The sequence below is a fragment of the Benincasa hispida genome, chromosome 11 (assembly GCF_027475165.1).
Source record: "Benincasa hispida cultivar pf3 chromosome 11, pf3_genome.v1.1, whole genome shotgun sequence".
Classification (NCBI taxonomy): Eukaryota; Viridiplantae; Streptophyta; class Magnoliopsida; order Cucurbitales; family Cucurbitaceae; genus Benincasa; species Benincasa hispida.
The window spans coordinates 36,054,770-36,114,003 of record NC_143488.1 but is presented as its reverse complement, the minus strand read 5'-3'; the positions used below and the strand labels follow the sequence as shown (position 1 = coordinate 36,114,003).

General features: G+C 32.7%; 2 protein-coding genes and 1 long non-coding RNA gene across 3 annotated transcripts; 1 reads left to right on the top strand and 2 right to left on the bottom strand.

The window, feature by feature from the left end:
- The first annotated feature begins 6,448 nt into the window (after window positions 1–6,448).
- Window positions 6,449–28,000, top strand: LOC120069077 (ribonuclease 2-like). The gene is made up of 4 exons (XM_039020750.2): window positions 6,449–6,589; window positions 7,358–7,522; window positions 7,785–7,854; window positions 27,751–28,000. The coding sequence occupies exons 1-4, from the start codon at window positions 6,449–6,451 to the stop codon at window positions 27,807–27,809; spliced, it is 435 nt and encodes a 144-aa protein (XP_038876678.2). The 3' UTR covers window positions 27,810–28,000.
- LOC120069078 (uncharacterized) lies at window positions 7,877–26,653 on the bottom strand. The gene is made up of 3 exons (XR_005479434.2): window positions 10,392–26,653; window positions 10,064–10,167; window positions 7,877–9,397 (listed from the first exon to the last, which is right to left on the bottom strand). It is a non-coding gene; the product is annotated as an uncharacterized LOC120069078 (long non-coding RNA).
- Window positions 28,001–48,458: 20,458 nt separating the features above from the next.
- On the bottom strand, window positions 48,459–52,873 carry LOC120069090 (1,8-cineole synthase). Its single transcript, XM_039020776.2, has 2 exons — window positions 51,747–52,873; window positions 48,459–48,952 (listed from the first exon to the last, which is right to left on the bottom strand). Exons 1-2 carry the CDS (start codon window positions 52,582–52,584, stop codon window positions 48,600–48,602), a joined length of 1,191 nt encoding a protein of 396 aa, XP_038876704.1. The 5' UTR covers window positions 52,585–52,873; the 3' UTR covers window positions 48,459–48,599.
- Window positions 52,874–59,234: the final 6,361 nt, after the last annotated feature.

Here is a 59,234-nt window from a genome sequence, read left to right as displayed (position 1 = left end):
TCTCCTCGTACTGATCTCAATGTTATTTCTCTAAACGAAAAACAAAACTCTTTATTAAAAGAAAAAATTAGTTTCAAAATGACTAAAGAAAACCTTGAAGACTCGTATATCTAAAAAAGATATTTAAGATATTCAAGAACAAATTGAGAGATAAGTTTGTTCAAACCACCCTAATACTTTATGGACAAGGATGAAACATGTGGTAGATTACCTTATGTCAAAGATTTTAAAGAATCTCAAGTTTTCTAACAAAGGCAAGACATATTCAAATAAATTCATAATTATTGGATCATTACAAAAAAGTGATTGATAATCTTCTTCAAAAGAAATTAATTAGACCATCAAAGAGCCTCTAGTCTTGTGTTGCTTTTTATGTCAACAGCCAGACAGAAAAGGGGCGAGGAGTTCCTCCACTGGTAATTAACTACAAACCTTTTAACAAAATCTTGGAATGGATTAGGTATCCAATACAAAAAAAAATGTGATTTGCTCAAATGGATTTCAAATGCAAAAATTTTCTTAAAATTTGATTTCAAGTCGAGATTCTAGTATATTCAAGTTTTAGAAAAGGATTGATACAAGACTATATTCAATGTTCCTCTTGGATAATTCGAATGGAATGTCATGCTTTTTGGTTGAAAATACTCCACCTGAATTTCAAAAAATCATGAATGATATTCTTGAATAAATCCAAGAATTTTCAATTATCCATATTGATGTGGGGCACTACATTGTCGTTGTGAAATGCACCGTTTGGAAATTGTGCAACACTCGGTGTTGTTCTACTACACAATCTTGGGTTGTGGTGCCAAGCACGGTACCGCAACACACTGTGCCTCTTTTTTTCGTGTTTTTGGACCTCTTTTCAACCTTTTATATGCCCTAGGTCAAAGTTTGACCTTCCGTAGGGGTATTATCGTCATTTTACATCTTCTTTAGTCCATTCTTGTCCAAATGTTCAATTCTTACAAAATAAACAAATGAAATATCAAAGAACTCATTTTAAGTAATAAAACCAACAAAAATCTAAACCTAAGAAAGCACTTTTCAGGTGCTTTTCACCATCCCATGTTTTGAGTTTTTTTAATCTGGTATAGATCAACATTTTCTCGTCTTAAAAAATTTATAGATTCTAAATGAACAAAATGGTTTAGTTATTTTTGCACCAAAGATTAAAAAAAAAAAAATTTCAAACAAAAATAAATTTTTTAGAATTTGACGTCCATTTAAGGTTAATTGAGTCTATTTAAAGATCTATAAAGTTATTTAAAAAATTTCTGACCAAATTCTAGATAAAATCTAACTTCAAAGATTTTTAGGATGTCTCAATTATGTAGTTGATTTTATTCAAATTTTAAGCATTATTTGCAAACCACGTTTCCAAAAGCTAATAAAGGATAGAGTTCCATCGATCAATGAGCATACGCTCGCCATTAAAAATAATAAAGGCTTTAATCAAAGATATTCCATGTCTAAGTCTCATAGAAAAAACTTATCATATAGACAGATGCATCCAATATTGAATATGGATGAATCTTGAAACAGCCTCTAGATAAAAGAAATTTATAGTACGATTCCATAGTGTAGTGTAGAATAGTACTCAGAGAAAAAGAAAAAAAAAAAGATGATTTAATAAATAAAAAAATTTTAATAAAAAATAATTCTCAAGAATCAAAATTCATTTTTGAAATATATGTGAAGAATCTTGTACCAAAACAAATATTTGTTAGATGGCAAACAATCTTATCTTGTTTTGATTTCGAAATTTTGCCTATAAAAAGGGACTCAAAATCATCCCTTAGTGGATTATCTACCAAGAGAACACCTTTCCAAGGTGTAAAATCTTTTCTCTAAATCTTCTTTCTTTGATCTTAGAAATGGGTGGAAACAGGAAAGGGGACTGCACAAACCTCCTCTTCTTTTCAAAAGGGAAAAGCCCAACAAATTCGGAAAAAGCCCAACACTCCAATGAGGATAGAGAAATATGCTCTTTCTAATGGTGCATTCATCCATGCTCGAACCCATTACTCCATCTTTTCTTGCAACAAGACGAGGATATGATGAAAGTACATTTAGTACTCCTGTCGTTCCTCATCCTCGTTTCATTCTAAAACTAGTAACAACTAGTTATTTCTCAAAACCCTATTTCAGGAATGACAAGAGTACTAAAGGTACTTTCATCGGATCCTTATCTTGTTGCAAGAAAAAATGGAGTAATGGATTCTCTAATTTGAATACCGATAGCACAATGTTGTGCTCGAGGTTGAATATTGATGAATGCATCATTAGAAAGAGCATATTGTTCTAAGAATTTCTCGAGGTTTTTCCCTTTTGAGAAGAAGAGGAGGTTTGTGCACTCCCCTTTCCTACTTCCACCCATTTCTAAGATCAAGGAAAGAAAATGTAGAGAAAAGATTTTACACCTTGGAAAAAGTGTTCTCTTCATAGATAATCTGTTAAGAGATTTTGGATCCCTTTTTATAGGTAAAATATCAAAATCAAAGTGAGACGATAAGAGATTTGTTTGAACACAAGATTCTTCATATCTTTTTGTTAAACGAATTTTGATACTTGAGAATCTCTTTATATTAAAAACTTTTTATTTATTAATTCACCTTGAAATTTTTTAACACACAAGGCTATTGCAACAAGTTTTTTTTTTTTTAATTGTTGTTTTTTTTAGTACCATTCCACACTCCACTATTGAATCGTGCTATAGATTTCTTCTTAACTAGATATTGTTTCAAGATTCCTCCATATCCGATATCAGATGCATTTGTCTCTAGGATAAGATTTGCCTTCGGGTCTATGAGATTTATGCATGAAATATCTTTAATCAAGAACCTTTATTTTTTGAATAGTGAGAGTAGACTCATTGGTCAATGAAACTCTATCTTTTTTTAGCTTTTGAAAATGTGGCTTGGACATAATGCTTAAATTATGAATAAAATAAAAAATATTTGAAGTTCGATTTTATCTAAAATTTGGTTAAGAATTTTTAGTAAACTGAATAGATATTTGAATAGGCTCTTATAATCCTAAAATCTTATTTTTGTTTATGAACATTTTTTTATCTTTGGTGCAAAAGTAATTAAACTATTTTGTTGGATCAAATCTTGAATTTTTTAAAATGAGAAAAATGTTGATCTAAACCAAATTAAAAAAAAAAAAAAAAAGGATATGGTAAAAAGCACCTAAAAGTACTTTCTTAGGTTTTGATTTTTTTTTTGTTGATTTTAGTATTTAAGATGAGATCTTTAATGCTTCCTTTGTTTATTTTGTAAGAATAGAGCATTTAGACCACAACGGATTAAATAGGATGTAAAGTGACGAAAATATCCCTATGGAATGTCAAACCTTGAGGTACGGAAAAGAAAAAGTTGAAACGGGGTAAAAAAGCATGGAAAATGATTGCTCAGTGCCACAATCCGAGAGGGTGCAACAATACAAAGTTGTGACGCTATGGTTGGCACTGCACAATTTCCCGACCATGCATTTCACAATGACGTCGTGGTACCCACATCAAAATAGATAATTGAAAATTTTTGGATTGGTTCAAGAATATCATTCTCGATTTTTTGAAATTCGAATGGAACATTTTTAAGCCAAAGAGCATGACATTCTATTTGAATCGTCCAAAACGAATATTGAATGCACTCTCCTTTTCCTCAAATTTGAATAAGCCAGAATCCCAACTTCATATCAACCTTTAAGAAATTTTTTGCATTTGAAATTCGTTTAAGCAAATCATTTTTGTTTGAAATTGGATATGCTTAATCCAAGGGTTGTAGTTAATTACGAGTGGCTTCTTTTTTACTTCGTTGTTGACATGAAAAGCAACACAAGGCCAGAGATTTTTTGAAGGTATAATTAACTTCTTTTAAAGAAGAACATCAATCTTTTTTTGTAATGGCTTAATAATTCTGAATTCATTTGAATTAGTCTTGCCTTTGTTGGAATTTGAGGTCTCTTAAAATCTTTGACATAAGGTAAATCTACCACATGCTTCATTCTTGTCCATAAAGCATTAGGGTGACTTAAACAAACTTCTCTCCCAATTTGTTCTTCAACTTCACAAATCTTTTTCTGGATATATGAGACTTCATAATTTCCTTTTTAAAAAAAAAGAAAGAGATTTGTTTTTCTTTTAGAGAAATAAAATTGAGATCAATATCTAAGAGGTTGATTGAACGAACTTCGTGATAGTTCCGAGAAACCTATTTGTAATCTCTCTTCTTTCTTTCTTGTTTTCAAAAATTGCAAATATAGCAAAGTCTATTGACAATAAACTTTTGTCTTTGATAGACTCTTACCACTAATATAGTCTATCACTTATAAACTCTTACCAGCAGTATGATTTATCATTAATAAACTATCTAAATTTTGTCATATTTGTAATTTTTTTTACATTATGCTATATCTGATAATATTTTGGGCTTAATTGATATATTTGCAACTATTCCTATCAAAATCTATCCTTATTTGTACGTTTTTTAAAATCAAAATATTGTTTATTGCAATATCTATTCCAACTTATGTCGAGTTAAAACTCCTGAACACAAATGCAACTAAACTAACACTTCAAGGACCAAAAAGTTTCTTTTTTAAATATCAAAATTGAGGGATATTGAATCTTTTTATTATACACATCAATGATATTTTGTTGCTATTTATTTATATATTTATACCCATATTTTCTTACAGTAATAGCCTGCTATACACAATTAAAACCTTAAAAACTTATTAATTAAAACTTTCTAAAAATATATGGATTAAATAAGAGTATAAATAGATGAGATATTTTTAAAATGGCAAGAGTTACCTCACACACAAGTTTAAAAACCAAGTAAAATTTTGAAAAAGTTTTTAAAAACTTGTTTTGGTTTTTGAAATGTAACTAAGAATTCAACGTTTGTATTTAAGAAGATGAGGAAAAATAGGCTTATTTTTCAAAACCGAAAACAAAAAGACGAAATTATGATCATCAATCAAACAAGGCATTAGAAACCAAAAATGAAAATGAACCCAAAATATTTAAATATACTCCTAAATTGTATTAGAAGGATTAGATATACGTAAGGCTCAATATATTCATTTACAAACAAGATATAAAAAGGGGACACTACTCTTATGAATATCATTCTATGTAATGCTATATAGTGAATATTCCATGATCTTTAAAAATAATGTTCATCTTCCATACCAATAGTATATTCACTTTAAACTTTCACTATACTTGTAGATTAGTTCATTGTTTGAGGATCTTGACAAATATTGGCCAAGCTATAGGTGTGGTCTTGTTGGCAGTTGTGATAGCAGAAAAGGATCATTTTGGGCTCACCAGGTTCTATTTTTTTTTTTTTTTTTTCCTTTTTTTTAGAAAAAATATACTTTTGGTCCTTCGAAATTAATTTGAATTCTTAAATTTTTAAATTCGACATTTTAATTCTAATAAATGAAAAATGATAAGTGATTGAGGTTATCTATCATTTAAGCTAGTGTCACTTAAATATATTAATTTTAGAGTTTTTAAATTATTAAAAAAAATTATTTATTTTTGGACCGTTTTCAAATATAGAAATATTAACTAAAATATTTACAATTATAACAAAATTTCATTTTCTATCTACGACAGATCGCAATAGACTATCATCTATGTCTATTTATATCATGACAAATACATATAATAGTCTATCATAATCTATCGCAGATAGATTTTGCTATTATTTATAAATAGTTTCAACGGTTTTCTCGTTGAAAATAATTTTTCTTTATTTGGAAATGAGGCAGAAAGAGAGGAGAAACAAAGCACGAAGAGAGAGATAAGAACATAATTAAGAAAACAAGAAATTTGTTTAGGTTTTCTAGAAAAATGAACATTTTTCTTAATTACATTGAAGAAGTTAGAAGAAAAATGAAGATTATGTTTCTTTTATATATTTAATATTTTTACTATAATAAAATTGTGACCTTTATCTTGCAATATATTAATGTCTCATCAACATTATAATGAATAATTAAAGTTATATTATAAACATCATAAATTAAAAGTGTCGAGTTTGAAAATTCAAGAATCCAAATTTTATCTAAATCAAATTTTAAGGACAAAAATTTATATTTTATTCCGTATATTATTTATTTATTGGCTTATTATAAAATAAAATTGAGACTGAATCCTAAATTTCTCTCTTTTTCCCTTATTGATGATGACCATTTGACATCTTACCATTGCTGCAGTATGGTATGTTTCTTTTTTCCTTTTTTTCACCTCTTCATCTCTAATGTTTATCCTCTTTATCTTTATTCCCATCTAACTCATGACTAAAGGTACATTCTTTTAAGTTAAATATTTACTTCTTAATCAATGAAATTGAAAATATTTAAAAACATATTTTAGAAAAAAAAACATATTTAAATTAAATTCCATTATATTATATTAGATTAGATTATGCATCTTTACCTAATTTTTAATTTCCCTTTCCAAACTTTTTGTGTAGAGAAGCATGGAACCTGTGGAACTCCTGTAATCTTACAAGAATATGATTACTTCTTGACAACTCTCACCCTTTTCTTCAAGTATAATGTCACTGTAAGCAAGCTTTTATGACCCTCTCTTTCAAAAGATGACAGTCTTTTTAAGTACACTATTATTGAATCGAATCTTAATGTTTTCAATGAACATGGAATTTTATCTCGAAACTAATTGACAATGAGAGAAATAATTTCATATATCTTATAAAAATTGTGAGAACTCTTTCGGTGTAGGATTTCTCAACAGTTGGAAACAGAGAAATTATTTTATTAGGAGATTAGTACAATGTGTGGTAGACAGTTTTGTACTTTTAGATGTATGAGAGAAAAACTGTGTAGAAGATTGATCTAAAACAACTCTTATATAGGAAACTTTGTTTTATCATGAGATCAACCTTAAAAGGGTTTTTTTTTTTTCTTGGGTGCATCATGGACTACACTCAAGATAATTTACAAGATGAGCTAAAAGAAGATAGATGCACCCGAGGATGCACTCAAGATGTTTTTTTCCATAAATATGTGACACAATCAAATTTCAACCTAACGGTCAAAATAATCCTAGGTAGGACCTTTTTAATTATAAGTGTTTTTCAAGAGATTAAATTTTTTTTAGTACAATAATTATCAGATGGAGCATCGAACTTCAAATCCTGAAGTATGAAGTGAATACCAATTGCTACTACGTTCACTTAGAAGAGTATTAAGAGTTTGATCAATATAATATTATTGTATGTACGTAGTTATACTAAATATTTGATCCATATACAAAATAAATATTGAATTGTTTTTCTTCATTACTTTTTTTTTTTTCTTTTCTTCAACTCAGAAAGCTCTGGAGAATGCTGAAATTATAGCTTCGGATATCAAAAAGTATCCTATTCAAGATGTGGTTAATGCAGTTCACTTAGCTTTCAAAGCAAATCCAAAGCTTGCATGTGCTAAAAGGGGGATTATTAAGGAAATTTATCTATGCTTTGATAAACAATTCAAGGTATATATGTTATTTGTTTTTAAATCTTGTGTGATTGTTTTCTTACCCTTTTTCCACGAGATGATCTTATCTTTAAGAAACATTTGAATTTATAGCCATGTTTCAAAAATATTAAAAAGAAAAAAGAAAAAAAAATTAGAAACAAACGAAACTAAGTAGTGTTGAAAATCAAATGATTTATCAAATAGGGTTTTAGGTATTAGTTTTCATTGAATTATTTGTAAAGACTATTTTGATGAAAGTAAATGTTTACTCGTTGCAGCTACGTGATTGTGATGCTACAAAATCATGTCCGAAAGCTGTTAAGCTCCCTGAATTCCATGACCCACAGGGTAAGCTTCTTTTGCTCTTAACAATCTAAATTCAAAGCACATTATTGGCCACCATATGATCATTAAAGATGCATTATTTGAGTGAATGGATCACATGACACATATATGAGTTTGGAATTGAGGAGGCTTGACCATATTTAAGCACTTAGAATAAAATTTTCAGAAATGATAAACTAAAAACACATGGTTGTGGAAGAAGGGCTATCAATGAATGCTATGAATTTGAAAAAAATCTCCCATCATCTCCTACCACTTAACATTGGTTGTTGGTGAGACCATCAACAATCTTCGTTAGCCAGAGACTCATGAATGTCTACGGTTCGCCTCTAATTGTCGACCATCGATCGACGGTTTTTGTTTTCCTTTTATCTATCCCTCCCTCCTCCATTTCTCTTGGATTTCTCCTTCCTTTCCCCTTCTTAATTTTCACATTGAAAAAGAAAACTCCCTTGTTTTATAGCTTCGACGTTGAAGTGTGGCGTCAATCATGCTTGTCGTGGATCGCTGGATACACTTTGGCCCCTATTAACCACTGTCAGTCGCTCATTATTAGTCCCAGGGCGACTGGCTTTTGTTTTTTTTCCTCTATCTTCTTCTTCCTCCCTCTTCCCTTCTTCTTTTTCTTCTTCCATCTCCCCCTTCTTCCTCGTTTTCACACAGAAAATGCAAAAAAAAAAAAAAAAAAAAAAAAAAAACTTTATCGTTTCGAAGCCTCAACCATTGAAGTGTGACATTGATTGTGTTAATCGTGGGTTACTGATTTCTCTTCACCGTGCAATGTCCACCGACCATCGTTGCTCACCTACTGCCGTCATCGGTGACTGATTCCTTTTCTTTCCTCCTTCCTCCTTTTTCCCTTTTGAGATCTCCTTCCTTTTCTGTAAAAAGTGAATCCAATGGCTACTTTTTTTTTAGTTTATTTTTCTGTTTTAAAACAAACATGCACTACAAGAAAAACCCCTTTAGCCACGTAGCTAAAGATTTTAGTGATATATTCACTACGCACTGCTAAAAGACAGCTTTTATTGACAAGCACGTGTTATTAAAAACTTGTCTTAGCAATATGCTATTTGTCACTATTTATCTTATTTAGTGACATGGCAAATTTGTCATTGAAAGTTAAGCTTTAATAACATATAAGGTTGTTGCTAAAAGTGGATTAATGGTCATTATAAGTATCTTTTGCAACATATGTATGCATCGGTAAAAGTATTTCATTAATTAAAACAATAATATTCAATTTAATATATAAACCTGTTATCACTAGTATAAAACTAAGCTATAGTATCAGTCGAAAACCGACATTATACGAGTATTGGCTGACATCAAATAAGACTAACTAACAATATTTATGTGGATATAATAAGAGTAAATGACATTAAACATCAATTTTATCATCAAACAGAAACATATAACATGTACAAACTAGATGCCAACAAATGTAAAAAGTTACATCCGTAATTATGTGTAATACATTTTCAAGTTGAACTATCATTGATTGTAGAAACAGGGGAAATCCGTCATTAACAAAGTTCCTGCTACCCTGTTCATTCACAAGAACACCTAAGATCAAATACCTACCTAATAACAATCATTTTCATTTAAAAAATGCATAAACATAAACAAAAATACTTATAAACACAAACAACTTAATGAGAACCATAAACAAACTTTACGAACCCAAACACAACCAGTACTACCAAACAAGTTCAAATACAAGAATCTTAATTATTCTATGCATAAGCTGAACTCGTTATTGGTAATATTATCTTCAATCTAATACAAATATTAAGAATAGTAAAGAAAAGAAAGAAGCCTCCGAAACTCACCTCACCATTACTAATAATGTTGCACATTCTAATATATAAAAGACAATAAATCAAATTATTGTTCAATGAAAACGAAATACAGGCATACAAATACTCAAATATATTTTCTCCTGCTAACTGATCAACAACGGGAGAATTTAGTCGAGAAAAATATTGAACTAATTGTCAAACATGTAATCCCAAACATTAGGTAATGTCTTAAACACATCTAACAATAATATATCATTAACTCATTTCCATTAGTTGGACAAATGCATAAACAATAACTAAGTTGTGACTACCACAACTATAGAATAGTTAAAGTACTCCAAAACATATTCTAATTTAATACTTTAGAACAAACTCGAGTTGGTTCAAGAAGAATGCCTTAAAAATATTACCTTGTCTAATCATATCTCTCCTCATTTAGTCAAGAACATCAGGAATCCTAAGTTATGGAAAAGGCATCTTAGATAGACATTTGTAATCTTCTCAAAGTGAGGAACTGTTTAAAAAAAAATAGAATTAACCATTTAGCATAACACCATAGTACATAAAGATCAATTTAATCTTCATTCCATTGTCTTCCCAAAAAATCTCACAGAAGCAGAGAAGTTGACTGGACAAAAGGAAATGAATAGTTGCAATTCAACATTTGCTTCATATGCTTCAATTACATTTCATGCATGGAATCTAGAGGAAAAATGAATGTATGATCCAAATACTAACCATGCCAGCACTCATCCACACTGTATCTATGAAAGCTGCCTCCAACATGGCCATGAATATCACCTCTTGCCATACATTAGAGACCAAAAATGACCATATCCAAGCTTTCCTATGCGTCATCTGACTTCTCAATTTCTTCCCATTTTTTGGCATAATAAAGCATAAGTTGAACCTCAACTGGTCTAAGAAATTTAGGAGCATCATAACTTTGAGAAAGCTACAATAAACATTAAATAAGTTCAAAAGAAAATATGTCTTTATGTACTAAGACTTCTTGCAACATATATATAATTTTCAAGTGTCATGGACAATTCAAGAACATGTTAATCTAGTTCGAAAGGATTTAAAGTAGGTTAAATACTTACTAAACTTACCCAAACAACCCTAAAATTTCACTAGATGGTTTTAAACCAATTTACAATATTTAGTAAGGGTTCGAAAAAGTCTAAACAAGATTTTACCGCCAAAATCTTACCGAAAGGGCTTAGAATGAGTCCAAAACTAGTGTAAACTTGTAGTACTCAAATTTGATCATATATCTCCAACAGTCGAACCATCTAGCCCAAGATTCACTCAAAAATTGAATACATAATTTACACAAAAGAGAATGACCGTTAAACAAATTCACCAAGCACACGACCAATCTCAGCGGTGCTACCTCCATCATCAGAAACAGGAAGAACATGAGCTACATGAGTCGTAAAGTTTTTTAGCTCCTCGAATAAGCCTTTAAATGCAGTCCCATCTGCACCATGAGAAAAGTACTAGTTTTTTAGAAGAGAAAATGAAACAAGGATTAAAAACTAGTGGCATTGGAGACCTGAGAAAACGAGGAGATCAGAGGGTTGGTTAGGGTTACTATAATTAGAAGCAGAGGAAGAATTGCAATGGTGAGGAGAAAGAGCCATAGATAGAAGATCTGGAAGAAACATGGAAAGGGGTTCTAGGGAGATTGAGGCACATTGCGAGATCCAAACATGGAGAGGGGGTAACAACGCTTGAGGGGAACTATAGATTACAACAATGAAGAAAAAGGCAAGTGTGGTTTTTTATAGCACTGTTGGTGGAAGGGGTTTCTAATGAAACTGCAAATGATGGGTAGTTCAGATTCTCCAATTTGTAGTTATTGTTTCCATTGAATGTGAAGTCTTTCTTGTTGATTAATTCAATTTGAAGTGAACTGTAGTTTAGGGCACAGAGGAAGGTGAAGTAATTGTCGGTGGTGGTATCGTAAACAAGGTCGGGATCGAGGGTAGGCGTTAGAATTTACATGTCTGGCTCAGATATCGAACAGTATCAATGGTGATTTGTTGGATACATCTTGAATCGCTTTGCCATTTTTATATGTTGAGTATGTTGTGGTCATTAGAGTAGATTTAATGGCGGTTAGGCTACAATCTTGATGTGTGGCTTTAAGAAGAGCGGCTAATCCACTGATGTGAGGGCACGACATTGATGTGTCCAAGATAATGTTGAAGGCCACATGTCGCTTATCGCTGTCTAAACCAATTGGGTCAGTGTCGCCGGTCTATTCAGCCAGAATGTTCATTCTTGGTGCTACCAAGTGGGGTTTTTGCCTGAGATAGGAAACGTGAGGGTGGGCTAGTATGGTTCCTCATCGAAAAAGAGGAGAGAAACAGATGAAGAGAGGGAGAAAGGAGGGAGGGGAAGGAAAGGGTTTTTTGGATGGATGGTTCTTTTTTTAGGGCCAAATGAAAAATGGGTACCTTTTTAAAATTGAATGAAAAGTGACCTTTTGCTTATGTCAGCATCCTATGAATTTACTTATTCAACCCTATAACTCATCCGCGTGCTATGATTTATAAGTTTTCTTGATACTTGATACTTGATACTTGATACTCGATACTCGATATTCGATCCTCAATACTCAATACTTAATGCTCAATGTTTGATGCTCTATGCTCTATGCTTTATGTTATATGATCTATGTTATATACTAGCTACATGCTATTCGATCCTCGATACTTGATGCTTCTTGTTTGATGCATTACACTTTATGTTCTATGTTATATACTAGCTACATGCTACTCGATCCTCGATATTTTAAGTCCTATTGCTCTATGCTCTATGCTTGATTCAGAAGTTCACTTGATGTTCGATATTCTAATGTTATATACTCTATGCTTGATGCTTGATTCAAAGAAACGCAAAAAAAAAAAAAACAAAAAACAAAAAAAAACAAAAAAACAAAGAAAGGGGAAAAAAGAAGGAATGCACAAAAAAGGGGGAAAAAAGGAAGAAGAAGAAACTCAGAAAAAATGAAAAAAAAACACTGAAAACGAAGAAAATAGAAGAATAATGCATTAGGGTTAAAGTGGTAATTTTACACAATGATGACATTAGTAGAAGGCCAAATTTCTTTGGTTTTCAAAATGGTATACATTTTTCATTTATGCCTTTTATTTTGGGCCATCTGTCCCATCATCTTGGGAAACAAAGGGAGAAACGGAAATTGAAAGGGTGAAAAAAGCCAGAGGAAAAAGGGAAGAGGGAAGGGGAAGGGGAAATGTTTTGTGAACGAGGGAAAATAAAATTTAGGGCATTTTATTTATTATTATTATTATTATTTTGGCATTTCAATTTCTTTTCTTTAAAGAAAAAATAGTTACTTTTAGTAGCACGATAATTCATCACTAAAGACTATGAGCTTTTTGTGAAATATGTTAACATGTTGTAAAAACTTTTAGTGACATCTATTTAGACTCTGTCACTAATAATTATGTTATGCGACAAGTTTTTTAACTTGCTGCTATATATAAGTATTTAGCAACATGATTTGGCTACGCCACTAAAAAAATATCACTAAAAGAGAGTTTTTTTGTAGTGATGTAACTGATTTCTCTTAATCTATAAAAGGAAGCTTTCAGAAGTAGAGCAAAATAAGACTGAAATTAGAGATTGTACTCATCTGAAATTTCTTCAAGATTTTGATCTTCCCGTGGACATAGACTGATTTTGGTCAAACCACGTTACATGCTTGTGTTCCCTTTCTTTTTCTCCTTCTTCCTTAACTTTGCATGCAAGAAGAGAAAAGATCTAAAACTCACAGAGAAAGAAATCGTTTTGTGAGAGGAAAAATCTTAGAGAGAGAAATATTGCTCTCTATTTATTTACCAAAACAATTTTAGTATTTTAAGTGAAAGGCATCATTTCCATGAGTGAATTCTTTAGCTTGTCTACGTGATGCATTCTCATTCTTTCCTTTTACCAACTTCAAATCTTCAATCAGAAACATTTGGCCTTTCCATCTATGCTCACTCCATCTGATTACATTGGGCCTTCATTGATTCAACTAAAATTAACTCAACAAAATTGGTATCAGAGCAATCTTTGACATCAAGAAAGTAAATGTTGGCAGATCAAGATTCAGAACCTTATTTGAAATGGTGGTGGCAAGAGTGGAGATTGAAAATTTTGATGGAAATAGTGATTTTGGTTTGTGGAAAGCCAAAATCAGAGCCTTGCTCGGGTATCAAAAGTTTATAAGGCCCTCATTGTTCCATCAAAACTTTCAGATTTTGTGACTGCACGAGAAAGAGAAGATATGAAATTACAGCATATGGAACACTAATTTTGAACCTCAATGATAATGTTCTAAGGCAGGTAATTGAAGAAGAAACAACACACAAGATTTGAGTTAAGCGTGAAGAATTATATGCAAAAAGAGATCTCCCAAACAAAATGTGCCTAAGGAAGAAAAATTTCACCTTTAAAATGGATCCTCCTAAATTCTTGATAGATAACCTAGATAAGTTGAAGAAGATAGTGTCTGAATTCAAAGTCTAAGAGAGAAACCAGGGAATGAAAATGAGGCCTATGTGCTTCTAAATTTGTTACCTGAATCCTTTAGAGAGAGGTGAAAAGTGCACTGAAGTATGGTAAAGACTCAATTACTACAGATTCCATAATATCAGCTCTCAAAACTAGAGAAATTGAGCTTCAAGCCACAAGAAATATCAACCAAGTGGAGAGGGCCTTTTTGTGAAGGCCAAACCTAGTCCTAATCATGGGAATAATGGAAAACAACAGCTAAGGAAGAAAAGAAAGCAAAACAGAAGTTGAAATACAAGTATTTTAAGAAGAAAGGACATTTGGTTAAGATTGCTCCATCCTAAAGAGGAAAAACCAAGAAAAAGAGATAGAATCTAAGGGGAAGCAACCTGATGCATCTACTGTTGAAAGTTCCTACATTTACACAGATGCCTTAGCCTTTACTCAAGACCAAACCAACCAAGTTAGCCATTTGGTAAAACATGATTGGGTTAGTTCCAGATGCACCTATCATATGACTCCTTTCAAACCTTGGTTCAACACTTATAGAGAAATCAGTGGAGAGTCAATCTACATGGGAAACAATGAGACATGCCTAATCATTAAGATTTGATCAATTTCATTAAAGCTAAAGAATGGAACTGTAAAACTTCTAAGGAATATTAGGCATGTACCACATCTTAAAATAAATTTAATCTCCCTAAGGATGTTTTAGTCTCTAGGGTGTGAATACAGGGGAAAATAAGACTGCGTAGAAGTTCTTAAGGATTCTAAAGTTCTTTTAGTTGATGAGAAAGTAAATGACTTTTTCTTTGTGAGAGGGGTTGAAATGGTGAATGAAGTCTATACAGTATCATCATCTAATTTGACTTAGCTGATCTATGGCTAAAGAGGTTGCCTCATATTAGCTCTAAAGGCCTTGAAGCTCTATTCAAATAGCGCATTCTACATAAAGAACTCAATAGCAAACTATCTTTTTATGAGCATTGTGTGTTGGGAAAGGTAAAAAGGCACAGTTTCACTAAAACCCAGCATACTACTAAGGGAATCCTTGATAATATTGATAATGGACAGAAATGCACGTTATTACAGCGCAAAGTTATAAAACAATGCAGGATTGCATTGATAAAAATATACAATATTGCGTCCAAAAGTATTAAGTTCACAACATTGCGATCGCATGCGTCAATCGTATTAAAACAGTTAACTTATGTAATTTTGTGCAGAATATGCATTGACGCAAGGCGGAAAATGCGATCCAAAGAAATCAACGGTCGAGCGCATTAAGAGATTGCGTTAATGCAAGGCTATATATGGGCATTAAGAGATTGCGTTAACGCAAGGCTATATAATCATTTGCGCTCGCGAATATTTGCTCAAGAAGGTTGTTGCATAGAGTCGGTGCATCATGGTGGGCGCATCTGTGTGAAAAGCATAGTAAATCACGATGGGACAGAAAGCTGATGACGGTCGATTCCGAATTAAGTTAACAAGTCGTTAACGACCTACTGTAGCAAGTACACTCAACTTTTCGGTGACAAATATTCGGTGCTTCAGACAGAGAACTAATGTCACCCCATCAGTGCAATCATAAGAGAGAAGAAGCCTTTCACCCCGAAACTCTATAAATACCAGAGGCCACCTTTAGTGAAGGAGTTCGACAGTTAGATAATTTTTCCCTTTAGATAGAAGTAGCCTTGTTCTTAGTTTTCTTTACTTCAAGGGCGAAAGCGAGTGAAGGGAGATTATACCAAGAGATCGTTTTGGTGAACTTGGAAGAGTGTCGGAAGCGTCGAGATCAGAGAGAGGGCCAACTCCTGCAGAAACAGAAACATCTTTTTAGCATAATAGAGTTAACAGTGTAAAAGCCTAGGATAGCAAGGAATTGTTACCAAGCTCTCTATCCTTATCTTCCATTGTCATTTTATACTCTGAACCAATTTATAGAAATGGAATCTACATCTTTATATCTGTTCACTCTCTGTATGTTACGCATGAGTAGCTAAATATGTCGAATGGGTTGAAAAGCACTTAGCTAGCACAATGGAGGATCTTCATTCTATGCGATTATCTTATATCATGTATACTCAGTGTATCTATCGCATGATCATTCTTATCTCAAATCTGCCGCATACTTTTTATACTTCAAACAACAAACCAACCAAATCATTAATTTATTTGTTACTGTAAAGTAATCTAAAAATTATTGCCGCATGCTGTTTTCCTTAGTCCCTAAGTTCGACCCTGGACTTACCAGAAAACTCAGTAGGATTTATACTTGGGTTCTGTTGAGAAAACTTGTTGCTCAACGCATTTTCCATCACCGCAATTCCTTTTATTATTTCATAGCATAAAATAACGCATCAAGTTTTTGGCGTCGTTGCCGGGGACTTCGGAAATTCAGTGTGCTAACGGTAATTTTTTTATTTCTTTGCAGCTTTCAATCTCTGGCGCATTACGACCCAGAGATTGAAAGAACGTTCCGACAAAGACTGAGAGATAGCCGCCAATAACAACAACTAGAGAAGGATAACATGGCAGAACAACCTGGAAATGGAGCACCAAATGAAAACAATGTCATGGTGAATCCCATCCTATTGGCGAACGATCACAATAGGCCCATTGGGGACTATGTGTCGCCCAACCTCTACGATTTCTCCCCAAGAATCATGAGGCCCACTCTTGATGGATCGAGATTCGAAATGAAACCGGTGATGCTGCAGATGATCGAGACTGTTGGACAGTTTGGAGGGAGGCATGGCGATGACCTGCACGCCCACCTTCGGAGCGTCATAGAAATCTGCAACACTTTTGTGTTCCCGAATATCTCCACCGAGGAAGTTCGACTAACATTGTTTCCATTTTCGTTGTGTGACCAGGCACGAAAATGGGCATACTCTCTCGAACCGAGAGAGATTACCTCGTGGGAGCAAGTAGTAGAGAAGTTTATGAAGAAATATTTTCCACCAATGGAGAATTCCAGAAGAAGGAAGTTAATAATCAATTTTGAACAAGACATGGATGAATCGCTCAACGATGCTTGGGCAAGGTTTAAGAGGTTGGTAAGAGACTACCCGCACAACGGATTACCAAACTGCTTATAGATGGAGATCTCTTATCACAGATTATACCCTGCTTCACAGACCGCTACCAATGTGGCAGCCGCTGGAGGTCTACTAGATAAAACTTATGATGAGGCCAAGAACATCCTTGATCGCATTTCTAAAAACCACGAGGACTGGAGAGAAAGCGATCAAAGATTGATAATAAAGGATAGTGACACAAACAATGGTGCTATCACATCCCTTCAGAGTCAGATGACTGCGATGATGAACTTGATATAGGGAATCGCAATCAATAGCCCAACAACGCATAGTGGGCAAGTGAACGCAATCAACCAGACGACCGCAAGGTGTGCTACTTGTGGTGAAGGACGTGCAATGGAGGAATGCCCGCAAACCCACAGTCAATTTATTTTGTGAAAAACAACCCATTTTCCAACACTTACAACCTCGGGTGGAGAAACCACCCCAACTTTGCGTGGAAAAAGCAGCAGAAGAATTTCCAATCAGTGGCACAAAAAGAAGGGCCACCCGGATTTTTTCCGTGAACCAACGGTCAGACGAGTAATCAAGCCAGTAGTTCGCAGGTGCCACAATCTTCCTCTTTGGAAAGTTTGTTGAAGCAATATATTGAAAAGAACGAACCTGTGCTTCAAAACCAAGCGATATCCATCCGCAACCTGGAAATACAGATAGGCCAGATTGCAGGTGAACTCAAGAATTGACCATAAAGGGTCTTGCCAAGTTCAACGGAACTCCCATGCAACCCAGGGGGTACGGGTAAAGAGCAATGTCAAGTCGTGACGTTGCCGAGTTGAAAGACTGTGGCAAGGGAGAAGAAAGAGCCTAGCCGGACTGCTCCATTTGCGCTGGAACCAGAGATTGCGGTGACTCGAGAAGAAACAGAGGAAAAAGAAGCGATGAAACCTGAGATTGCATCCACCTCGGAGCCAAAAGAACAAGGGACCGTAAGAATTCAGTTGTCACCATTCCCAGAGACTTAGAAAGAAGAAAATTGACGAGGTACAGTATCAACGCTTCATGAATATGTTAAAATAATTGCATAACATTCCATTCACTGAAGCAATTGAAGAGATGCCTGCATATGCGAAATTTCTAAATACGAAGTTTCTAAAGGATATGGTGACAAAGAAGATAGGCACTGGTAAGTTTGCCATGGTGGCTTTGACGTAAAGCTCAAAATCTATAATCCCACTAAAAATGCGCGACCCTGGGAGTTCCACTATACCTTGCTCCATTGGAAGATTGTACATCGGGAGAGCGCTATGCGATCTTTGAGCCAGCATTAACCTGATGCCTTTGTCAATTTTCAAGCAGCTAAATGTGGGGCAACTTGCGCCTATGACAGTGACTCTCTAATTAGCGGATAGATCTCTGGTGCATCCAGAGGGGAAGGTGAAGGACATATTGGTTACAATTGACAAATTTATATTGCCAGCAGACTTCATCATTTTGGATTATGAAGCAGACAAAGATATGCCCATCATCCTGAGGCGACCATTTTTATCACGGTCGTGCCCAGATTGATGTGCACAAAGGAGAGATCACCTTGAGCGTGAATGGACAAAAGCTCAAGTTTGACATTATCCGTGCCATGAAATATCCTGATGAAGAAGACCTTAATGAATCTGACGATGAACAGAGTTTGAATGAAGAAGAGAAGCCTGAAGATGAAAACGAAGATGCATCCGTTGTTGCATGTAATTGGATCACGAAAAAAAAACAAACAAGGAAGATGAAATGATAGCAACCCAAGAAGATAATCTGACAGTGAATGAAGAAAGAAAAACAACGCAACTATCCTTAAAACAACCACCAACAATAGAGCTAAAGACTCTTCCTAACCACTTGAAGTATGCGTTTCTGGGGCAAAACGAAAAGCTACCGGTATTCATTTCCTTTGCACTTAATGAAAACCAAGAAAATGGCTGCTGAGCATTCTGAGAAAATATGTAAAAGCAATTGACTGGACACTTACAGACATTCGAGGAATTAGCCCCGCATACTGTATGCATAGAATTCGTCTCGAAGAGAATCACAAAAGATCGATCGAACATTAGTACAGCCGTAAAGAAGGAGATAATCAAGTGGTTAGACGCGGGCATCATCTATCCAATAGCAGACATCACGTAGGTCAGCCTAGTGTAGTGCGTACCGAAGAAAGAAGGGATGACGGTAGTCCCTAACGTAAATAACGAGTGATACCGCAAAGAACCGTCACCAGATGGCGGATTTGCATGGACTACCGCAAACTAAATGCGGCAACAAAGAAGGATCATTTCCTGTTACCTTTTATTGACCAAATGCTGGATCGTCTAGCTAGAAATGACTTCTACTAGTTCTTGGATGGGTATGCCGGTTATAACCAGATCATGATCGCTCCTGAAGATCAAGAAAAGACCACATTCACCTGCCCGTATGGAACATTTTCTTTTCGTCGCATGTCGTTCGGCCTCTGCAATGCGTCGAGCACTTTCCAAAGGTGTATGATGGCCATCTTTTCGGAATATCTCGAAGTCTCTGTGAAATATTCATGGACGACTTCTCTGTATATGGCCACATATACAAAGTCTGTCTTGACAACTTGGAGAAGATATTGAAAATATGTGAGGAGACAAACCTCGTGCTTAATTGGGAGAAATTTCATTTCATGGTGAAGGAGGGCATTGTGCTGGGGCACAAGGTCTCGAAGGACGGGTTGAAGGTGGACAAGGCAAAAATTGAAGCGATTAAAAAACTCCCACCTCCAACAAGTGTAAAACTGTCAGGAGCTTCTTGGGACATGCTGGATTTTACAGACGTTTTGTCAAGGACTTTTCAAAGATAGCATGACCGCTGAGTGCGTTGATGGAGGCCGATAGAAAATTTGACTTTGATGACAATTGCCACAATGCATTCATAATTTTGAAGAATGCATTAACGACCGCGCCCGTGTTGATCGCACCAGATTGGACACTTCCCTTTGAATTAATGTGCGACGCGAGCGGGTATGCATGGGAGCAGTGCTGGCGCAAAAGAGAAAAACAATGCTACATCCCATCGCATATGTGAGTAAGACTTTGAATCCTGCTCAAACTAACTACACCATCACAGAAAAAGAGTTGCTTGCGGTAATATTTGCGTTGGAAAAATTCAGAGCATATTTGCTTGGAACAAAAGTACTCATCCACACGGACCACTCGGCGATAAAATATTTGATGACAAAGAAGGATGCGAAGTCGAGGTTGATTAGGTGGGTTCTTCTCCTCCAGGAATTCGATATGGAAATAATTGATCGCAAGGGGACGGAGAATCAAGTTGCGGATCATTTATCCAGATTGAAAAATTCTGAGGTTGACCGCAATCAGTCAGAGGTGAGCGCAGTATTCCCAGACGAGCAGCTATTTCTGATTGAAGAATTGCCATGGTATGCAGACGTGGTAAATTATCTGGTTTGTGAGCAATTTCCCGAAGAGTATACCGACCACCAAAAGAGGAGGCTCAAACATAAATGTAGATCTTATTATTGGGATGAGCCAAATCTGTATAAGACGGGGTCATACTAGATTCTGCAATTGTGAGTATCGGATGTTGCTCACCAATGCAAATTATCGCAATGTCATGATTCACCATATGGCGGGCACTTTGGAGGCCAGCTTACAGCAACGAAAGTATTACAAAGTGGGTACTATTGGCCAACATTATTTAAGGATGCAAGAGACTATGCAATGAAGTGTGACCGGTGCCAGCGCACGGGTAATATTTCATGGAAACATGCGATGCCCATGAACATCATTTTAGAACTGGAGTTATTCGACGTGGGGACATTGATTTCTTGGGACCATTTCCACCTTCAAGTGGTCACAAGTATATTCTGTTAGCCGTCGACTATGTTTCGAAGTGGGTAGAAGCAGTAGCATGCGCCGTAAGCGATGCGGCAGTAGTCTCTAAATTCCTGAAAAAAAATATTTTCACTCGTTTTGGCACTCCACGTGCCATAATAAGTGACGAAGGCTCCTACTTTGTCATTATCTCGTCAAAAATCTGCTATTCAAATATAATATCCTCCACAAAGTGGCCACCGCATACCATCCACAGACGAATGGTCAAGCTGAAGTGTCCAACAAGAAAATCAAGCTAATACTAGAGAAGGTGGTAAAGCCTTCGTGAAAAGATTGGGCAACAAAATTGGACGATGCGCTGTGGGCATACAGGACTGCCTACAAGACATCGATAGGCATGTCTCCGTATGCATTGGTGTTTAGTAAAGCATTTCATTTACCACTGGAGCTGGAGCAGAAAGCGTTGTGGGCGGTGAAGAAGCTTAACTTCGACTTAAAAGCAGTGGGGGAAGCAAGAAAAATCCAATTGGTCGAGCTTGATGAGTGGAGAACGCAAGCTTATGAAAGCCAAAATTTACAAAGAACGAGCAAAACGTTGGCATGACAACCGGCTATGCGGAAAAAATCTCCACGTCGGACAAAAGGTCTTACTTTTAAATTCACGGTTAGGGCTCTTTCCCAACAAATTAAAGTCGCGCGGATCCGTACCCTTTATAATTAAAGAAATATTCCCGCATGGTACGGTTGAGCTGATTAATGAGGAAGGGACTCGTACATTCAAGGTTTATGGGCAAAGAGTCAAGGCATATTGCGGGGGTGATTTTCATCGAGAAAAGACCTCTGTAGACCTGAGAAATCTAGAATGAAGGAGAATCGAGTGGCCCCTGCGCTGGCATGCGACAGAAAATCATCTGGGGCACAAGTCTTTTGGAATATCCTTTTTCTTACTTATGATTCATGAACTCTCACTACTCTAATACTATTTCAATTATCGTTTATCTGTTTTATAGTTGAAAAAAAAAAAGAACAATTTTTGTTAACTTTGTTTTTTTGTTTTATTATTTGACCATCTCAATGTTTTTTTGCAACGATCGAGGTGAACAATTGCGGAGGCGATACACGAAGATGCAACTACTTTATTTCGTCACCGCAATCCAAAGAAAGTAGATTGCTGCAAAGCAGGGTGCGCCAACAAATAATGTGGGTGATAGCGCAAATTTGGGGGTTGTATCTTTCCTTGACTTTATTCCAAATTTTGCACTATCGCATCGCATTTTAATTTTGAAAATTTTATCATCGCATCCTCTTTGGTTGCCTCAATCATTTAACATTGATCAATTTAGTAAGTCACCGCATGATTTTTCTTTGCCAATTATGACTTCAATGATGAAATGCATGCTTCTATCTTTTCGTGCACACTAGAGTCAACTTAATTTTAGGACAGTCACCTCATGAAATATTTCTAGAAGTTAGTGGTCTGTTAGCTTTCTTTCAAACTGACCCTTTACGAAACTTCCTAAGAATATCACATGACTTCTTTCAATCTTTTAGCAATGATGACATTGCCACATTTTAAATTTGGGGGTACGGTATTCATTTTTCGACCTTGCTATTTTTAGCCTTACAAAAAAAAATTAACGTTGTGATCGGATCCTACTCGTAGTTAGATGTTCGCATGACACACGTGGGGGCAAGCCAAAACGAAGGTAGGAATCGTGATCAACGCATAAATAAATTATCGCAACTCCGCTGCCAAAAAGGCATGAGTATAGTCTGAGAAAGAGCGCCTTACTCGTAGTTGGATGTCCGCATGACACCCGTGGGGGCAAGCCAAAACGAAGTCGAAGCACTTGGATTTGCGCAAGGTCAGCGAAAAAAATAATGTATAAAATACGCAAGGATTAAAAAAGAAACGTTTAACACCCTAGTGAAAAAGTTTTTGAAATAAATCATGCGATGTCCTAGAATCTAGTAAAGTCTTTTTTAAGGTTAAACTTGTGGTCCCTAAATTTTAGAAATATCTTAAGAAGAGATCTGGATAAGAATTAAAGAAATTTTGGTGTATAGGATTTGAATAAGGCATCCTTGAGAAATCTAGGAAAGAGAAGGTGGTCGACTTTCTAAAGGAAATCTTTAGCTTATGCTTGAGGACAAGTATTGCTTAAATTTGGGGGTGTGATAACGGGCAGAAATGCACGTTATTACATCACAAAGTTATAAAACAATGAAGGATTGCGTTGATAGAAATATACAATATTGCGTTCAAAAGCATTAAGTTCACAACATTGTGGTCGCATGCGTCAATCGCATTAAAACAGTTAACTTATGTAATTTTGTGCAGAATAGCGTTGACGCAAGGTGGAAAATGCGATCCAAAGAAATCAACGGCCGAGCGTATTAAGAGATTGCGTTAACACAAGGCTATATCTATGCATTAAGAGATTGCATTAACACAAGGCTATGTGATCATTTGCGCTCACGAATATCTGCTCAAGAAGGTTACCGCATAGAGCCGGCGCATCATGGTGGGCGCATCTGCGTGAAAAGCGTTGACAGTCGATTCCGAATTAAGTTGGCAAGCTGTTAACGACCTACTGTAGCAAGTACACTCAACTTTTCGGTGACAAATATTCGGCGCTTCAGACAAAGAATTAATGTCACCCCATCAGTGAAATCATAAGAAAGAAGAAGCCTTTCACCCCGAAGCTCTATAAATACCAGAGGCCATCTTCAGTGAAGGAGTTCGACAGTTAGAGAATTTTTCCCTTTAGATAGAAGTAGCCTTATTCTTAGTTTTCTTTACTTCAAGGGCGGAAGCGAGTGAAGGGAGATTATACCGAGAGATCGTTTTGGTGAACTTGGAAGAGTGTCGGAAGCGTCTAGATTAGAGAGAGGGCCAACTCCTGCGGAAGTAGGAACATCTTTTGAGCAGAATAGAGTTAACAATGTAAAAGCCTTGGGTAGCAAGGAATTGCTACTAGGTTCTCTATCCTTATCTTCCATTTTCATTTTATACTCTGAACTAATTTATAGAAATGGAATCTACATCTTTATATTTGTTCACTCTCTGTATGTTACGCATGAGTAGCTAAATCTGTCGAATGGGTTGAGAAGCACTTAACTAGTACAACGGGGGATCTTTATTCTATGCGATTATCTTGTATTATGTATGTGTCATTCATCCATTAGAGATACTCGGGAGGGTAGTATACGGATAAAATCTAGGCTTGGAAAAGTCAAGTTAGAATCTAGGCTCAGGAGAGTCAGATTAGAAACACATAATCAAGAGATAAGAGCTTAGGAATAAGCGCTGTTTGCTATTAATGCATCAAGTGCATCCTAGAGATAGGTTATGATTGAATGCGGCCACCTTTTCCTTGTGTGCATCTTGCATCATCGCATAGGCAAGAAGTAGAGACTTAGGAATAAGCTCTATAGATATTATCGCATTCATCGCATGCGTCCTAAAATTAGAAGCTACCGCATCTGCATTGGAAAAAAGATTTGTTGTCACATTAGTGTAGCATGATCGCATAGTTTGACGCATTCTTTAGAAACGCTAGCTAAAGACCTTCTCAACCCGTTCTGCCGCATACTCAGTGCATCTATTGTATAATCATTCTTATCTCGAATCTGTTGCATACTTTTTATACTTCAAACAACAAACTAACCAAATCATTAATTTATTTGTTACTGCAAAGTAATCTAAAAATTATTGCCGCATACTATTTTCCTTAGTCCCTGAGTTCGACCCTAAACTTACCAAGAAACTCGATAGGATTTATACTTGGGTTCTGCTCAGAAAACTTGTTGCACAACGCATTTTCCATCACCGCAATTCCTTTCATTATTTCATCGCATAAAATAATGCATCAAATATCCACTCAGATCTATAGGGGCAAACCGTAACTCCAAACTTAAGTGTTTCTACATATATTCTATCCTTAACTAATGATTTTTCTAGGAAAAGTTGGCTTTACTTTTAAAGACCAAAGATCAGGTTTTTGGGAAGTTTAAGGAATGGAAATTAATAGTAGAAAAACAAACAGCTAAAGAAATAAAATACCTTAGTCTGATAATGATTTTGAGTTCCGTGGGGAGGATTTCAACATTTTTTGTAGAGAAAATGGCATAACAAGGCGCAGGACAGTAAGGCATACACCTTAACAAAATGGAGTGGCTGAGAGACTCAATCGAACTATCATGGAAAGGATAAGATGCCTATTATCCGAGGCTATCCTGGAGGAAATTTCCGCCCCTCCCCCCAAAATAAATAAATAAATAAAATGATTTTAGGGTGTTTAGATGTGTTGGGTATGTGCATTAGAATCAGGGGAAACTCAAAGCCAGAGCTGCTAAATGCATGTTTGTTGGCTTTACTGAAGGTGTGAAGAGTTTCAAAATGTGGCATCCCACTGAGAAGAGGTTTATTACTAGTAGAGATGTCACCTTTAGGGAAAATGAGATGTTTATGCAAAAATGAGATAACTCTAATGAAAAACATCAACCTATACCACTAGATTTGAGGTGAAGAATACTAAGAATACTCCTACAACTGAAGATCCTATCAGTGAATTAGAAGAACTAGAGGGTACATCAGGAGAACAAGTCGAAAATGTTGAAGTACAACCCGATTTGAGTTAATACTCACTAGCTAGAGACAGATAGAGAAGGACGATTGTTCCTTTAGCTAAGTATGTAAACACCAACTATATGAACCTAGTGTTAAATACCACTATGGCCCTTAATGACCAAGAACCAACTACATTTGAGGAAGCTGTGAGTTTTTCGGATGCTAGACAGTGGATAGAAGCTATGAATGAATAAATACATTCTCTAAATGTGAATGACACATGGTCCCTAGCACCTCTACCTAAAGAATGTAAACCAACTGAATCAAAGTGGATCTTCAAACTAGAGGAGGTCATTACTTAAGATCAAAAGCCTAGATACAAGTCAAGATTGGTTGCTAAAGGCTTTACTCAAAGACACGGTATTGATTATTCAGAAATTTTCTCCCTAGTGGTAAAGCATACCACAATCAGACTACTCTTATATTTGGTAGCTCAAAATGACTTTGAATTGGATCCGCTAAACGTGAAAACAGCCTTCCTATATGATTATCTAGATTAAACAATCTATATGTAGTAGTTTAAAGGTTATGAGATAAAAGGGAAAGAAGACTTGTATCTCCTCTGAATAAGTCAATCTATGACCTTAAACAGTAACCTAAATGCTAATATAGAAGATTCAATAACTACATAACCAGCTTGCATTTGGGCTTTTCATTTGTGCTCACCTTCATTGATTCAACAAAAATCAGCCCAACATTTTCCCTCCTCTTCATTTTTTTTTAAAAAAATAATAATAAAAAATGCAGAAACGAACTCCTGCATTCTAGGAGCTCCGACACTAATGAAATTTAATGAAAAATAGGTGTCAAATCAATTTTTCATTAGATTTTTTTTTTTTAAAAAAAAAAAAAAGACAATTTTGAAATTTAGAGGAAAATTACATTTGCTAAAATTTTGTTCGTAAAACAAACTTCAGACTTTGCTACTTTGTGATCAACAACTAAATTAATGTTATAAAAAAGAATAGAATGAGAAATTTAAATCAAAACTAATTTTTTTAATTAATTTGTTATAAAAACTAAATTTCAAATTTTACTACTTTGTAATCAAACACAAAATTTATTATTACAAAAACTAAATTATTACCGTTACTACATTATTGACATGAAAATCAATAGAGTAAATCAAATTAAAGATATATAGAAGACGTAACTAATATAAATTTAATTTTAAAATGAGTAAATTAAATGTTCATTCAAAATTATTATTAAAAATTGATCCATGGTAGACCATAAGTTATATAGTTCAGAAAACAACCATTAAAAACTAGAAAGAAAAAAAAAGTACAGATTACCCAAACTCTGATAATAGTAATCTGCCCCCAAATGCAAATTTCAGAAACTCAGGTTTTCAAACCATGCACTCCAAACAAAGGCATTTGTGATTCGTAGGCTTTAGAAGCCTCTCGAATAAGCTTCTAGACATGTGATTTCTAGACTTTTGATTCTGAAGTTGCGTATTAAAAGTCTCTAAATTTCTTTTATTACCAAACGCATACCTCATTAAAAAAAATAGTTTCCTTCTATAGCTTATAAATTATGATATCCTTGGAAATTTCTTATGTGATTACGACGATGTTCTTTTTTTTTTTTTTTCTTTTTTTAGCTGTACTCGATAGCTTATTCGTGATTTTGAAAAGGAATACAAAAGATTAAACAAGTAGACTACCAATACTAATTAAACTAATAATTAAGGTCCTATTCAGTAATTATTTAGTATTTTAAATTAATTAAGCTTATAAACGTACATCACTTCATCAGTTAGTTTTTTTTGTTTCGTTATCTACATTCTTGAAGTATTTTCAAAATCAAAGCCAAATTTTAAAGAAGAAAAAAGTAGTTTTCAAAAACTTATTTTTGCTTTTAGAAATTGGTTAAAAATTTAATGTTTAGATATGAAATATAAAAACCTATGAACATGAAATGAAGAGCACAATTTTTAAAAATCGAAAATCAAATGGTTAATTACCTAATGGGGCCTAATCTATATGTGTTTGTTTATATATTTAACATTGTTTTTGTTATTGCAGAGCTTGACATGGTCAAGAGATCAATTCCAAGAGTGATTGATGTTGAAGCAATTATCTAGCTTTCATTTTGGGCCTTTGAAAAGATTGAAGATATCCTTCACATTGTGGCCCTTGTCTTTTATGCAAATTTTCTTATACTATATTTCTGGTTTTTTCTATTTAACATTTAAATATATTTAATTAAAATTAAAGGTAAGGTTGTATACATTTTTATAATTATATTTTTTTATTCATCTTTTAATATTCTAACTTATCACAATTTTATAAATTTTATTTAATTGAAGAAAGTTAAATATATGTAGCTTCTAATTTTTTTAAATGAAAATTTATTTTAGAAAAAAAAATAATAGTAATTGCAGTAATGACTTATAAAAATATAGTGCACTTCATATCTTTTTGTTAATATATTTTTAGAAAGATTGAATATTATTTTTGGTTAATGTATTTTTTAAAAAGTATATAATATATTATATATATTGGAAACATAAAAAAAAAAAAAAAAAAAAAAAATATTAGGGACAATAGTTGATCAACCTCCTATTTAGAATGATAAGATTTTTTTTTTCTTTTTTAACAAGTTAAAAGAGTTTTATCCATGGTTTAAAATTTCGAGATTTTGATGGCTCAAAATTTTGATGAGGAGATATTTCCTTTTTTTTTTCTCTCTCTCAATTTTAACGAAATTTTGTGATTTCTTGAAATTTTCGAAAAATTTTGAAATTTTGAGAATATTTCGATTTCTCCCATTTTGACAGAATTCTGAGATTTTGAGAAATTTCGAAAAATTTTGACATTTAAAAAAAAATTGATTTTTTTAAAAAAATTTACTTAGTTAAATTCAAGTTTTATGGTCCTGATTACATACAATTCTATAGTTTCACACACCAATGTCATTTTCGACCTTTTTTATGTGTTACTTTTTCTAATTTACAACTTTTCTCAAAATCAAATTCAATGAGGATTTGGTTCATCCCACATGTACACGCCATGGACATCCTACTTTTTTATGTTATATAGACTTGTATGTAACTATTGAGAGTGAGGATATTATATATAACGTCACTATTCCACCAAAAAGTTTACTCTTAGTTCAAAACAATCAATATGTAGAATCAGAACAAGTAATTGCTGAGATTCACGCAGGAACATACACTCTTAATTTAAAAGAGAGGGTTTGAAAACATATTTATTCTGACTCAAAGTGAGAAATGCATTGGAGTACCGACGTGTATCATGCACCCGAATTTACATATAGTAATGTCCATCTCTTACCAAAAACAAATCATTTATGGATATTACCAGGAGGTTCGTGCGGATGTAGTGTAGTCCCTTTTTCACTCTACAAGGATCAAGATCAAATTAACGTTCATTCTCTTTATGTCGAAAGAAGATATATTTCTAGCCTTTAGTAAATAATGATAAAGTGAGACAAAAATTTTATGGTATGGATCTCTATGGTAATTTAAGTTTTTTTTAACCATCCAAAACTTTCACAATTTTCACATCATTTCACCTCAAAATATTCATAAACTTTATATTATTTTGTCATTTATACAGAAGTCTACAATAGACATCTAAATGTTGTCTCACTTGATAAAAAATCTTATTAAAATGGTCAATTATAGTATAATTAAGCCACAATCTAAGTTTCATTGACTAATTATAACAATTTCCACCAATTTCCATAATTTTTCCCAAAATTTTCACCGATATCGATATTTTCATAAAATCAGAACCTTGATATTTTCATCAACATCGATAGTTCAACCTTGGTTCTACCATGCATAATATTCTAGAACAACAATACCAATATATATTAAATTAAATAAAACAAATTGAAAATAGCTATAAGAAAGATTGATATACACCTATGTAAATTAGTTGAAGCATTTTCATCTTGTAATGATGCTTACAATCAAACTAACACATACTATTCTAACAAAACATATTCATAGAGATTAAAATTTATTTTCAACTAAGAAGAGACTCAGCATGGGTTGATAAAATCATAAAGGTAAAGGAAAAAACTTTTATAGTTGTAGAAGTTGAGCAATGTTACAACATTTTGAAGTTTAATTTTTATTTAAATTTTATTATTAATTATAAATAATGTAAAATCATTAATTTTTTTAATTCATTACTATAAAATAAATGAAGCTTTTTTTTAGATAGATAGGTAGTTAGAATGAGATTGACAGATATGTAGTTAGAATAGAGAATTTCATGTAGTTCTTTTTTTTTAACAAAATACTAATAGATAGGGATTGATAGGTGCACCAAGATAACTTAATGAGATTGACAGATATGTAATTAGAATAGATAAGGGAGGAAAAAAATGATAAATTATATTCGGCTTCTAACCTAGAACTACCTATATTTATAAATATAAAGTGAGCAAATGAAGAGGTTTAATAATTAAAAGGTACAATACATTAACTAATAAATATTTAAGAAATTTAAAGGAATATTAGTTTTTACGCTTGTTTTCAAATATACAAAAATAAATTAAAATATTTACAAAATATAACAAAATTTAAAACTATCAATGATAGATGCTGATAGACTTCTATCAGTGTCTATTAGTGATATTGATAGATGCTAATAGATCTATCAGTGTTTATCATTGATGGTTCTAAAATTTTGCTCTATCTTATAAATATTTTCAACAATTTTACCATTTGAAATAATTTTCCTTCTTTTTATATATATATATATATATAAACAAAGAATATTAGGATAAGAGTGTAAAAGTTTTGATGCACATCCTCCACATGTTGAATTAAAGAAAAATGATGAGAGAAACATTTCTCAACGTTATAACATAAATTACAATGAAATTAACTATCATCAACTAAGTTTTTTTTTTCACTTAAAAGAATTGGTACTAAGCCTTTCTTGTGGCTTTTTCAAACAAATATACAAATAGTTTGTTTTTAATTCTTTCATAAGTTTTTTTTAATACAACCTAAGAAGCACAGACACAGATATAGATACATGATACGGATACGATACGATACGGCGATACGTTAATTTCTAAAAAACTAAGATACAAATACGTTGAAGATACTGTTATATATATAATGTCTAATTAATTGCTATAATACATATTTTAAGTTAGATTATAATAGATTCAAGAAGAGAGTCAAAACTTGAAAAAAATCCAGTAACGTCGAGTGATCGTTGAGTGACTAGAGTAGACGGTAGCAAATAAGTAGAAGATGAAGATTGAATAATGAAGTTGAGGATGAAGAAGGTGTGAATCATGATTTAAATAGTGAGAGAGAATGGAAGAATGAAGATTTAATTACGTTTCGTATTTTTTTTAAAAAAAAATTATGTTTTATCATTTTTAATTTATTTTGTTTTGGATTGCTCAATTTAAGTGGACTTTTATGTTTGGAAGTAATTTTAAAATGGTTGAAATCACTTTTGTCATTTTCAAAATCATCGTGAAACATGTTTAATTCTTCAAAATTAATTTTGATAATATGAAAATTGCATTTAAAAATGTAAAATTGAAAATTAAATTAATTTTGAGTAATTAAATTGTGTTTTCGAGTGATTTTAAAAATGAAAAAAAAATGATTTTTGATGATTTTAAAATCACTCCTAAACATGCACTAAAATAAAATGAGTTGTAGGTTGGGTTTTTTAAATGGTTGGGCTTAAATTTGAAATAAAAAATTGACCCACGTATCTCTTCACGTATTTGGAAGCAAATACGCGTATATGAAAATTAAAAATAAAAATAAAACTAATCAGATACTTCAAATCACGTATCAGACACGTATCTGCCACGTATTTGGACGTATTCGTATCTGCACAATTAGAAGTATTTGTGCTTCCTAAAATACACAACAAAGATAGAGTAAATGGAATTTTGAAGCTTCTAATATGAAAGGAATGAATAGTTTGCAATAAAATACCGACTCCCATAACTTGATCTCTAAAGGAATGTAGTTTGCAATAACCTACCTTCATCTCTAGAGTTGTGTCGTTGAGTGAGGGAATTAGTAAATTAATAACTTCGTATATAATTTGAAAGGAAAGAAATTAACCTATGGACTTAACCCTAATATAATTAATGTTGTTAGAATATTCTGTCTCTGAGGCAAAATGATGGAATGAGAATCCTGTTATCTCAGGTTGGATACAACCAAAATATGTTGGTGTATCTATAACACATGAAGTTTTGTAATAGCATAATTTGTTTAGATTTGCTGTTTGTTTTGCTTGTTTTTTTAAAAATAATAATAATAATCATATAACCTTGTCTCTCTTTGCATTCCATTACATCTAACATTTCCTTTTTATGAGATTCATCACTATGCAAATAAATTAAATATGCTTTTGACAGGTAGAATAAATCCTAAAATATATATTCTTTTTATTCTTAATTATAACTAATATTGGAAAAAGACTTTTCACAATTGAAATAAAATTAATCAATTTGGACTTGCTTTATCAACCCATTGGAATTGAAATTAATAAAGAATCAATGCATGAATGGCATGGAGAGTCTAAAAAAAGGATAATAATAATAATAATAATAATTCAAATCCACCTCTAGGGAGGATAGCCTTGTCAATATCTATATCACTTTCTTCGATCAAAATACTAAGAGCTGATTTTTTTTAAAAAAAAAAAAAAAAATTATGATTATGATTATTATTATTATTTTGAATGATTTCAAAATCACTCTCAAACATGCTTATATGGTCAGATCATCGGCCTAAGACATGATTTTACATTTAACTTCGTCAAGATTATTCTCACGATTTTCATGTCTAAAGTTCTTAGGAATAACTTCAATCATATTTAAAAACAAAAATCACTATAAAAAATCTGTTATCCAATGAGATGAGGGATGTGATGGGAGATTCACCTTTTGGTAGGTGATATAAGTCTCAACAAGTTGAGCTATACTCAAGTTAGTCACATTTCACTATAAGAATTTTCATTTTTTCCCACGCAAAAAAACGTCGGGCAAAGTATTAAAAACATCGGGATAGGTTATGCCAACGCATTTTTTTGCATCGGCATAATCGTCGTTGTATCCATGTCGGGAGAAGTTCCTTTTGATGAAAACTAATTTCTTCAACATAAATATCATTTTTGGCAACACAATTGCTTGCGTCGGCATATGTTTTTTCCCAACAAAATACAATTTGCGTCAGGAAAAGCATAGTCCTAAACAAAAAAATTTCATTTCAATAGACAGATTTTTGCCAACGTTTATTTGCATTGGCATAAGTTGTTTATAATTTTATTTGTAACAATTAAATAACCAATTTTTTATTTCCTTAATATCTAATTATGCACAAACAAAAATTAATCTTCAAACAAATCAATTGAGGAAAAATATAACAAAAGTAAGTTTATATATTTAAAAATAAGACTAATATTCAATACACAAGCTATAAAATTTTACGAACAAAAACTGTATATACAACTAAATTTGAGCTTTTCTAACTTCTTACAAATCCCCTAAACAAAAAAAAAAGTTTAATCTTCCCTAAACCAGAATAAGTGAGATACTAAACCAAACTAGGTAATTATCTCACAAAATCTTCTCTCAAGCTCAAAAAAATGATCTTAAGAATTTATATGAACAACCTGAAATAGGAAAAACAAAATATTTTAAATGGTTATGAGGAATGATCCCTCTCTTAAGTTAACATGTTGTTAATGTTCATAATTAAAACATGAACACCACAAACAAAGATTTTACTATCTAAAAAGTGATTAAAATGGTTATAATTAAGACGTGAATCTCTCCCCCACATTACGAGCATATCGTAAATCCACTTAAACAAATAGATAAACGTCCTTTAAACCTCCACAACTATCGAATCCCTATAAATAAGCCAAGAACTTGTTCTTTAAAGTCCACAATTAGGCTTCAAGATAATCTAAAACACAATTACATCATATACATCCCCCCCCTCCCAAGCTACGAATGTGTCCTAGTTCTACCTAAACGCCATTTAAACCACAAAGTAGCAACAAATGCATAGAAAGCGTTGAAGTGAATCCCTCCCCTCTAAATCCACCTAAATTTCTTTCAAGGCTAAACCCGTCATTCGATAGTCCTAAAAGTATATAACTCAACTCTCGGATCTCTACAAATAAATCCAAGAACAAAGTTCCTTTAAAGTGCACAATTAGGGTTCTAGATAATCTAAAAAACAATTACAACATATACCCCTCCCCTCCCCAAGCTACGAATGTGTCCTAGTTCCACCTAAACGTCATTTAAACTACAAAGTGGCAACAAGTACACTAAAACACACATATTTAAAGTGGCTACCATAACTGCAGGATAGCCACAAAACAAACAAATGAAGTTTCTAAATCCACTAAAACACTCATATTCGAAGTGGCTACCTTAACTGCAGGATAGCCACACAGTAACCAAATTAAGTTTCTAAATCCACTAACCAAGAACTGAAAGGTGTCATAACGTACCTAGTTGTTTGAAGCTCCATCTCCTTGCTTTTGTTGCGCACCTAACTGTCTTGTGATTTCAGTCAATTGATCTTGAAAACCAAAAACTATTGACTTCAACATGGCATTTTCTTCCTTTAAGTTTGTCACCTCCGCCTTAAGCTTTTCATACTTATTCCCAATATCTTTCTCAATTTATGAGGAAGATTTAGCTAAATTGGGTTTTGGGTTCCATCAAAGACCTTTAGTGTGGCCTGATCATTTTTCCAAAACCTGTTCACAAATAATTTCCTCCGTTGTTGGTTCAACCCCATCTTGTGATGCCTTTCTAGACTCCTCTTGCATTGCCAACTATATAATAGTTTTTTAGGTTATATATTATATATAAGGGTTAATATAAAATTATGCATATATGATACAATATAACTTACATATGTTTCTTTGATGGCTTCGCTTATCCACACATCTTTCTTTGAGAAGTGACTTTTGTAAAACAATTCTACTTGGCCTAATTTTTCACCATTCTCGATCGTTTGTAATTTAATAAACAAATTTATTCTTTACATTCAATGGAAAATGAATAAAACAATAATGAATTTATAACATACCATACCAATTCATTTTGCACTTGAAGAAAGGATTTCGATCCACAATATGTTGGAACGTACCATCGCACAGCGGAAGCGACCAGGATCCATAAGCACTCTAATTTATTAATTTTGGCAGAAATGAAAGCATGCTTCAACAGAAATAAATGGGTTTCGTGACATACATTTGTAGAACTTCCTCAAAGCTTGAATCCAACTGCAAATCCAGCTGCAAATCTTCTCCGAATTTTGATGTAGACCACCTCAAGATCTTTCTTACTATCCTCTTAGTGCTCTATATTGAGTTGTGTGACTCAAAATAAGCTGGAATAAAGGGAACTTGGAGAATACTCACAGCAGCAACCCAAAGAAGAACTTCTTCAACCGAATTTTTCAGAAAAATTCTTATGATTATATTAACTCAAAATTACTCCAATCTCTTCAATATATTGTTGACCATCATGCAAAGAGATTAGCTGCATGAGATGCAGCTCATGCTTGAAGTAATTAAAGCTTGAAGATTGTGGGTTATTGTCAGCTACTTGAAGAAGACAATGGAAAAATGCTAAATTCCATTTTGTGTATTTCTTTCTTCTTCAATTTTTCAAAATTGATTTCACAAATCAATTTCATTTTATAAAATTGAAAATAATATTAATTTTACAAAATTAATTTTCTTAATAAAATTAATAAATAATTATTTAAAAAAATTAAATAATTCTAATTAATTTAATATCGAATATTAAATTAATTATACACAATTCTATCTTCAAATATTTAAATCATATTTAAATATTATCTTTCTCCAATTATATTTAATTCTAATTTGAACATTTCAAATTAACTTATCACACTATTCTAGAGCTAATCTATTTACGAGCTAGTAGAAGGACCTCGCAGACCTACAAATCATGGACTCTAACGATCCGAGATTAATCGGCTAAACTCATTAGACTGAGCTAACCCCCATTCGTTAACTAAGGGTGATTCCACTAAAGCTCATAGCTGAACTCCCCTCTATGATTAGTAATTTAACCCTTTACAGGTTGTTTATAATAACGACTGAGTCCAATCTTTGTTTTACCCCCGAAATTTCCTCTTGTTCCATAAGTCCCATTGATCCCCTAATGAACAATTGATTTGTGATCCAACCAACAAATCAAATCCCTCTCAGGCCAATGAGGGGTGAGGTCTCTTGTTCAAGACCCAGAATCAGTACTTAAAGGGAACAACCTCTTCACTAACCTTAATCGGGTAAGAATGAATTCCATCTTGCAGGGCTATGTCCCCAGCTATTCATCCGGTCTTATCCCTAAAATGGGAGGCTTATTGAGTAGAGACGTTGGTCTACTCTCACCGTTTGCAGATCAAAGGATAATCTCGAACAAACAGAAATTCATGGTTAGCTCAGGATTAAGGTCAAGTTACCTAAGTCATCACTTTGAAATAGTCAGTCTTAAATAGTAAACAACGTTATAAAGTAAGATTGACTAGTTTCGTGGTCCAATCTTGTACAAAACTCATTTGCATATGATGCCCCCACTCCTCATATCATAACATGTACGAATTAGGATCACATCATTTGTAACACTTTACAACTCTTTGTAACAACTACAGAGTAGGCCGCATCTAATAGTGTTACCAAAATAAGACACTCAACCTTATTCATATACTATAGATCATTTTGACTATTTACTCGAACCTGATCCACTTGTATATCTCCACATAAAGTTAAAGTACTCATGTAATAGTCAAGGAACTTTAGGTTTATTGGATTTCGAAAAAACAATATATTCAATAACAACTTATTGAATTTTCAAAATAAGTTCTATTGTTTACAAACCACGAGTTTTAGGACATAAAACCCAACAAACTCCTACTTGAACTAAAACTCTAGTGGTAACTTATATATCTGATATATAAGACTGAATTTCCAAGTTTTATAGAGAAATACAATAAACTAAGGCATCCCATACCCATGGTTTACCTTTCGGTATCCCATAACTGATATTTCTCCCACTTGCCCTATGTTATTTAATCTGGTATTTCTAATCTTACTAGGTGATTCTCAAACACTTTAGCCGAGAGAATCATTGTAAACATATTAGTGTGAAATAAGCTTCTTATTAAACTATATGAGGATTGCTAATAATTCTCAATAATGACCAGGAAGTACACTTTCCTCCCACTACATTGAGGTATTCTCAACTCTTTGATTAAGATGCGTCTGACCTATCTTAACAACTCTTGTTAATAGTCAGATCTAGAAATCTTTAAAGTTACTATACTTTGATCTTAGCCATTTAATTATTTGAATATTTGCAAATGGCTTTTAACAATTTGATTCTTAACAGAAATTGCTATGAGATAGAACATATATATTTCTCTGAAAATGAACATTTCATTCAAAAAAAATATGTACAATATGTTCATTACATGATAACAAGTAACATCATCAACAGCAACTTCTCCCACTGGTTAAGCTGAGTAAGCAATCCTCAGTAACTAAGTTGCCTGTTTAACTTTCTCTACTTTCTTCTAAGCAAGGTATTTAGGACAAATTCTCTTCCAGTGCCCTTCTTCGTTGCAGTGGAAACATTTCCCTTTGTCTGCAGCGATTTTCTTACTTTTCTTGCCAGCAGGCTTCTTCTTCCCTTTCCTTTTGTCTTTCTTTGCAGGAATACTCTTACTCTACGAAGAGAAGGCAACATCAAGCTTGGAGAACGTTCCTCTCTTTTTAGCAGAAGCAACATTTACTTCTAATTCCAGACCCTTAGTTCTCAACATAGTCTGGAAAGCCTACAGCTCATTCAGTAGAGTAGTCAAGTTGTATTCAATTTTATTCATCAATGCATTCGTATAGAATTGCATAAAACTCTTCAAGAGATTCTAGAATAAAACCAACTTGACTTCTCTCGTCCATCACAGCACTGTTTACTTTTGCCACATTAAAATGGACCATCATGTCCAAGACATGTTCACGAACTGAGCTCCCCTATTTCATGCAACTGTTATAAACGTATTTAATAGCATCATGCCTCAGGGTGAAGGACGGTTTTCTAAATATCCTTTTCAAAGATTCCATAATCTTTTTAGCAGTACTCATATTCTCGTGTTTTTTCGCCAAAACGTCAGATAAGTTGGCAAGAATATAAGCACGGGCTTTATCATTCGCCTTGATCCATCTATCAAATGCTTCCCGAACAGTTTTGTTGGAATTAGAGCTTGGAATGGGAGAACATTCCTCTGTTAAGACAAATTGTAAATCGTCTATCGTAAGTATTGTGTTCAAATTTGATTTCCATGTGACATAGTTATCCCCGATCAGTTTGTCTGATACCAACAATTGTACAATTAAACTCGTCATTCTGAAATTATAAACAAATTCTTTAAGTGAATTGTTTTTAAATCCAATCAAGTTTTAGCAAAGTGATAATATATCCATAATCATTATTTTTGCAACAATATTTAAGTAATTTAGAACAATTGCTACCGAGGGGCAGTCAAGGATTCCTTCACAGAAGCAAGACAGTTCTTGACCAAATACTATCTATAGAATAACTCATATTCCGATAATCATTTAGTTATCATTTTTGGTCAAGATATTTACTAACACTTAGTAATTCTTGTAAGTGTAGACCCGCCATTTTTAGATCTTACAGAACGGTATGATTACGTCCTCGAAATATAAGAGAATACCCAAGACGAAACTATAAGACCCTATTCATTTTACTGAAGCCTAAGTTGTTCCAAATCCTATGTTACAACCCTCCGTGGGGATTTCCACAGTTAACGACTAGCTAATGCCACCTAAAAACGATAGTAGACGCAACATAGGAATCTCACCGTTCAAACTAATGGAGAAGACCACATGACAATGTTGACACATTTCCTTCACTCACTTACTATGAACGACTACCCTCATTCACCTTGTTATTGACCCATGTAAACATTTTTCGAATGGAGCAATTGAAGTAAAATCAACACGAAGCCGAGCATGGATCTCACAGTGTGAACTCTTGAGGACGTAAGAGCTAATAACTTTTAATCTCCCACTGAAGTGTTCTAAATGTTTGGGTAACTTTATACTTAGGTTCTTTTAAACTAATAAAAACAACACTAAGTCTAAATGGTTTATCCAAGTATAACACTTATAAATGAATTTTAAACCTACGATATCTAGGCGATAAATCGTTTTTATTACCTCACATTGCTCACGTGTACTCATAAAATCGGTTACCAACATTCAATAATCTGGCCATAATCCCCAGGTAGGAGGTGTTTCGAAGACCGTCAACTTAAGTACCCCCAACCTTCGACAGGATTATATACCGGTTGAGTTTGTAACCCTAGTTTTATAAGTTTAACGACCTATTTTAACTATTAAAATAAGTGGTTAACCTAAGTGAGCATACAGTTGTTCTTTGTTATGGATTTTAAACGTCTAACCCAAATTTATAATAGCTTACAAAATTTTAGACATGCTAAATATCCACAACAAACAACAAAGGCATTCAATATCTAATATAACTATTATATTAAATAAAAGAAACTCTAATATGCATACTATATATTATAACATACTTTCACTGCATGTAACATCTTCCTACGGTGGAATTTTAAATCTACATGGCATACTGTATGCACATACAAGATTTATTTAATTATAACATACATCACATGCATAAATAACTAAACATTGTAATGATATAGTTGTTTAAGTTTTGGCTTTAATTTTCTCTTTGATTTCTCATTTAAATTTGTAATTGGCCCTTATTTGATGAGCTTATATGTGTTCCCAAGAGTTTGTAATTTATTTGGAGTCATTAGAGTTGAAATTAAGCTGTAATCGAAGAAACAAGTGAAGAGGCCGAGTTGCAGATTCTAGATTTTCAACCTCTGTTCATATCGTCGTTGAGCTTCATGCGTTAAACGATGTGAAGAAAAGCTAAACGATCATGTAGCTTTGGGCGTTGATTGTTGAAGTGCTAAGCGATGGCACTAAGCGATCGTGTAGTTCTGTGTGTGAGCTAAGCGATGCGTTGAAGCGTTAGACGATGGCACTAAGTGATCGTGTAGTTCGAGTGGGAGCTAAATGATACGGTGAAGAGATATGCGATAGCACTATACGATCGTTTACCTCTATGCATAGCTAAGCGATACGTGAAAAGCTATGTGATAGCACTACGCGATCGTTTACCTCTTTGCGGCAGATAAATGATGCGTCGAGGAGCTATGTGATAACATTAAACGATCGCTTACCTTTACACGCGTTAAACGATCAACTTTAGGCGTTATACGATTGCGCTAAGCGATCGTGTAGTAATTGTCTAGTGTTAGACAATGGAGTTGCACAATAGTGTTAGACACTAAGCGATTGTGCAGCATTGTCCGACACTAGACGATGACACTATGCGATAGAAGGTAGACACTACACGATCGTATACCGTGGTCAGGCACCATGCGTTGGTGCTACACGATCATGCAAACACTAAACGATCAGGAAAATTCATGACGATGGTCGTCAATTCTAAACGATGAGCCTTAGTGAGATATTGAGCATAGAGCGAGAGCAGCCGGTTCGATTGGTTCTTTTGGGGTTTGGTCCAATTCAGCCTCAAATGGTTTTTGGCTGGTCCGGTTCAAACTTGGTTAGTCCGATTCAGATGGTTCGAGTCCGGTTCAAGCTATTTGAGTTTTTTTTTTTTTTTTAGCGATTCGAGCGGTCCAAAAGCAGTTCAAAAGTTATTTTGTAATAATTAGGTTTTTGTTTGCTTGTTTATGCCAAAACTAAAATCATATCAGTTAGTGTTTAGTTATTTATGCATGTGATGTATGCTATAATTAAATAAATCTTGTATGTTTCCATTGCAACAAAGAAGGGCACTGGATGAGAATAAATACCTTGCTGAGAAGAAAGCAGAGAAAGCTAAACAGACAACTTAATTCCAGAGGACCGCTTACTCAACTTGACCAGTGGGAGAAGTTGTTGCTGATGATGATGTTACTTGTTTTTGTTATCATGTAATGAACATATTGTACATATTTTTGTTTTAAATGAAAGGTTCATTTTCAGAAAAATATATATGTTCTATCTCATAGCAACTCCTGTTAAGAATCAAATTGTTAAAAGTCATTTGCAAATATTCAGATATTTAAACGGCTAAGATCAAAGTATAGTAAGTTTAAAGTGTTCTAGATCTAACTATTAACAAGAGTTGTTAAGACAGGTCAGACGCATCTTAAATAAAAGAGTTGAGAGTACCTCAATGTAGTGGGAGGAAAATGTGCTTCCTGGTCATTATTGAAAATTAGATACAATCCCCATATAGTTTAATAAGAAACCTATTGTACACTAATATATTTACAATGATTCTCTCAACTAAAGTGTTTGAGAATCACCTAGTAAGACTAGAAATACGAGATTAAATAACCTAGGGCAAGTGGGAGAAATATTGGGTATGGGATACCGAAAGGTAAATCATGGGTATAGGATACCCTAGTTTATTGTATTTCTCTATAAAACTTGGAAACTCAGTCTTATATATTGGATATATAAAGTTATCACTGGAGTTTTAGTCCAAGTGGGAGTTTGTTAGGTTTTATGTCCTAAAACTCATGGTTTGTAAACAGTAGAACTTATTCTGAAAATTTAATAAGTTGTTATTGAATATATTGTCTTTTAGAAATCCAATAAACCTAAATTCCCTTGATTATTACATGAGTACTTGAACTTTATGTGGAGACATATAAGTGGATCAGGTTCGAGTAAATAGTCAAAATGATCTATAGTATATGAATAAGGTTGGGTGCCTTATTCTGGTAACACTATTGGATGCAACCTACTCTGTAGTTGTTACAAGAAGTTGTAAAGTACTACAAACGAAGTGATCCTAATTCATACATGTGATGATATGAAGAGTGGGGGCGTCCTGTGCAATGAGTTTGCACAAGATCGGACCACGAAATAAGTCACTCTTACTTTATAACGTTGTTTACTGTTTAAGACTGACTATTTCAAAGCGATGACCTAGATCACTTGACCTTAATCCTGAGCTAATTATGAAATCCTGTTTGTTCGGGATTATCCTTTGATCTGCAAATGGTGAGAGTAGACCAACGTCTCTGCTCAATAAGCTTCTCATTTTGGGGATAAGACCGAATGAATAGCTGGAGACATAGCCCTGCAAGATGGAATTCACTCCTACCCGATTAGGGTTAGTAGAGAGGTTATTCCCTTTAATTGTTGATTCTGAGTCTTGAACAAAAGGCCTCACCCTCTCATTGGCCCAAGAGGGATTCGATTTGTTGATTGGATCACAAATCAATTGTTCATTAGGGGATCAGTGAGACTAAAGAAACAAGAGGTAATTTCAGGGGTAAAACAGAGATTCGACCCAACCGTTATTATGAACAACCTGTGAAGGGTTAACTTACTAATCATGGTTATATCGGGTGGACATAATATATCTACAGTAAAAAGAGTTCCGTTATGGGCTTTAATGGAATCACCAATTAGTTAATGACTGGGAGTTAGTTCGGTCTAATGAGTTTAGCCGATTAATCTCGGATCGTTGGAGCCCATGATCTGTAAGTTCACAAGGTCCCCCTACTAGCTCGTAAATGGATTAGCTCTAGAATAGCGTGATAAATTAATTTGAAATGTTCAAATTAGAATTAAATGGAATTGGAGAAATAATATTTAAATATGATTTAAATATTTGAAGATGGAATTGTGTAAAATTAATTTAATATTTAATATTAAATTAATTAGAATTGTTTAAATTGTTTGACTAATTATTTATTAATTTTATTAAGAAAATTAATTTTATAAAATCAATAATATTTTTAATTTTATTAAATAAATTTATTTATGAAATAATTTTATGAAAAATTGAAAAAGAAAGAAAAATGCACAAATGAAAAATTGAAATTTTCCATTTCCATTTTCAAGTAGCTCACTAACAACCCACCATCTCCAAGCTTTAATTACTTCAAGTATGAGTTGTATCTCATGCAGCTATTCTCTTTGCATGATAGCCTACAATATATTGAAGAGATTGGAGTAATTTTGAAGTAATGCAATCATAAGAAGTTTTCTGAAAAATTCGGTTGAAGAAGAAGTTCTTCCATTGGGTTGCTGCTATGAGTTTGTCTCCAAATTCCCTTGATTCCAACTTATCTTGAGTCTCACAACTCAATCTAGAGCACCAAGAGAATAGTAAGAAAGATCTTGGGGTGATCTATATCAAGATTCGGATAAGATTTGCAGCTGAATTCAAGTTTTGAGGAAGTTCTACAAAGATATGTCACGAAACCCATTTATTTCTGTTGAAGCATGCTTTCATTTCTACCAAAATTAATGAATTAGAGTGCTTATGGATTCTGGTCACTTCCGCTGCATGCTAGTTTGTTCCAATAATTGAGTTTCATATAACTCATATAAAACACCCACCACATCAAAATTAAACCGAATTGAATGCTTATATGATGTTCTGATACCAATTGTTGGAACGAACCAGCACGAGCGGAAGTGACCAAGATTCATAAGCACTCTAATTCATTGATTTTGGCAGAAATGAAAGCATGCTTCAACAGAAATAAATGGGTTTCGTGACATACCTTTGTAGAACTTCCTCAAAGCTTGAATCCAGCTGCAAATCTTCTCTGAATTTTGATGTAGACCACCCCAAGATCTTCCCTACCATCCTCTTAGTGCTCTATATTGAGTTGTGCGACTCAAAATAAGCTGGAATAAAGGAAACTTAGAGAATACTCACAGCAGTAACCCAAAGAAGAACTTCTTCAACCAAATATTTCAGAAAAATTCTTATGATTGCATTACCTCAAAATTACTCTAATCTCTTCAATATATTGCAGACCATCATGCAAAGAGATTAGCTACATGAGATGCAGCTCATGCTTGAAGATTGTGGGTTATTGTGAGCTACTTGAAGAAGACAATGGAAAAATGCTAAATTCCATTTTGTGTATTTTTTCTTTTTCAATTTTTCAAAATTTATTTCACAAATCAATTTCATTTTATAAAATTGAAAATATTATTAATTTTCCAAAATTAATTTCATAAATTAATTTTAATAAAATTAATAAATAATTATTTAAAAATTTTAAATAATTTTAATTAATTAAATATTAAATATTAAATTAATTATACACAATTCTATCTTCAAATATTTAAATCATATTTAAATATTATTTCTCCAATTTCGTTTAATTCTAATTTGAATATTTCAAATTAACTTATCACGCTATTCTAGAGCTAATCCATTTACGAGCTAGTAGAGGGACCTCGCGGACCTACAGATCATGGGCTCCAACGATCCGAGATTAATCGGCTAAACTCATTAGACTGAACTAACCCCCATTCCTTAACTAATGGTGATTCCACTAAAGCCCATAGCTGAACTCCCCTCACTGTAAATATATTATGTCCACTCGATATAACTATGATTAGTAAGTTAACCCTTCACAGGTTGTTCATAATAACGACTGAGTCTAATCTCTATTTTACCCCCGAAATTTTCTCTTGTTCTTTAAGTCCCACTGATCCCCTAATGAACAATTGATTTGTGATCCACTCAACCAATCGAATCCCTCTCAGGCCAATGAGAGGATGAGGCCTCTTGTTCAAGACCTAGAATAAGTACTAACAACCTCTCTACTAACCCTAATCGGGTAGGAATGAATTCCATCTTACAGGGCTATATCCCTAGTTATTCATCCGGTCTTATCCCCAAAATGGGAGGCTTATTGAGCAGAGACGTTGGTCTACTTTCACCATTTGCAGATCAAAGGATAATCCCGAACAAACAGGAGTTCATAGTTAGCTCAGGATTAAGGTCAAATTACCTAAGTCATCACTTTGAAATAGTCAGTCTTAAATAGTAAATAGCGTTATAAAGTAAGAGCGACTAGTTTCGTGGTCCAATAAACAACGTTATAAAGTAAGAGTGACTAGTTTCGTGGTCCAATCTTGTACAAAACTCATTTGCACAGGATACCCCCACTTCTCATGTCATAAAATGTACGAATTAGGATCAAATTGTTTATAGAACTTTACAACTCTTTGTAATAACTACAGAGTAGGCCGCATCCAATAATGTTACCAGAATAAGGTACCCAACCTTATTCATATACTATAGATCATTTTGACTATTTACTCGAACCTGATCCACTTGTATGTCTCCACATAAAGTTCAAGTACTCATGTAACAGTCAAGAGACTTTAGGTTTATTGGATTTCGAAGAAACAATATATTCAATAACAACTTATTGAATTTTCAGAATAAGTTCTATTGTTTACAAGCCACGAGTTTTAAGGCATAAAACCCAACATAATAATGGTTGAATATGAGAGTCGTTAGGCTTTAGTCCCCATAATTTTCCATCATTCACACTAACACATCATGATATATTTAAGGCAAACCCATCAGGAAACTTAACTGATTTCAAGAACTTACAAAAAGCTATCTTCTCACTTGTAGTAAAAGTATATGCCGCATGTGGTTTTACAAATTTAGATCCTTTTTTTTTTGTAAGTGTAAGTCCTTTCATATATTCAAATCTTCAAGGTCCAAATGGCCATTTGTCGTGTCTTTCGTGTTTTCTTCAGGAAACTTAACTGATTTCAAGAACTTACAAAAAGCTATCTTCTCACTTGTAGTAAAAGTATATGCCGCATGTGGTTTTACAAATTTAGATCCTTTTTTTTTTGTAAGTGTAAGTCCTTTCATATATTCAAATCTTCAAGGTCCAAATGGCCATTTGTCGTGTCTTTCGTGTTTTCTTCAATATTCATCAAAGTCCCAAGCAAGCTATCACATATTTTTTCTTCAATATGCATGACATCTAACTTATGTCGTAACATTAATTTAGACCAGTATGAGAGCTAAAAAAATATACCTTTTTTGTCTAATTAATCATCCTTTTTCTTTTCTTATCTCGTTTGGTTGGATGCTTACTTAGTATTGGAAAGTTTAGTGCATTGACTTGTTTTAGGATCTCATCTCCATTCATTACAACGGGTGGAGGTCTATGCTCCAATTTACCATCATATTGCTTACTCTTACGCCAATTGTAGTTATCTGGAAGATAACATCGACGACCCATGAAAGTCATTAATGGTCCACAACAAACATGCACGTAACTGCAAGTACCCCCCCCCCCCCCCCCATGCAATCATAAGTGCGCACACCATTGTTCTATAACTCTCTCAACTCTTCAATCAGTGGTTGTAAATAGACAGCAATTTCTTCTCCAGGAGACTTTGATCCTGGTATAAGTAAAGACATTAAAAAATTATATTCCTTCATGCACTTCCATGGTGGGAAATTGTAAGGAACAAACATCACGGACCACATGCTATATGCAGTATTCATATTCCCAAATGGATTAAATCCATCGGAAGCTAAGACTAACCGAACATTCCTTAGGTCTGAGCAAATTCAGGAAACTCTCTATCAAAACATTTCCGTCCTTCAGCATCAGCTGGATGTCACAACACACCATTAGTTTCAACTCGTTTATCCTTATGCCATCGCATCTCAAAAGCAATGTTTTTTTATGAAAACAATTGTTATAACCTCGGTATTAATGGAAAATGACGTAGAATTTTGTTTAGGATCTTTTTATTCTTACCATCCTTTATTTTGTATCGAGATTCACCACACAATGGACAACTTTGACAATTAAAATATTTTTTCCAAAATAAAATGTAGTCATACTTGCAAGCATGAATAGAATCATATCCTAGTCCTAGGTCACGTAATTTCCTCTTGACTTCATAAAAAGAACTAAGTATGCATGCACCAGTTGGAAAGGCATCTTTTAACAAATCTAGTAACATATCAAAGGATTTGTTACTCCAATTATTGAGAACCTTAATATGCATCAACCTCACTAAGAAGTTCAATGAGGAAAATTTTGTACAACTATGGTACAACGGGTTATGTGCTTCATCCATCAACTCCTAAAAAATGTTTGAAGTATCTTTTTGTTCGATGTTCTTAGGCATTTCATCTCCAAAGTCTTCTTCATCTTCATCATATGCCTCTTCTCTCATCGGTCCTTGCAAATCATTTAAAAGATTGAACAACTCATCATCATCATTGTGTGCAGTAAGTTCTTCCCTTAATCCATCATCCGCTGAAGGAGCTAAAGGAGTCCTGACTCTTTGAAGTTGAGCTAAATTTATCGGTTCTCCATGATAAATTCATTGACTATATGAAGAAGATATTCTACTAGCAAATAAGTGTCGTTCTACTTCATCTAATGTCTAAGACATTGAATTCCGACGACTTTTACACGGGCATATCGTTTTCCCCTCTCCATTTACATGACACTTTACCACTTCCATGAATTGTATAACTCCGTCAAAGTACTCTCTCAAAAATCTATCTCTAAGCTTAATCAATTATTCATCGTTGAACCAAATGAATAAAGCATGTCTAAGTTTTGGCTATATAAAGGAGATATTCCTTTATCTCTAAGTTTTGGCCTTTATGATGAGAACAAGAGAGCACTACATTTCTAGTGTTCCTTCTTACTTTACAGAAGGATCGGTCTGCATCAAGCATGTGACAAGAACATTAGTAAGGAAAAAAGGGTCAAATATTTACGATTGTGAATCTTTACTAATAAAATCTAAATAAATAAAACTAAAAGGTCAAATGTTTTCCATTTTCTAATTTTTTTTTTTCAAGGTTTTCATTTTTACTCACAATCTTTTTAATCAATCAAACAAAACAACTCTTTACTAGAGTTTTTTTAGATGATATGATAACAAATTTACCTTTACCTATCAACTTAAATTTTTTGGGTCAATCGATAATTTAACACTAGCAAGTAAAAAGTGTGAAATTTAGTTAATTTGCTTTAAACATCCTTAACAATTCAATTTTAAACCTTAAAGCATATTATATCCATAAAAAGAAAAGATTAAATTTCAATATTAACAAATGAATCTCATGTACAAAATTAAAATCAAAATACATAAATAATTCATCTTTCATTATATCCATCCAAATACAAACCAAAGATAGAATAAAAGTTTCATTCATAAACAAATGTATATCCTAATTCAAATCTGAAACAGAACCCTTTATTAGAATAATAACACAAACACAACCTACAAATAACATTTATTAGAAAAAAAAAGCAAAAAGAAGAAGAACCAACCAGTGCGTGCGATAGTAGTATGCTATGACGTGCAGAGGCAGCGTGTGTTGGCGTTTGGTGTTGGAGTGGTGGCCGTTTGTGTAAAAAAAAATGGAGGGGGAAAGAGAAAATAATAGGGAAAGAGGGGGCCGAATCGGTAGTGGGGACAAAAAGGAAAGGGGATACGAGGGGGGAGACTGAAGGGAAAAGGGAGACGAAATTGGGGGGGGGGGGGGGGGGGGGGGGGGGGTTGGGGTGGGCATGGAACAGAAACGAAAAGGGGGAGGAGGGAGGCAATCGAGGATCGAGGGGTTGCAGGAATGGAAAGAGAAAAAAAAATTGGAGAAAAAGAAGGGGTTTTTAAAGACTTTTCCCCACACATATTTTTGTCGGAAGAAGTTCCAATTTTTGTCGGCATAAATTTTTAAAAAAAATGTGCAATTAGTCTATTTTGACCGACGCATTAAATTTTCATCGAGATAAATACACCTATGCCAATAAAAATGAATGCGTCGAAAAAAAAATATATCGGAATAAGTAAAAATACAAAATATGATTTTGAAATGGCATTTGAAATTTCTATCAAATACTAACAGAATTTCTAACAAAAGGTTATAGGTTTTTGTTTTAAAGGTTAGATTACTGATCCTGGTGGATCAAGAGCTTACGAGAGGCGCTGTACCACCGAGCATACGACGCATGGAGGTTCGGCCAGTCGGAGGACGACGAGTAAGTGAAATGGTGGAGCCACAGAGCCAAAACTTGTTCTTGTTGGTCTTGTTGCAATGTCCCTATCATCTCCTCTAACACCAATTCCAACTCTCGTCGTTCACCGATGCTTAGGATGGGCACATCGGTCCCGTTGCTGCCTCTACATAGCAATGGAAGCCATGAAATCAGCATCTTCAACTTCGTCTGCATTTGCTGCTGCTTCTCACTCTCTTCTCCATCTTCATCCTTTCCCATTTCTCGGCATTGCTTGAACAAGAATGCTACACATACAATCATATGTTGTAATTGTTGGATATGAAAAAAGCCCTTCTTTTTTTATCATTTTCTCTAAGAAAAATACTTCGATTCATCCTAAACTACACTCATATTTGTAGAATCTACCTAGTTGTCCAATTAAAATTTACCAAAAAAAAAATTTTAATTGCTATTTTTCTTATGAGGACTACACCTAATCGTTGTCCTTCCTTAATCTTGTCCTTACGAGTAAAATAAATAATAACAATAATAATAGAAACAAACTAAGCTTCTCTTTCTAGGCTTTTCAATTTTCACGCTGAGTTTTCCCACTTTACAAATACTTTAATCTTATTCCTAAATTTAATGTAAAAATTATTTTTGACCCTCATCATTAGATGTCTCAATCAATTTTTAAGAGAGCTATTGTGTAAAAACATGCAAGCACATGCTTTATGTCATAAGCCATATATATAAAAATGTATAGTCTAATATCATATTCAAAAAAGAAAAAGGACGATTTAAAACAAGAATTTAACAAGAAACACAAAGGCAAGCAAACTATAAAGAAAAAAGTAATTTTGAAGCATAAAATAACATAATCATTTTTCTCCCTTTATCCAAAGTCAGCATCATATATTAAAAATATTATACAGATATCAAATGATTTCCCTATGGACTTCTGCATTAAAAGGCTCAATCAAGAATTCATTCCATTTCTGTCTTTGATTTGACTCATAAAATAAAATGGTAATTGAACCAAAACAGTATGATCAAGAACTTTTTAAATATATATATATATATATAATCAAATTGCCTTCAACCCCACTTGTACTCTAATCCCAAAATGTATAAATTTATTCATGGGTGGAAGTGAGACAAATAGAATGGAATTGAACATTGACTTACTCTCTTATTTAGGTTGTTTGACCATTATTAGATTTTTTTTATTACTTAAAATATCATTTTAGTTACTTTTACAATTGATTAAATTTTAATATATATACTTTCAATAGTTTATCTCTCGAAATTATATTTTGTCAAAATTTATTAAATAATAATAATAATTTTCATGTAATAAAGTACAAAACGGGAATATATTTTCAAAATTTACAGAAAAGCTATTAATATATAACAAAAAGTTTTTGAAAAAAATCAAACAACAACCTGTCTAAATTTAAAATTTATTGAAAATAAATTAAAATTGGACATTTAAAAGCACAAAGATGGAAATTGAACAAATCTGAAAGTACATAGACCAAAATAGTTGTTTCCTAACCAAATATTTGAATTTTTAGTCTAAGTAAAAACAAATTTATGAAAACAATACTTTTTAAAATTTTAAAATTTGGGTTCGCTTTTCAAAAAATTCCTAACAATAGATTAAAAGAACCAACATTTAAAAAAACAAAATTAAAAATAAAAATGAGGTGCTTATCAAATGAGACCATTAGTGATTCATGTTTGTGTAATATGTTCATCAGTATATTCCAAAGGGTTTACTACAAGTATTGAGACAAAGATTTAAGAGAAAAAAATCTCACCGTCAAGTAGTTCAGGCTTATATGAAAATATAAATTTTTTAAAAATTAAATAAACAATTAAAAAGCAAAAGAAGATAACAAGAGGCAAACAAAAGTAGTTAAATGACTATTTGGTTTTTGGTTTTTGGTTCTTGAAAATTAAACCTATTTTCTCTTCTTTTTTTTTTTTTTATCATGATTTACAACTTTCGTATAAGTTTTTAAAAGCTATTTTTTTAGTTTTCAAATTTTTTTTTTGATTTTTTAAATCATTGATAAAAGATAGATAACAAAAAAAGAAATTTGAAAATAGAAATACTCTATAAACTTATTTTTTAAAAATAAAAATTTAAAAACTAAATTGTTATCCAATGAGACTAAAAAATTTGAATTGGTAAAACTAAACAGAAGAATAATTAAATTTAGATAACTTCTGAAATCGCATATTCCTTGGAGTTTGGGATAATTACTTCAGACAGCGTTTCACTTTCATATAAAGGCAAGGCAACTGTGGTCGTGGCTCATCATAATTTGAAAATTCAAATACATTACAAAAATGTGATAATCCGTCTCGAAATCCAACAATGGAAAGTTTGTAAATTAGCTTAAACACTCTTTGTCGTTTGTCTCGTAATATTGTAAGTTTGTTTTGTAAAGACAGAAATGAACTCAACTTTACTAGAGACAAAACTCAATCTTTTATCTCGTAAAGTTAAGTTCATTTCTATCTTTTGTCTTATAAAATAACTTATAAATTTATGAGACAAACGATAAACTATCACGTTTGTTTCATGTAAGTTTTGTCTTGTGAAGTTACTTCACGAGATAAAAGACTTACTTATTAACTAAACTTTAAGAGACAAACGACTATTTTTTAACATAAAAAAATAAAATACTATTTTTTAACATACTTGCCTCTCTTAAAACTCTAAGAAAAGAAAGAAATTGTCCTTTAAGAGAAAAAGATTATTTCTATGAAGTTGTGACCTTCACATAAAGATTTTTATCTTGAAAACAAAAGATTGAATTTTCTAATTTAAGATATGTGTTAGATAAGTTGTAATTTTATATTTATTTATTAAGGGTAGAATGGTATTTTCACGTGGTAGGTCTTTTAAAGAAAGGAGAAAAGGTTATATTTTTTAACCAGAGAAAATTCGGTAATTTCCCCAATTTAACCCCCAGTGTGTTCTTATAAATTTATTTTATTTTATAACAAAATTAAAATAAAATATGATAATGTAACTAAATTTACGAGCCATAAAAAAAAAATAATAATAAAAGAAAAGAATAATACCTGCGACTTTAACCAATGAGGCCTGCAGCCGCGGCTCCGCCGAGAGGGAGAGTCTTCCCAACTGAGCCGCCGAAGCCCACCGCCTACAAACCTCATTCCGACAACCGCAACTCGCCATTTTTTGAGCCAACCACAGCACCTCCGCCGCCAGTTTCTCCATCGAGCTTCCGGTCTGGTTCGCCCCCTCCTTCACCCTCCCGAAGCGGCTACAAGCCGACTCTCCCAACAACCGAACCGCTCTCACAACCTGACCCAACCCGAACTCCACCGGTCCACCCACAGACCCCCCACCACCACCACCGTCGTTATCGTCCTGACAAAACCCTCGCTCTATCATCCCGGCTTCAATCTGACCAATAGTCCGACCGAAGGCGGCGGAAAGAACCACACGATTGACCTCACGAAGTTCCTCAATCCCTTCCCTGTGATTCTCATCAATCAACTTCTCCGCCAACGATCGAACCACTTCGTATTTCCGAGAACTGACCGGAACGTGGCTAATAATCGACAGCAATTGCGTTAGCGCACGAGAAATCCCTAAATCGCCGCTTCCGCTACCGTTTCCGACTGCGATTCCGCCGCTACCATAACTCCCAGTTTTCGGGGGTTTTAGAGGGTACCGATCATCGGAAACCGGGTGGATCGAAGGAAACAGCGAAGGAAGCAAACGGAGGAAAAAGAGGAAGGAGGAGATTAGTAGGGTGTGAATAATCTCGAGAAGTTTGTATTTCTTTGACAAATTGATGAGGAATTTATCGGCAAAGACGAAGAGAGAGGTGGCTAGGTTCCGTAGAAGAAGCGGAGCCATGGTGGTCGGAGAAGCTTCGGCTATACCCATGGTGGTCGTCTCTATAAAGTTCCGATGAAGGGTTGCTCTGTTTTAAACAGAGCGAAAAAGGAGAGAAGAGAGTAATCCAACGGCAACGGGAAATCGCTTCCTCTGTTTTCTTTTACCCTTTTGGTTTATTTTTTCTATTTTTTGTTTTCTATATAACCTTTTAAACCTATATCCCTTTTTTTGTTTCTTTGGAAATTGTTTACTTTTAGAATTATTTACAATTCATATTCTTTATTTATTGACTCTTTTATACTTTTTATAAATTTTAATTTAGATCTGAATTGACAAAATAAGCTTAATTCAATCATAATTGAATTACCTTTTTCTTGAAAAGTAAATTTCGGTTAGTAAAGTTTGAGTCTAGTTTTCATTTAGTCTTAGGTTTTAAAATGTTACATTTTTAACATTTTGAGTTTTGTCAAATTTAAATTTTAGCTTCATAATTATTTTAAATTAATTAATAGACATTAACGCTAATGATGGAAAGTGAATGAAAAAATTGAGATTAAAAGTATAAATCTTAAAACTTAGTGATTAAATTAAAACAAAACTTAAATTTCAAGGATGAAATTGTAACATTTTAGAATCTAAGGACTAAATTGAAACCAAAATCAAAACTTAACATTTTGTAATCTAAGGATGAACTAAAATCTGAACTACCTAGGAACGAAAAAGGTATTTTTATCAAGAAAAATATGGGTTTAGACTTGTTCATTTTTAAAGCTCGTTTAATAACATTTAAAACTCTTGATCAGTAATGGTTTAGTAAAAACAAATGGGGTTTCGAGTTGGTCTCATTTAAGGGAAAACACCTAAACTTGTTTGGTAATATTTTTTTATTTATTCTCTAACATTTTAAATTAAAAATAAAAAAAAATACGTTACATATTATGATTTTTAAAGTAAAAAATTGATTATTAATGGGGGGGCTTTTTAAATATATAAAAAAATGATTTTGTTGTTTTAAGAATTTAAAACATAAAATAGAAACAAAAAAAGGGTTGAATTTGTTGTTTCTAAAATTTAGTTTTCATAAAAACAACATAATTTCGTTGATGGTTAAGTTGTAAATAAATTTTGCATTAGTTTTTAAAAAGGTCTAGAGAGATTTCTTATTTGGTTGCATTTAATTATAAGAAAAATCATATGCTAGCCAAACATCAAAGTGATTGTTTAGTCAAAATTTGTGGTCAAAATGTAAATATTAAAATTTATCGATGAAATTGAAATAAAATTCAAAATTTAAATATTAAAAGTATAATATTTAGGTCTGATCGGTAACTATTTCGTTTTTAGTTTTTAGTTTTTTAAAATTAAACCTATCTCCTCTCATTTTCTTACAATACTCGACATCTTTCTTAAGTACAAAAGTTAAAATCTTAGGAAAATTTTAAAAACAAAAACAAATTTTTAAAAATTACGTTTTTATTTTTCAAAATTTTAACTTGATTTTTTAAAACATAGATAAAAAGTATATTATAAAGCAAGTAAGATGCGAACTGAATTTTTATAAATTTAATTTTTAAAAACCAAAAATTAAATTATTGTCTAAATTGGCAGAAATTTAAGAACTAAATTAAATCCAACTTAAAGTGTAACATCATAAAATTTATGATCAAAATCTAAGAATTAAGAAGATATTTATAAAAGTACAACCATGAGTGATAAAGCATCATTGTAACTTAAAAAATATAAAAAATAAAATAAAATAAAATCCATATGTGGAATAACTATGGCTGAAAACATGAAACGCACATAAACGCATCAATAGTTATACTAATAAATGTTTGATTTTCAAAGCCATTTGTATTGATCTAATGACATCTCAATTTGATAATTATTTTATTTTTTATTTTTTATTTTTAAAATTTAAACTTATAAATTCCACTTTCAATTATTATTTTTTATTTATTATTATTTACTTTTTAGAAGTGTTTTCAAAATTAAAGCCAAATTTTAAAAACTAATGTCCTGTTTGATAACTATTTTGTTTTTAGTTTTTTTTTTCTTTTTTGAAAATTAAGTCTATTTCCTTTAGTGATTTGCATCTGTCTTAAATACAATATTGAATTCTTAGTCAAATTCAAAAACAAAAACAAATTTTTAAAAATTATTTTTTTTAGTTTTCAAATTTTGATTTGGTTTTTTAAACCACCAGTAAAAAAGTAGATAACAAATGAAGAAATTTTGGAAGTAGAAGTAATGTCTATATACTTAATTTTAAAAAACAAAAAACTAAAAATCAAATTGCTACCAAACAAACCTAAAATATATATGTATATGTATAGTCTTTAAAAACTTGTTATTATTTTTAGAATTTGGATAAGAAATCATATATTTATATAGAAAATATGAAAATCGAGATTAAAAATAATGTAAAATAAGCACAAATTTCGAAACTAAAAATCAAGAATTAAATAGTTACAAGATGTGGTCATTGCATAAAATTATGAATTGGCCAATTAAATAACGTTGGCATTAGAAAAATGTGGCCAATATTTTAAGATTATCGTCTTATATATGAGTCATCAATATAGTACTATATAGAGAGTGTAGCGATCTAAACTAAACGTTTTCATTGTTTTTAATATATGTTTTTGTATTGTTAATATTAGTTTTTTTTAAAACACAAGTTTGGTATATTATATGCTTTTTTCATTTTTTAAGACTCCAAGAGAGCCACAACTCGAAATCATTTCAAGAAAAACTGTTGAGTTTTTACAATTAATTTTCACTTAACATTCAATTGGAAAAAGGTTGAATTTCTTGTGTATGTGTTCATACAACTAACCAACTTATCTAAAAGAACTAAGAGGTCTCTAGTTCGAATCTCTTTATTCACTATCGTGTTAAAAAATAGATAGTTACAAATATAACAATCAAGACTCAAAATATTAGTAAATATAGTACAATTTAAACAAATTTGTAAATATAGTAAAATTTAGATCTAACTTTCAAAGTGTATCACTGATAGACTATATCGTTTATAGAGTCTGTCATTGATAGATTTTGCTATATTTGCAATTCTTTAAAAATGTTACTATACACTTAATTATTAACCCTAAAAGTGTTGCAATTACCTATTAAAAATGGAGCATACTTCAACAGTAATTGACATGTACTATTTTTTCTTGAATTCAGAGATTCAAATCTTCATACCCTATATTTGTTGTACTTAACCAAAGTAAGTAAATGTCTTAGGGCCCATTTGATAACGATTTTGTTTTTGGTATGTAGTTTTTGAAAGTTAAGTCTATAAACACCTCTACCACCTCTAAATTTCTTACTTCGTGTCACAACTAGAAATTAACATTTTTCGATGTCAGAAACCATTGACATAAACTAAAAAAACGCATCAGCAACTACTCTTCCGACGACATAAGAGATGTCAGGAGTGTGTCACATGAATAACCCATCAGGAGACAATGTCTCAATGCATCTTGACTGTTCATCGGGAGAACACACTAACACTCGACACGTATATACAACGTCAGAAGAAACAAATGGCCAATGACATATGGACACTGTCTGCATATAAGTTACCTTGTCGAAAGATATCTATTCGAAAATTGGAAACCATTTTGTTGAAGATCTTCCAGTGAGTTTAATTAGTGTTTTTTAGTATTTTTTTTTAATTATGGGCTTTGTAACCTAAAATTTTAACTATGGGTGTTTGTGGGTTAGGTTGGATTGGGTTAAAACACTTTTTGGACCCAACCCAATATTCGGGTTGTGAGTTTCTTCAACCTAAATAGCCTTTATTAAATGGGTTGGTTGCACAAATAACAATCAGACCCAAAATAATAAAAAATGTAGAACAATGATAAACATACTAGGATATGATACAAAATTAGTGATAGATATCATTGTTAGCAGCTATCAGTGATAGCTATATATGTAAATGACTAAAAAACCCACACGCAACCCAAATTTTGTGCTTCTTCTTCCGATTCTCTCAAATTGAAAACTATCACTGATAGCAACTGATAATTGCTATCAGTGATAGCCAATGTTAGCTACTACCAGTGATAGTTTTCAATTTGAGAAATATTAATACAACCTTAAAATAGTAACACTTGAAATATCACTTTTCAATTGATACACTTTGATCAACTGTAATCAAACTTGAAGTATTAACACCTAAAGCTATAAGTGAATATCAATGGTGGACTTTTATAAGTAGTTATCAACTTTTGAAAGGAAGTTATCATCTTTCAAAAATTGATATTTAAAGCTATAAGTGATAGAAGTCTATCAATAAGAGGTCTATAAGTGACTATCTCTGATATTTACCTAACTCATATCTCCAATCATTAACAACATTCATTTTATTGATATAATTCATATCACCGATATATGGATATCACTTATAGTTATGGCTATCATTGATAGCTTCAATCAATGGCTATTACCGATAACTTTTAGCAGTAGCTATCAATGATAGACTTTCATCAAATGAAATTGATTTTTATATTATTAATATCATTGATATATGGATATCACCTAAGTTCTATCACCGATATCACTGATATCACTTATATCGTATTTATCGGTGGTAGCTTCTATCATTGATAACATGCTATCATAGACAACTTCTGTCATTCCTTTTTACCATCAAATAACATGTCATCGTTGATAGCTTCTATCACTGATAATATGCTATCGATGATAACTTCTAGGCATTCCATTTACACTTTAGTTCGAGATTCAACTTTATTAATTAAATTCACTAAGTTGACAATCAATGATAAACTTCTATAATTGTTGAAAAAACCATCAAAGATTAAGCTATCAATGATAGAAAATATTAGGGATTATCACTAATAGATTTTCATTAGTGACTATCAATTTTGAAAGACTGACACTCAAAGCTATCAGTTGCTATTATTGAGAAAGTTATATGATGATTATTACTAATAAACTTTTATCACTAATAGACTTATACCAATGATATCTATGAAAATTCGATATCACTAATACATGAATATGACTGATATATATATCTAAGTTCTATCACTAATATCACTAATAATTGTTATTATCAATACACAAATATTACGGTATACAAATACACAAATATTTCAATTTGTGCCCTTCATTTTAGGCCCCCTATGCCATTATTTCAAGTTTATTTCTGATAGACATCATACTATTAAAGCCCTATAAAACGAAAATATATATATATATTGGTCTATCTGATATCGTTCACATTTCTCATTTTTTGAGAAATAAACTTATTTAATAACTATTCTCATTTCTTATTTCAAACTTTTAAGAAATATTTCTAAAAATGGTGCAAATTTGTGGATTAAAAAAAGTAGTTTCTTTCAACTCCATTTTCATTTGCTATTTATATTTAATGTTTTGTTATAATAATCAAATTTGATGATTGGCTTGTTGGTGTTAAGTCACTTATGAATTGGATACTTTCAAGTCTTGTGTACGAAACTCAACATCATAATTCTTATGAAGAAAAGAGAAGCAAAAATCGGATATAGAAAAGAAAATTAAAAAAAAAAAAAAAGTAAGAGAAGAAGCAAAAACTAGAGAAATGAAAGATTTTTTTTAAAAAAAAAAAGAAGAAGAAGCAAAAATCGCAGAAAGAAAAGAAAAGAAAGAATATAAAAAAAGAAATGGAAGAAGCAATAAAAAATAATAATAATATAAAAAAGAAGAAGAAGAAGAAAGTGTGCAATGAGACAAGACAAGGGATGATAAAATTGGAAATTATAAAAAATTCAAAGGTTGGCTAGTCAACACTTCTATATTTGTAAATATTTTAAAGAGGTTATATAATTTTAAATTTTTCTCTTATTTTACTATCTGTTACAAATATCCTTATTTTTATACTCTTGAGTTTTGAGTTTAGTATCTATTTGTTACTAGGTTTCATGATTTTACATTTTACTTTTGACTTTTCATTATTACATGCTCAATTTAAGTCATTTGCGTGATTTTTCTAAACTAATTTGCAAGAACTAAATTAATTGTAATTTAATCGATTAATTAAATTAGATTTTATTAATTTTCTATCATCATTATTGTGGTTGATGCCTTAAATCTCGTAGGGTCCTAAAGTTTGTAAACCTTATATGAACAAGCTCTTATGTGATTAATAGTATATGATATTTTTATTCACTTTGTCTATAAAATATGTAATATTTTAGTTGCATTTACCACAAACCAATAAATTAACATCCAAGGTTATCGTTGTAACTTAAACATGTATGTGAAAATATACAGGTGGATCATGTTTAAGTGATAACCTAAATGGTCTGTAGAATATGGATAAGGTTGGGTACCTTATCCTGGTGACACTACGAGTACGACCCTCTTTGTGGATGTTACAATTGTTGTAAAGTGCTATAAATAATCTGATCCTGATTATTCATGTATTAGACATGCGAGCCGGGATATTCTATGCAAAGGAGTTTGTCTAAGATCGGACCACGAATTGTTTAGTCTCATTATATAACACCGTTCATAATAGAGACTTTCATTTCACCAGGATGACCATAGGTAACATGACCACGAATTGTTTGTCTCATTATATAATACCGTTCATAATAGAGACTTTCATTTCACCAGGATGACCATAGGTAACATGACGTTAATCCTGAGTGAGTTTGAACTTCTGTCTATGAGAGTGG

Coding starts and splice junctions, on each gene's coding strand:
- LOC120069077 (XM_039020750.2), top strand. CDS start 6,449: ATGCATCTTTACCTAATTTTTAATTTCCCTTTCCAAACTTTTTGTGTA. Junction 6,590..7,357: donor TCTTCAAGTATAATGTCACT/GTAAGCAAGCTT, acceptor TCTTCAACTCAG/AAAGCTCTGGAGAATGCTGA. Junction 7,523..7,784: donor GCTTTGATAAACAATTCAAG/GTATATATGTTA, acceptor TACTCGTTGCAG/CTACGTGATTGTGATGCTAC.
- LOC120069090 (XM_039020776.2), bottom strand. CDS start 52,584: ATGGGTATAGCCGAAGCTTCTCCGACCACCATGGCTCCGCTTCTTCTA. Junction 48,953..51,746: donor CTCATTGGTTAAAGTCGCAG/GTATTATTCTTT, acceptor TTGTATGTGTAG/CATTCTTGTTCAAGCAATGC.